At 29.9% G+C, this 72,089-nt stretch overlaps 2 protein-coding genes across 3 annotated transcripts in view; one reads left to right on the top strand and one right to left on the bottom strand.

Annotated features, from left to right (window-relative positions):
- The window catches only part of LOC129988120 (C-factor-like), a 22,090-nt gene extending 8,465 nt beyond the window's left edge, over window positions 1-13,625 (top strand). The window contains exons 3-5 of the mRNA XM_056096254.1: window positions 256-443; window positions 4,634-4,801; window positions 13,263-13,625. Coding sequence (XP_055952229.1) covers window positions 256-443; window positions 4,634-4,801; window positions 13,263-13,490 — 584 coding nt within the window. The 3' untranslated portion in view covers window positions 13,491-13,625. The remainder of the gene's footprint in view (window positions 1-255; window positions 444-4,633; window positions 4,802-13,262) is intronic.
- A 16,748-nt stretch (window positions 13,626-30,373) lies between these two features.
- On the bottom strand, window positions 30,374-69,158 carry LOC129989316 (exonuclease 1-like). Of its 2 annotated transcripts, XM_056097767.1 has the most exons (12): window positions 68,933-69,158; window positions 68,161-68,280; window positions 66,168-66,291; window positions 60,522-60,659; window positions 55,839-56,054; window positions 51,752-51,942; window positions 50,668-50,915; window positions 42,971-43,199; window positions 41,632-41,838; window positions 36,714-37,312; window positions 34,178-34,274; window positions 30,374-30,883 (listed from the first exon to the last, which is right to left on the bottom strand). In XM_056097767.1, the coding sequence occupies exons 1-12, from the start codon at window positions 69,091-69,093 to the stop codon at window positions 30,850-30,852; spliced, it is 2,364 nt and encodes a 787-aa protein (XP_055953742.1). In that variant the 5' UTR covers window positions 69,094-69,158; the 3' UTR covers window positions 30,374-30,849. The 2 variants fall into 2 exon arrangements, with proteins under 2 accessions (XP_055953742.1, XP_055953743.1); XM_056097768.1 differs by lacking the exons at window positions 30,374-30,883; window positions 36,714-37,312 and having other exon boundaries at window positions 34,183-34,274.
- Window positions 69,159-72,089: the final 2,931 nt, after the last annotated feature.

Here is a 72,089-nt window from a genome sequence, read left to right as displayed (position 1 = left end):
TACCAATGAGGCTATCCCGAAGTTGGGCTTTTCACCAGCTGAACGATAGAAATAAATAGTAGTTAATACGTTTACCTTCATTAATAAAGCTCCAATGGGGATTCTATCAGGATTATCTCAAATTACAAATTGATAAGCAATGAATGCTAATATAAAATTTTAATCTCTTCTGAAGCCTTTCTCTTCCATTTTAAAATAATAATACTTGTCTATTCCTAGTTTTTACAATCATGCCTATAAACACCTATTTTACAGACGTTACCCGCTCAGAAGAAATAGCATCGGCTAAACAAACAGTCGAAGCCACCGTTGGAGAAAAGGGCCTCAACCTGTTGATCAATAATGCTGGAGTAGCCCAGCCTGAACTTTTCCCCAACATTACCCCCCAAAATTTGGAACTTCACTTTAAAGTCAATACAGAAGGGCCTATTATGGTCCTACAAGTAAGTAAACAAGTAAAATTTCACAGATAATTACATAAAAATTATATTTTTGAACATAATTTTTGATAATAGTTAATTACACATGCAATGTTGCAAAGAAAAATGAAAAAAACTGTAACAATTGTTTTCCTTAGAACAATCCTGGATTTTTAAATAAATGCTAAAATTTACATCAAAATACGCTTTTCTTCAAAAGCTACATATATATTTAAATAATTATACTTTTATTCATTATTTTATCCTTATATTAATAAAAAAAATCATCATATAAACATTAAAATATTTTTTTTTAAATCCTTAATCCCCCTCCGTACCTAGTCGGAGGGGGATTAAGGATTTTAAAATGAAGCTAAAATCAGTCCAATGCTAATCAGATGCTTACTTAAAAGATCTTTAGTCAGTAGTTTTTTGTATGCGTTATTTTTCTCATGGTCATCTTTGTTAGAGTAGATTTTCTGTTAACGCCTCTTATGCGACAATTCACTTTTTTTATTTTTTATCCAGTCAATTATCGGGGCTTCAATGAGATGATCTTCATTAGTCCCTGCAGTAAGGAAAGCACCATTTCACAGCAAATCATACATCCCATTCTGCAATCTCTCCATTGCTGAAAAGGTCAGCCAAAAACATTTTCACCGAATTTGAGAAAATATCCATTTTGCATCTGCTCCAGTAATGCATTTCGCATGTGCACATGCTTCCGTTTTTGAGTTCAATTTTAAACAGTAATTTACACTATATTGAGAAGCTTGATTTTGAGTTTATTTCTCATATAAAAATAATTCAATAAGGTTAAAAAAAAATAGAAAATAATTTTACTGTTCTTAACAGGAAATAATTATACAACGATCTTTAAAATATAAAGAATCATCAATCTATCTTTATTTTAACGACAGAAACGTTACATTTTTGTGGAAATTGTGATTATCAACAAAAAATGAGAATAATTAACAGTAAAGAAAGAAAACAAATCAAATTATACATAATAAAATATTAATTGCTTGCCAATGTTATTCGTAGTATTTATTTAAAATAGCAAAATCTGTAATAAAATACTTTAGCATAAGAAATTATGACAATTTATGCTGCCCTATCTGTAAATTTAATCCTACAGAAATCGCCATTTCTTAATACAACTTTTTATATCAGTAATGGAAAAAAAAATACAAATAACTATGAAAATTGAACAAAAGCGGATATTCACATTTTAAATTTCGTCCTTTTCAATAAAAATATATAAATTTATAACTTCTTCGGTAACTATTCATGAGATATTACTGGCAAAAGAATATTAAACGCGTGTCCTTTAAAAACACTGTTTTTTTTTTTCATTTTTGCTTAGCAGGAAAATCTTAAAATTAAACCGCTACGTAATGATTCGGCAGTTGCCTATTACTTCATCCAATGATATGCAAATTCAAAATTTACATGAAAAAATAAGAGACCGGAAAATTCAGTAACTTGTACCAAATCAGTAGCTGTTGGCCAACGAAGAAGCACTCATTTTAATTGATGGAATAACACCAAATAGTGAATTGAAGCACTATTGAAACTTCAAACCTGAACATCATTCATTTAAAATCAAGAAATAAACAAAACATTCGCAACTATTAAAAAGTGTTTGGAGGCAGAAAAACCTACGGGAAACAAAATAGAATTTTTACCAAATATCTCTGCCTATATGACACTACTGTAAGAAGAATTATTTATTGGCCGCTACTTCAATAAGTCGGGAGTCGTCTCGTCGTAATTTTCTCACATACTCTCTAAAAATTTTTTAATCTCCCTTCCCCCCCCCCACAGCATAAAATGGTGGCCCTTGCGTTAGGCTGCAAATACCTTGCACGTAGGGATTGCAATACCGGACCAAAATTACAATACCGGTATTCGGTATTTTTTAGATCTTAATACCGGGATACCGGTTTTAATACCGGCATTAGAAATTTTAGAAAACGTAAGAAAACACAGGTGTTTCTTTGTTTTATTTGCCAGTTTTATTAGAAAGGGTAAATATCACAAAAAATAATTTCTAACTTATAATTTATAACAGTATATAGAGAATCACAAAAAAGTAAAGAAACAACATATTTATTTAAATCACAAAAAAAGTGCAAATATTACTATGCAGTCTGTGGTACTAATACAATGTGATCTTAAAAAACATAATGTATCGATTGTACTGTCATTAAGCCTGAAAAGTAATTTTGTGCAAAAATTACTTGCTGTCGAAAACGCTCTTTCGGCATCTACGCTAGTTGGTGATACCGTTAGCAATGCGCGATATACTTTTTCCAAGTATTTACCTCTAAATCCCTCATCTATAAATAAATCGATTTCTTATCGGATGGTTTTGGATATAGCTGATTTCTGTATTGTATTTTGGTTCGTTGAAATTTTCTTATTTATCGCTAATTCTAGTTTTTGTTCAAGAGACAATTCCTTTTCACTATCGACATGAGTGTCATCATAATCTTCGATAACTGAACAGAATTCTTTTGAATGTGGATAGGTTTGTGGGTAAAAAATTTTAAGAATATTTACTATAAACTTAATCAGATTTGAATTGGTTATTTTCTTTTCTTATTTTTCATTTTCATTTTTAAAATCTTTATAATTATGTAAATACCATAAGACACTTTCTATTTCGATATGCCTTTCTTCTGTGCGATTTTTGAATGTAATATATAATCTTCAGATAGTGATGTGTGCTGTTCTAGTGTGATGTGTGCTGTTAGGAGTAAACGGTATCAACGTGTTTTAAAATCTAATATTAACATATATTCTGTTTTATTTTCAGTTAGTATTTATTTTTGTAATATGGCATTTTTTTGTAGGGGAACGTTTAAATATCTTAACAATTTTTTAAACTTTATAAATTATAGGAAGCAATTCTTGATGGGTTAATATTTCATCCTCATTAGCAATAACTTCCTCAACAATTACATTGTCAATATCACTCTCACTCTCTTCAAAGTTGGAATCCGAAGTTTCTATATCTAACCATACGACAGGCGCAGTTTAGCCAAGGTTGGCTCTTGCGCCACTAAAACTCACAACCAACCAACCGAAGTTTCTATATCCACAGTGTTTAGATTCTTCTGTTCTTTATTTTTTTTGGTATAATACATCTATTATTCCTAATTGAATTCCATGAGCATAGCACAATTGCTGATTTGCACCAATCAACTTTCCAACTTTTTTTCATAACTGTTGCTCCATCAGTCATTATGGATATAATTTCTTCTTTCAGGGATAATCCATGTTTCGCTAATTTAGATTTAAGCGATTAATTAAACCATTAATTAGTTAATTAATTTCGCCCGTTAGGAAGACATGAAAACAAAAGCGTATACTATTTTGCTATGTTGGCGATCCCTGAACATATAGTGGAGACAATTTAAAAAATTTCTAGTAAATACCGAAAAACCGGTATTTAAACTTGTGAATACCGGTATTACAAAATTGTACAAATCTCTCAAAATACCGGTATTCGGTATCCCGGTATACCAGTATTGCAATCCCTACTTGCACGGCACTAGCGAATGACAATTACGAAATACAGATTTTGGCCATGAATCCGGTCTTTTCCTGAATCTACCGCGAGAGTAAGTATCTGGACGCCTTCTTGTCTGCCGATTGGCACCACTCTTTTATAAGAAACTACAAATATATTTATGAGGAAATTTCTTTGATTTAAATTATAGCGTTTATGAGTCATTATACTGACGTGCTTGCGAAAGGGCAGACCGACAGACGGTAAAGCTTTATTTTAGATGTTAAATCTAAGTTTATCTACTTAGCTCTTTGCGTTTTGTAGTCAGACAGTCCACTTGTAATTGAACAACCAGACAAACAGACTTCTTTTTAATGGATTTCATCCAAAATTTGATAGATATCTATAAATTTTGTCGTAAGTCCATATACCAAATTTCCTCCATCTGGCTCAAAGCACTGTCTCATGTTCACTGACAGTGCAAAAATGTATCCTTCAAATTCAGGGAGTTATGAAATGTGAAAATTTGCCAAAATCTCAAGTTTGAATTTTTTTTTTTTTTTTTTTTTTTTAATGGTACGACTGGATTTCATATACGAGACTCCTTACACCAAACACAGGAATTATTTGCAATTCGTTCTCTCTTCAATTTATTTTATCTCAGAATTATTTTCTTTATTCAGTGTCTCCATTGCAGGCAATGCTGCCCATCTTGGAGAAAGCAGCCCGACTGAAGGGAGAAGGAGGCGCCATGAGCGCGTCCAGAGCAGCTGTGCTCAACATGACTTCGATGGCCGGAAGCATCACCAACACTGGAGTCGTATTCACAGAAGACTTGGCAGTTCCATCCTACAAAACCAGCAAGGTTTATGCTTTTTATTAAAGTTTTTCTTTTCAAAATGTTGTATATATAAAATGATATTTTTAAATCCAAATTAAACCCTAATTAATTTCTAAAATGTTATCTTAATTTTACCCATACCAACTTCATTCTGAAATGTTCTCTTGTTTCCTGATCCGATTCCACCTTTTTTTATTTAATTATAATGCTACACGAGCTCTAAAATGATTAAATCAGCGGTTCACACGCTCGAATGAAGGGATAAAAATCTATCAAGCTAAACGATTTCATTTAAAATATACCTATATTCCCCTTAGATAAATCGTCACGTAAAGAAATCCCTATCATAATCTCATAGTATAAAACCACCGGGAAAATATTTCTGGCTCTATTTCTCTCTTGCATCGCTAGTGAATGGACTTCAGCTCGTCATCGCTTCTTATACGTGAATGGGATGGAATAAAAGAGGAGTTTAAAAATTCAAAGTATATTCTCTTTCTTCGGTCACGAACAATGCAATATATATATATATATATATATATATATATATATATATATATAAGTAACCAATCTAAAATTAGAAATATTTTGGAAACGAAACTAAATAATTTCGGAATCTCAACTAAAAATTATTTCTTATCCAAACTAAAACCAAAAAAGGAACAGAAAGTTTCAACTACAATTTTTTTTAAGTGAAAGCAAATTCTTAAAAGTCTTTTTTTCTGCTGGTAACACACGGCTTTGATGATCTAGGGGGTCGTAAATTACTGAAAACGAAAAAGTAGTTTAGAACCCATATTTGCAAAAATATTAAAACTTGAAGAAAAATAAAAGCTTGAAAATGTAAGGAATTTTATATTCTATAATTTGATATAAGTGTATAGTGTGAGAACTGGGGAATTTTAAAGATATTCAAGAAAAATTAAAATGGGAAGCGGGAAACATCGCTGCAACATCGGTACCGATATTCGCAGAGAGCGTTGTGCAATTCGAAAGACAAATTCAGAGCAAGAATAGTAAGCATTAAGTAGATGAAAAATTACCAGAAAACATAGGGTCGCAGATAACGTTTATTCAGTGAAAATTGCAAAAACAGACGTCGAAAAGACAGTGAGTCTGGCGAAGAGAATAGCCCTGTGAATTCGAGGATTAGGAACAAGGTAATCGAGAAGAAGCCTTCTCTTATGTAAATTTGTCATGCGTTCCAGAAAAATAAAAGCAGTGAGCAAATATTCCTTAATTAGCATTGTAGAATTGATGGTAGTTATACTTCCTTCGCAAACAACAAGTCAGATTTCACGAATGTAACTAAAATGTGCTGACGCTTCATCATGCATTAACCAAATTGTCGGTGTTCCCTGCATTAAATCTGGAGGAACGTGTTGGAAGAAAACAAGGTACTTTTTGCCGCTTAAGCATTCGAGCAGAAAATACGGTCCCAATAGATGACCCTGCTCAGATGTTCATGTTAAACTTGCGTTGTACGTTCGACGAGATAGTGATGTGGGGATTTTCGAATGACCAAATATTCGCATTGTGCGTATTGAAGACACGTTTATCTCGTAAAGCAGGCTTCATCTGAGAATAAAAGAAGTGTGCATCTTCCTGTGTGGTCTCAAGCATCCAGCGTGCAAACTCCACCAATTTGTGATTTTCATTAAAAAACTTTACCTGCGACCCTATGTTTTCTGTTAATTTTTCATCTACTTAAGGCCTATTATCCTTGCTCTGAATTTTTCAAATTTGACAACGCTCTCTGTGAACATTGGTACTAATTTTGCAGCAATGTTTTCTAGTTCCCATTTTAGTTTTTCTTGAATATCTTTAAAACTCCCCAGTTCTCACACTACACACTTATATCAAATTATAGAATATAAAATTCCTTACATTTTCAATCTTTTATTTTTCTTCAAATTTTAATATTTTTGCAAATATGGGTTCTAGACTACTTTTCCGTTTTCAGTAATTTACGACCCCCTAGATCATAAATCCGCATGTTACCAGCATAAAATTTTTTTTAAAAAATGTGCTTTCACTTAAAAAAAATTGTAGTTGAAACACTATTTGTTAATTTTTATTAATTTTTTACAGATCCCAACAGTTTTCCGACTCTCTATATTTTTGCGATTTTCACGAATTAAACGTCATTTCTGACTCCATGTTGTATGGTGATTCCTTATTCTCTTGATGTCTGCTTTCACTCCTCTGAATTTCTCGGTTGAATTCGGCAACACCCTGTATATATGAGAGTGAAAGATCGATGTATGTACTAAATGTCCCTATTTTTTCCTTCACATCTCAAATGTTAGCATTCAACATGCTTTGATGTGAATATTGAATAAAAATATAATAATAAAAATATAAATATAAATATAAAAATATAATTCTTCAAGTTAGAACAAAGGTTCACCTTTCTGAATCATACTTGTACAGAGTGGTCACAAAATCTTTTCCTTATTAAAAAATATATCACGAAAAGACTATTAAATATAGCATAATAATATTTTTATTATGGAATAGTCATGTTCTTCATTTTTTTAGTCCAACAGATGGCTCAACAATGTAGAAATTGTGAATTTATATTCAATTATTATAAATATAGAGTCGACAAAATCATGTCGAAACTAATGTCAATAACGTTCATTCTTTCGAAGTAATGGATCACTTGATATTATTCCACTAACTTTTTTGGAGGGGGGGGGGTGCACATAAAAGACAGCATATTCACAACACCAGTTGCATTCAAAATTAGGAACGCAGATGCTGCGTTTAAAGTGGCAACTGAAATTTTGGATAATATGTGGCAATAACTGGAATACATTTGACATTCTTCAAGTTACTTAGGGTACTCACATTGAAATTGACTAACACGAGTGATTTTATTAAAAATTTTATAACCACCTTCACAATGCATCGAAACAACAATACGCCAAATTATAATTGTTTTTACAATATATTTTGTAATTAGGGAAAAACTTTGTGCCCACCAAAATTGGGGAAAGCACGAGAATAGCACATTTAAACAAATTGTACATTCTAAATAAGAAAAGAAAAGAATACCTACAAAAACGTTGAAATCTGCTGTCACAAATCTCAAATTATCGTGTGAGAACAATTTTATTTGACAATACGGAAAAATTTATTTGAGATCAAAAATTGGATGTTTAAATCATCACTCTTTCCATGGAATCTATTAATAAATTGAAACATCAAAATCATTTTGAAAAAAAAATTGAACTTCGCACCGCTGCAAATATATTTTTAATAGAAAGGTCAGATGGCTTTTACTTAGAAACTAATCTGAAGCATTCGAGGTTTGGAATATTTTCTCATATTTATGGTCCCCAGCAGAAAAAAATTCCTACGGTTTATGAGTTCCTACAAATCATGCTCTTTATTTTTCTGCCTAAGCATTTTGAGACTTCAAAACTGAGAAGCCAAAACAACATCATGTTGTCACATGATAATAAGCTCACATAAAAATCATATGATGCGATATATAATCTTATTTTCTGCTTGACGGTAATTTATTTTGTTTGTTTATTAGAATCGGATTCCTCTTTCTAAGAGTAGCTGCCAACACCGGTTGATTTAAAAAAAAAAAAAAAAAAAAAAAAAAAAAACTATCCCAATATATGGGACCATAGCAGTCATAGAATTTACAAGAACGGAATAAAATTTTGGTTCAAGGTATTGTGAGGTATGCGCTCAAGAATCATACGAAAAACAACAGTTAAACAGGTACGGTTACAGTTATAAGATTTCAAAATTTTTCAAATGGCAACACCTACTTTTTTTTTATATTAGAATGTGTTCTCCATAGCAAGAAACAATAAATAGCGTTGGAACAGTTACTATAGCACGGAAATCACCAGTACTAGACAGACTAAGGAGAAAACAGAAAGAAAAAAAAAACTGTGGTGTGCCTAACAGATACATGAAGTTTATCCGATTCCTTTCAGCATGGCACGTGCTTTGGTTCCAGGCACCATCTGCCGCATGCAAAGTGCAATCATATCTGAAGTGTGTCAAATAGAAAAGTTGTGAAACACAAATGCTTTGCTTTCTGTTGTTGCTCTACTGTTATTGGCTGTTTTCTCTTTTCTCCTTATTCTGTCTACCACTGGTGATTTTCGTGTTACAGGTACCGTTTGACGTCATTTATTGTTTTTTGCCATGGAGAAAACATTACAATAAAAAAAAAAGTTAGTATTGTCATTTGAAAATTTCGGAATCTTATCACTGTATCTTAATGGTTAGAGTTTAACTATTGTTTTTCGTATGATTTTTGAGCGCATACCTCGAAAGACCTTGAACCATTATTTCATTCCTGGGAAAGGTATGAAATTTATGGTCTCATATATCGAGATAGTTATTTTTATAATCACCCGATATATACGATCATAGTCAACGCCATGGACTTGTATCCGAATGATTAAACCAAATTGGACAGGAGGAAATTTACTGTTTAAGACTCGTAACACTTCTGCTGTCTATAGACCAAGACTCCTTTCACGGCCATACTTTTTATATAAGTGAAATCGATTATTCAGACAGATCTCGATGAAGATCAGAGATCCCCTTCAGTATCTTCCTTTTGATTATGGTTTTCAATATGGCCACTGTTCGAATTTTTGACAAAATTATTCGCAATTTCTTATTTCGCCTCTCTGGCTGTTCTTGGCTTAACATTTCGATTCCTACCAGCGATTATCTGTACTTGTTGACATACACCGGCGATGGTCCGAATGCATGGAAATATTTTTAAAAAATATTTTGTCTTTCACCGATTTTTTTTAGCACATACCAATATTCATTACAGAATATAGGCAGTGCCAGTTCTGTTAATATACTCCTGTGAATGTCTAACATGCTAAATAGCCATTAAAAAAAATCCCCCAATATATAAAACCCTAGTGGCACCTATCAATCGAAAAGAAATTTCATATATTGCTATTTAAAAGGTGTGAGTTCAAGTTTTAAATGAGTGAAAACAATGCAACCCTCGTCGTCATGGTTACTGCACAAAAATCTGAAATTTTTAAAAGACAACACCATTCCCCCCAATCATAAATCGATCGGCGTACGGGGAAGCCATAAATGGTGGGGAAACGATACACATATGATGAAAATCAGCAACGTAAAATGGTTTAAAAAATGATCCTTGTAAAGGACCATCAATGTGTATCTCCATACAGAGTGCATTTTTTCAAATTGTTTTTTATTTATTTATTTTTGTGTCACTTTCTTTATTGTTTAAATTTCACTTCACCGTTACTTAGTTCAAAAAATTTATGAATAATATCGGAGAATTTCAATTTTATATGAACTTTTTTCAACTCGCCAAAAATTTACAATTGTAATCAAAAATATTTGTTAATTTACAAAAAATTCCATGAAATTTATTCTTGTGTTTTTATTATGGTATAGCGTTCCTTTTTCATCTTCTTTCCATTTATCTTTCGTAACTTTCTTATTTCGTCTTTAGGATCATTGTAGTCTCAGTAAATTCAGCATAATCACAATTGGTATTTACCATCTTATTTAACATTTCACTTTTTTGTCATTTTTAACATCTTATTTTCAATATTAAAAGTCATTGCTTTCCAATTTTGTTCATCGGTTTCTACTTTGTACAGAATTTTAAATAAAGTTATGCTTTTTATCTGTTTTTTGGCCGTTTATGTGGTGCAGTATAATCAAATACGGCTCTTGCGCCGTTAAAACTCACAATTCAATCCACAAATTAGAGGAGTTCTTTATAAAGTGAATGACCGATTAGGTTAGCAAAATCAGTTGCCCGAGACAAAGGGAAAATAACATTCCTCAGTTATCTGATATTGATATCTAGCATAACTTCTACTCTGATGCACTGCATTATAGAGGGTATCCCAAAAAGTCACATGAGTGTTTATTTCTGTAAATACAGCTGCCATATAAAGCTCATATGGCCTTAGGATGTCATTATTAGAACCTATAGTAACTATTATTTGTAAACAACTATAAAAAAGCTTATCATTAAGGTTTCATTATTAAAAGAACCGTCAGAAGTAGAAATGTTTTGAAAAAAATATATAGAATCTATTTTTGAAATTAAGAATATTCTCACTTGTTGTAGTTTTCACCTCAATTATTTTTTTTATTGTGAAAATACGTATCATATTTCAATTATGAGTCCTTTCATCTATTTACCGTTTTAAATTATAGTAATTTTGATTCTTTTTCTTCTGAGTTTTCTAAAGAAGAATGCTACTTTGGAAGAATCGGCTTTGGTTTATTAAATGTTTTAACAATGCATTGATAAAAAATATTTTTTACATTTGCTAGTGAAATTCTCCTTTACGAACTTGAAGGAAACACTTCACTTATGATTAATTTTTTCTTTCCATATTATTTGTATTAAACATTTTTATATCCACCAGAATTTGAAAATTTAAAAAATTGTCCCCCTACTGTGGGAAGAAATCGAATAGCTCTTTTTGATTCATTTTCTCGCAATCAGAAGTTTTCGCCTTTCCTTCGAGTTGCAATCTCAGCATCAGTATTAGAAAATGCCAATCTTTGAAATTTTATATGAGCCACAACTATCTGGCATTTCTATATATCTTGACACGCAATTACAGTTAAATGAAATACAGGGTAATTATAAAGGAATATCTCGACTTTGCAGGGCTATCAAATGAAACAAATCAAATTATAACCTTGTTATTCATCGGAAATGACACAGTTATTAAATTCAAAACAGTTATAAATGTTTTTTTGCTAGCACTTCCGAAAATACGAACGATATCAAGATGATACGATCATTCTTTCGGCATCTTTGATGTGATGCTTTGAAAGTCTGCAGATTTGCATATCTTCAAGTTTATGGCGTAAGTTGGTATTGGAAAACAAATAATTACTGTTTGATGAATCCCCAGGAGAAAAAATCAAGTATCACCATACATGAAGATCTGCATCTTTCCAAAGTTTCACACCAGGCAAGCAGAAAAAAATGTGAGGTGAGCTATCGTACCGCTTTGATATTCTTCCTATTTCCGGTGACGCTCACATTGAACACTTATAATTGGGTTTCATTTAAGCTTTCAACTATTATTTTTGATTTCTGATGAATAACAAAGCTGCACTTTATTTTGTTTTCTTTTAATAGACTTGCAAAGATGGGATAAATCGCCCTGTATATTGATCATAGTTAATACAACATGTGAACCACATGACACAAATTTAAAAAAATACGCATTAATAATAGCATCGGAAACGAAGTTATCAGCAAAAAAAAAATTCGGAAGCATGTGCGAGCCAGTCTCTAAATTCCCAAGAATTTATTTCTCTAATAGCTTATTTCAACCCCCCATGATTTTAAAATCTAAGTTAATATAATTTTTGAATGCATTTCTATAATAAATTAGGCAATATGACTGAATTTTAAAGCTTTTTGGTCAGTACCAAACATTCTCTACTAAAAATATATTCTGTAATAGAAACCTCTCCCCACATAAGCACCTTCCTATCGTGATTTTGATTTCCCCTTCTCTCCCCTAGTGTTTGCTCCTGCTAATCCTGTTATAATTCTATTTTTATTGCCGGGAGTATTCTCAGATAGCCAACTGCGTTCAAAAACCACCTGAGACAGTCACAAAAGCAGGAATGAAAAAATTAACCATTATATAGATTTTCTCTTATGATAGCGTCTTTTTTTTTTTTAACTCTAATCTTAAAGCATATCAATAGCTACCATTCAAAAACATCAAACCGATTTCTCATTAATAATAAGGAATAGCTCATTCTCTATTTTTCTATCTTATTTAAGGATTTGTAGATACTTTTTCTTTCCAGAAAAGTGTGCTAGAAAACGCTTGTAGATTATTTAAAAAAATGAAGTTTGCAATCTGGAAAAAATGTTGAAATCACTGAAAAACAAATCATGTAGATACATTAGAAAATCTGAAACATGCATATTTATATTTAAAAAAGAAAAAAAATTTTAAGCTAGACTTTGATCCCACTTGACATTATGAAAATGAATTTTTAGAATCACAAAATCTAAGAACTTCATTTTAGTTATTAACAATTCACCCAAGTTAATTTATATTTTATTAAAAGAACAAAAATTATATCAAACTATTTGCAAAAAATAGCTGCAGAAACCTTTTTTTTTTACTTTTCTAAAAATGTAAATGTTTGAAGTTATAAATATCTTTTTTTTTTTTTTTTTTTGAGGAGAATGAGGTGGGCAAGATGGTCGTCCTTTTATACTATGATTACATAAGAGGATCACCACTTGAACTGACACCATTCCCATAGCTTCCCAATAGTGGAAAGATATTGATCATAAGGATTTACTGTGAAACTGGAGTACAAATATACCTTTAGTATAATCAGGTTCCAAACCAACATTACAATACTAAAACCAAAATCTTGCCGAAAGACCAAAGAAAATACCCCCCCCCCCAATACTCTCTTTTATTTTTAATTGTTATTTCAGGCTGCCCTCAACATGGCCATGAAAGTTGCAGCAGCCCATGCAAAGGACAAAGGAATTTTGGTTGTCATGATGTGTCCCGGCTGGGTGAAGACAGACATGGGAGGTAAGGACAGAGCTGTCCTGGAACCAGAGGACAGCATTGCTGCCATGATAAAAACCTTATCAATTTTGAATGAATCACACCATGGTGTTTACATGGATAGATTAGGAAATCCTTATCAATTTTAAGAATTCTTAGAAAGATAACTAGTACATTTTTTCTTCAGAAAACTCTCCTTTTTTTTTCCTTAGCAAGTTAACTTTGAATTAAATTCAGATGAATATCCTTTTGGTATATTTCAATAAAAAATTTATTTTTTAAAACACTGTGCTTATTTGGAAAGTTTCACAATACATGAAAAGAATTTATAAAGGAAGTAAGAAGTAATAGAGTAAGTAGCATGTGAATAAAGTTGTAACTTCATCTACACTTCTGTCTCTATTCCATAAGATTTTTTTTAACATACAGTTTAAGTCACAAAGGAAATTATGTTCATATACAGGATTAGAATATATAATTTTGTTTTTCTGTCTACGTATTTTCATTGACATCACACTTGAAAATAGTGTTGCAAAAATTTGATTAATTCATCTAACGAAACAAATATTAAAAAAAATATTCTTTATATTATTATTGACAAAATTATTCTTTTATGCTAATTTTTTTAAAGAAAACTACAGTTGCTCCCAAAGCCAATATTAGGAAGTAGTTTATTTTTTAAAAAGACTGTGAAAAAAATGCACTTCTATATAATACGAGTTTCTCAGGATCAATAATTTAAATTATTAATTTTTAAACTGAAATGTTGAAAATTCTAGGAGCAGATTCATTTCTGTAATAATTTGCTAGTTTTAAAGATATTTTTATCAGTTAATTTACTTAACTTTTAAATTCCTTAAATACGCAATTCATTTTTTTATATAAAACTAATATTTTTAAAGTTAATGGTTTGAAAGTTTCCTTCTTTCTTTGAAAGTATTTAAAGAAAAAAGAAAATTAAAGTTTATAAAAGTAGAAATAAATTACAATTTTATGTGTATTTAATTTCATTCCCATGTTTAGGAGACAAATTTTTCCATGGTTACTTTATAAGTCAAACTAATCTTTAATAGCAACCATTTAGTCGCTACATGGTAATATCCTGATATGGAATTATATCGAGTAAGTATTTCACTCTTAAACAAATAAATTTAATGAAAGAGAGTTGTAAAAGGTTTATTGATGTTAAATAATTTTGTTAAGACATAGAGTGAATTAATATCCTCATACATTTTTAAATTTACACAAATTTTATACTCTATTATATTTAAAACCAATAATAAACTTCCTTGGTATAATGCATTCCATATCAAACTCTGTTATTCTTTAATGCGAGTCAGTGGGTTTTTTTTTTTTTTTTTTTTTTTTCTTTATGAGCTATGGATTATAAATTGATGAGGTGTTATTTTTAAGAAACATTTCTACTAATAATAAAAAACAATGTGGGTGCATTTTTAAGAAACATTTGTACTAATAATAAAAAACAATGTGTGTGTTGACACTCTAAATTCCTGACATGCATCTTTAGGAATATGCACATCAAAACTTCTTTACTTTTTAAAATTCTAATTAATAAAAATTAAGAAAGATTTTTGCATTTCTCTCTCAATATTTTCCAGAAATATTAATGTAAAAAAATTATTTTTTACATAATTAAAAAATTAATCTTTCCGTTAATACAAGTCTAGTTACAGAAAAACTTTTTTCTAGATTTAATCCATTTTTAAGATGTCATAAGGTATCTGTCTACGTGCGAAGACAGATTTTTGAAAAAAAAACTCTTTAATTATCAATTATAGTTTATTTTCTAGGTCATTGCAATTCAAAACAATGAATAATACCATTTAAAAAGTTTTATGTCACTTGCAACTCAGTGAAATGGGGAAATTTAGGTAAAAAAGAGAGAAAATTAATGTAAATGCAAAAGATCCTAGCAGAAATTTTAATCAATATTTTATTTTTCTACAGACATATTTATAGCTTTAGTGAAGGCAATGAACTACCATCTAAGAAATATTTCCATTTACAAGAAAGCTGCAGCAGTTTGAGTATTTCCTAACTCAAAATTCATACATGTAAACAACATTAAACAGTGCTAAACCAAAAACTATTCATCTCAGAACTATAATCCTAGTTCATTGTCTTTAAGATAATATAGATAACAAGCATAAAAAATTTCATGAAAAAATATTCATAATTTTTTGAGATATCATGTTTTGTGTATCAAAATTTTTACAAAATAGAAGTTCCTCAAAAAATGCATTTAAAGTTTTTATTTATGTTTTATGAAAAATATCTTTATTTATATCTTTTTAATATGCATCAAATTTGTAGAATACACCTTCTTTGTTAACAATTTTATCAGTTTTCTTCTTTTTAATAGCTCTTACTTTTTTTTTCTGGTAATTTTTATTGCACTTAAAAGACTGTCTTTTTGATGTGGTGATTCTTTCTTTAACGAGAGAAAGTCTCTTAGTGTATAATCCCCAGGAGTTATTCCCAGTTCAGAAAAAATTTCTAAGAGATTATAAAATCCTTCATTAAAATTATTACAGATACTGATGCTCCTAAACGTAAAGTCTGTATATCGACAAATGTGCTTTTTGGAACAATCGTCCACAAAAGATTATTGAAACTTTCATTAGCATTTTGAGTCTACAGTCAAGCATTTTTTCAGTACGTCCCGATCACATAGCTGCGTGTGTGAGGGCTTAATGATTTGGATGCTGTTCTGTGTATTACCCTCTTGCATTAATTATTAACTCATTGCAAGTATTGTGTTTTGAATATGATACACCAACAGAAGCTTCAGCTTGCATGGTAGAAGAATGCCTATTTTCATGAAACTTTCGTTTCTTACTTCTGTTAATACTTTTTCCGCCCATTTAAAACGCTTGTTAAACAATAAAAAAAAATATTCAGGTCAAACTAAGCAATATTCACTTGAAAAAATAAAGAAAATAAACACCAGGCGAGCAAATATTTTCAAAACGAAATCATTATTCGAGAAACAGCTGTTGCCAATCTTTGTATATAAAAAGCTGAAAACTAATTAAAACTTAGGTGGCTTGCATATAGAATATGTTATAAATTGAAAAAATGAATTAATTTAGGATTTAAAAAGCGTATATTTAATAAAACGAGGCAAAATATCCAACTTCTAGTAAGCACTTCCGGTTTCGTTTTCGACTACTTTGAATTACATAAATTTTCATATGTCCATTTCTATTAATCGTAGAAAAAAAATTAACACAGATTTAGAAAGTTAAATAAATGTACTTTAAAATGAAAAAATTTTTTTAAAAAATTGTGAATTTCGATCAAAAGTGGCCTTTTAGACATACATATTTTACAACAATGTTTTAATTGTGGTAAAAGAAACTAAAATCGTCTTCAATATTGCTAATAATATTTCATCTTTCTTTTCCAATGTTGATGATGAAGATATGAAGATTTGACTTACTTTTTATAGGTTTCACTTTAAAGCATACTTTTAGTAAAATTTTTGAATACTGTAGTAATTAAAGTTAATGTTTCACTTCAGATTAATCAATGATGAAAATTCTTTTACATTACAGCCTTTTATTTGGACATTCTACCTTCTTACTGAATAATGCTGATAATATTTTTTATTAATTTTTTTAGTGGAATGAAAAATAGAAGCACAAGTATAAAACAATGAACATAACCATACAAGATTTCTAAAAAAATATAACTTACATACCAAAATTTTTTAGTTTAAAAATTCAAACTTACTGAGGAAGTCATTAACAAAACAATTAACTGAAATTTAACATAATCAATAATTCTAGTGAACTAGCTGGTCTCCAAAGGCAGCTAGCTAATAATTAAATAAAAATTTAAAGGAGATTCACAATTTTCTAAAAGAGTTTTGTAGAATGATAATGCTTAACCCTCCAAGTGGGAAGCCCGGAAAAACACGGAATCTTTTCTCCCTGCAAAATGGCGGCCCCGTCAAAAGACGGAAACAAAAACTCCCTTAAAACTGTCGTTGCCCGTATTTTTACGGGTTCCTGTTTTTCCCTTCCCCGAATCTCAAACTGTGAGATAATGAGAATGGAATATAAGACAAGGAAAAATGAATCGTTATCAGTGGACGATATGATTGATGGCTTCCTGCTCGGGTCTTTTTAAACATTTTAAAATTTTGCTTGCGTTCTGAACCGTTACTTTTGAGATTTTGATAATAAATACGTGTCCAAAATGAGTTTTAAATAAAGAGAATAAAATTGAACGTATAAAAATATATATCTGGAATCAATACATAAACGCATTATTATTATTAATTTGATCCATAAGATTTTAAAGCTTTCTAGCATAAGAAAATAATTAATCTAAAAAATAAATATAAAATTAAAATTTCAAAAGTTTCTCTTTTATAGCGTGCTTTCATTTAAGGGTATTCGAATTCAGATTGCTTATGCAACTTATTTTGAAGAAAATATAAGATTATATACAGAATTATGATTTCAGATTATATAAGATATACAGATTATATAAGCTATATACATAATTATATATTATTACGAAGTGATAAAAACGTATCCCTGACATGCCGACCTTGGCGACAAATGTTGGCGATTTTGGCGACCAAAGGAATCTTTTGGAAGACTCCAGATGGTCCCAACATTATATCACCGAGACCAGTTTTTCCTTGAAACTTGGAGATAGTTCTGGAACTTCCCACGATTACGCCACTTCCTGTAAGTGACATTACTTCCTGTGGGAAGAGTATAAAAAAAGCAAGCACTCAAGACCGGGGGAATTAGGCCACGTCAAAGTATAGGCAGCAAAGCACTGTGAAGTCTCTCCTTACCGGGGATAAGCCCCTGCCGCGGCTAGGCGCCCCGTCAACCCAACCATCAGACAGGGGGAATTAGAGGATTAGACAGCAAGCAAGCTGCTGAACTAGCGATTAAATGCGCTGCGTTATTACGATTGATTGGCGGTATTTGTAGAAAAATTTTTGTAACACTTGGTGTCAGAAGTGGGATTAATTGGATTTTCCTGTGTATGACTTGGACCAGAGGAATGGATGAAAAATTCGCAGAGCTACTTCCCATGATGACAGAGATGAAAGCTGGACAGGACGAAATGAGGAAAGGAAAAAGGAATTGAAGTATCAGATTCAAATTCATGTCGTGAGTCAAGTCAAGGGAATTAAGGATTAATAGTTGCATAGAGAAGATAAAAGAAGACGTCCAGAGTGTCGAGAGGGAGATTGGAGAAGTGAGGGACAAGGCTCGAATCAGTATCGATCAGTTCAGGAGAGGATCGGCAATCTCGAGAAGAGACTTAGTGAACTCGAGGACAGACCAAACAACTTCCTACCAGTCTCCCGTATACCACACCGACAGTCAAACCATTGACATATGATGGACAGACATCATGGACCCAATTTGATGTTGTCAGTTCTACAAACGGATGGTCAGATGTTGTAAAAGCCAGCCAACTTGTAGCGTCTCTCCGAGGATCAGCGGCGGAGGTTCTTCAAGGAATTCCATCTGAAAAGCTGACGGACCTAATGACAATTGAAAAAGCTCTGGAATCCAGATTTGGGGACAGCCATCTAACCCAATTTTACAGAACAGAGCTGAAGACAAGACGACAGAAGGCAGGAGAAAGCCTTCAAGTTTTGGCCGCTGATGTGGAGCGATTAATGAGCCTGGCTTACGCCGAATGCCTTCGGGATGTTCGGGTAAGCCTAGCAGTGCAGTATTTCGTTGATGCCATCAGAGACGAAGACACACAGCTTGTAACGAGGCTAATTGATGAAAAAGATCTAAAATCAGTTCTAGCTTATAGCATGAAGTATGAGGCTGCAAAAATTGTTTCCTGGAGTCCCAGACATGTCAGACGGATTGTGATTCAGAATGATGCCGGCAGGAAAAGTGATGACAAATTTGAGTCACTCTGCAGTATGCTGGAAAAATTATTGAACAGTCGTGATGGTGAAAAGAATAACATCCCTCGCCGAAACCCGAATGTGACTTGCTGGAGGTGCAACAAGAAGGGGCACTTACAGAGAGAGTCCTCGGTGGTTGTTTCCAACCAGAGAAACTAACTCATGGCCGTCTTGCGGGGCGAAGGCTGCCTTTTCTAAATGAAGCCCCTGAAAAGGACTGAGAGTTTCCGCTCTTAGTGGAAATAAAAATAGACTTTACTTAAAAACAGACTTTTATTTGCGGCATCCAGTGTATGATGTTGGTAGATACGGGAGCAAATGTCACACTTTTAAGAACAGACTTGGCCCAGAAATTAAAAGAACAATTTTATTACACGGCTCCTAATATTTCTTTAAAGACTGCTACAGGTGAAAATACGAAAATATATGGCAAATTAGATGCATCCATTGAATTGGGATCAAGAAAATTTCATCATAAGATCAACATAGCTGACATCACCGATTCCTGTATTCTAGGCCTGGATTTCCTTCAAAAATTTAACTTTACTGTAGACCTTAAGAGAAACGCGATACGGACAACAGGGGAAGAAATTCCTCTGTTTTCAACCGATGTACAGAATTCAAAGTCCTGTTATGTATTGGCCAAAGAGAGAATTTTAATACCGCCAAGATCTGAATGTCTGAAGTTTCTGCACAGTTCAGATACGCCGTAACGGACTTTCCTAGTCAAGTTTCCCAAAAGGGTGTGCTTGTGGTGGCCTCACTGGTTGATTTGAAAACGGAAGCCATCCCCGTTCGAGTATTGAATCTGAACAATAAACCAAAGATCGTGAACAAAGGAACTGTTATTGCGTCTTGTGACCCGGTGGTGGATATCGTCGTTCGTCCTCAAGAGTTTTCCTTCGATAATTTTGGAGAATCTTGAAGGACTTGATGAACATCAAAAGAGAGATGTAAGAAAATTACTTAAATAAAATTTCAAAAATTGTTTTCGATCTGTGACTCTGATGTTGGCCGGTGCAAAATGGCACAACATAGAATCGATACCGGTGACCATTGCAAAAAAGGAAGAAATAGAGAAACTAATTAAAGAAATGTTTGACAACGAAATAATTGAGGAAACGTCTAGCCCTTGGGCTTCGCATATTGTTCTGGTCAAAAAAAAAAAAGACGGATCGACAAGATTCTGTGTAGACTACAGGAAATTGAACGAAATTACTAAAAAAGACAGTTATCCTCTACCGCGAATAGACGATACCCTGGATGCTTTGAACGAAAATCAATGGTTCACAAGGCTGGATGTGAAAAGTGGATACTGGCAGGTAGAGATCCGATCTGAAGATAGAGAAAAGACAGCTTTCACCACCGGACAAGGCCTTTGGCAATTCAAGGTAATGCCTTTCGGACTTTGTAATGCTCCTGCAACATTCGAAAGACTAATGGAGACAATATTACGTGGACTATCGTCTGAAGCCTGTTTAGTGTATTTAGATGACATCATAGTAGTAGGACGGACATTTGAAGAACATGTAAATAACCTTCGGAAAGTATTCCAGAGACTACAGAAAGCTAACCTTAAGTTAAGCCCTAAGAAATGCTGATTCTTCCAAAAGCAGGTAATTTACCTCGGACATGTTATTTCAGCAGAGGGAGTTAAAATCGTTCCAGAGAAAATTACGGCAGTAGTCGATTGGCTTCGTCCGGAGACAGTCCATGACCTTCGAAGTTTCCTTGGACTGTGTACTTATTATCGACGCTTTGTAAAAAAATTTCTTACTATAACAAGATCTATACAACAAATTAACTGAAGGTAAATCTAAATTTAATTGGACAGAAGAATGCGATAAATCTTTCAACAGTTTAAAGCAGGGTTTGACAACTTCCCCTGTCTTGACTTACCCTCGGACTGACAAAGATTTTATATTGGATACGGATGCTAGTAATGAAGGAATAGGGGCCGTGCTATCCCAGAAGATTGGAAATGAAGAACGCGTCATCGCTTATTTCAGCAAGAGCTTGGGTAAGCCGGAAAGAAATTATTGTGTCACACGTAAAAAATTACTAGCCATTGTAAAGTCTGTAGAGCATTTCCATCACTATCTCTATGGATGGAAATTTCTTCTCCGGACTGATCATGCTTCCTTGAGATGGCTTTTAAATTTTAAAGAACCTGAAGGTCAGATAGCTCGCTGGATTCAAAGACTTCAGGAGTATGAATTCGAGATCCAGCATCGCAAAGGGATCTCTCACCGAAACGCAGATGCCCTCTATCGAAGACCCTGTAGGGAAAGCTGCAAACATTGCACGAATGCGGAAAAAAGTTCGGGATGGAAACGGATATTTCCGTGAAAGTTTTAACAAAAATAACGGTGGATCCCTGGTCTTCAAGTGAGATACAAAAAGCACAGTTGGAAGATCCCGCAATTAAGCCAATTTTGAAGATGAAACTAAATTCGGCGGATCGACCATCTTGGCAAGAAATCGCTCCGGAAAGTCCGGCAACGAAACGATACTGGGTTCTTTGGGACTCCTTACATCTGAAAGACGGTGTTTTATACCGCAAATGGGAGAGTGATGATGGAATCACCTGCCGATGGCAATTAATTCTCCCAAAGAGTAGAATTCCAGAAGTTTTGCGAGAGACTCATGACAGCCCAAGTGAAGGGCATTTTGGAGTCATGAAAACCTTGAGTAAAACAAGGGAACGATTTTATTTGGATCGACTTCGCGCTGACGTTGAAAAATGGTGCAGGGAATGTCATGCTTGCGGAGCCCGAAAAGGACCTAAAACAAAAACGAAGGGTCGTTTACAACGGTATAATGTGGGAGCACCATTTGAAAGAATTGCTTTGGATATCCTAGGACCTTTTCCTATGACGACAAAAGGTAATAAGTATGTTCTGATTATAATGGACTATTTTACCAAGTGGCCCGAAGCAATTCCCATTCCAGATCAGGAGGCCTCGACTGTAGCTGGAAAATTAGTTCGAAGCTGGATCTCATGTAATGGCGTGCCTATGATTTTGCATTCTGATCAAGGAACAAATTTTAATTCCGCGCTCTTTACTGAACTTTGTAAACTTTTGAGGATTGAGAAGACTCGCACGACAGCGTTGCATCCCGAGTCCGATGGAATGGTCGAAAGGTTTAATCGAACAATTTTAAATAATCTGTCTTTATTTGTTTCGAAAAATCAGACTGATTGGGATGTACATCTGCCACTCTTTCTCTTGGCCTATAGGAGCGCAGAACATGAGGCGACCAGACTGACCCCAGCAGAAATGCTTTTTGTCGAACGCTGCGATTGCCCTGTGATATTCTCTTTGGACGACCGAGTGAAATACCTCCCTCGCCGAATGAGTACATGAAAAATTTAGAAGCGCGTTTGGAAAGCATACATGCTTTTGCCAGAGAGCGAATTAAACTGGCCAGCGAACGAATGACTCCAATTACGACTCCACCAATTTAAGGAGGGTGATCTAGTCTGGATGTATAACCCGAAGCGACGGAGAGGTCTGAGTCCGAAGTTACAACAGAACTGGGAAGGACCTTATATTATTGTCAATAGATTAAACGATGTCATCTACAGAGTACGGAGGTCGTCGAATGCCAAGCCAAAAATCATCCACATTAATCAGCTGGCTCCGTACCGGGCCACTGATCATAATTGTATGTAATGAGACTACCCGGATCGTGCAGTCTTCGAAGGGGGGAGCAGTATTACGAAGTGATAAAAACGTATCCCTGACATGTCGACCTTGGCGACGAAAGGAATCTTCTAGAAGACTCCAGATGGTCCCAACATTATATCACCGAGACCAGTTTTTCCTTGAAACTTGGAGAAAGTTCTGGAACTTTCCCAAGATTACGCCACTTCCTGTAAGTGACATCACTTCCTGTGGGAAGACTAAAAAAAGCAAGCACTCAAGTCCGGGGGAATTACTTGACTGTATTAACAACAAAATGTTAAAAACTCTTCCGGACAATTACCTAAAATTTTTAATTAATATAATTCATAGCATTCTTAAATTACATTTTCCCATGTTATGGAAAACAGATGCAGTTATCCCCATATTAAAACCAGGAAAAGATCCATCTGATCCCTGCAGTTATAGACCCATATCCCTACTCCCCTCGGTCAGCAAAATTGCTGAACAGATAATAAATTAAATAATTACTTAGAAGAACATAATATACTAACACCTGAACAATTTGGTTTTCGCCGTAACCTATCTATAACCCATCAATTAATTAGAGCAGTAGAATTCATTGAGGAAGGTTTTGAAAATAAACAAAAAACTGCAGCGGTTTTCCTTGACATTCAGAAAGCTTTTGACAGAGTTTGGCAAGATGGCCTTATTTACAAGCTAATTAATTACAACATACCCCCAGACCTTATCAAAATTATAATTTCTTACCTCAGTTACAGATCCTTCAAAATCAAAATAAACAATGAATTTTCTGAAGTAAAACCTATTCTTGCAGGTGTACCTCAAGGATCCAAACTAGGGCCAATTTTATTTTCCTTGTTTATTAATGATATCCCCAAGCAATTTAACACTATGTTGTGCATGTACGCTGATGACACTGCAATACTAGCCAGAAACAAAAATCAAAATTTCATTACCATAGCTTTAAACCGACATATTAAATCTCTTGAGGACTGGTTCGTCGAATGGAAAATTGAAATAAATACTAGTAAAACTGAAGCTACAGTTTTTAATAAAAATAATTGTAAAAAGAATCCCCCCCCCAGTTAAAATTAAAAATCAAACTGTCCCGTGGTCTAAGGAATACAAATATTTAGGCGTTATTCTAGACAATAAATTAACTTGGAAACCCCACTTTATTTACACAGCTAAAAAGTTTCGAGACCTAACTCGTAAATTGTATCCCTTAATTTCTCGAAACTCCAAAATGAGTAGACAAAATAAAATGCTTATTTACTCTGCCTACTTGCGTCCAGTATTAACTTATGTCTGCCCTGTGTGGGGATATGCTGCCAAGACTAATCTTAGACTTATAGAACGCCAGCAAAATAACTTAATTAGAAGTTTCATCAATATGAAATACTACACGCCCAATACAAATATGTACTTATGCCTAGACTATTCCTCTCTTAAAAAATTCATTAAAAAACTAGCCACTAACTTCTTTAAAAACATGAATAAGAATGAAAATGAAGCAATAACTAAAATCCCTAAATATAAACTCTAGAAGACCCTGTAATATACTACTTTAATTTATCTCAGCCCTCTAGTTTTTCTTCCTAACTTTTATTTTTTCAAACTCAAATTAAACAATATCTCAATAGCCAATTCTAGCTCACAAGCAGTAAAACCTTACTAAGCCCAACGGCAGCGTACCCCCGCAACCTCACCCTAATATCAGACAATCACAATGAGTCCTGACACTCGCCATCTCGTCGAAGACGGCCACGACAAAGTATAGGCAGCAAAGCACTATGAAGTCTCTCCTTACAGGGGATAAACCCCTACCGGGGCTAGGCGCCCCATCAACCTAACCAAGACCGGGGGAATTAGACAGCAAGCAAGTTGCTGAACTAGCGATTAAATGCGCTGCGTTATTACGATTGATTGGCGGTATTTGTAGAAAATTTTTTGTAACAATATTAAACTTATGTACAGAATTTACTTAACGAACGAAACTTTTGAACTTTTAATGAAATATTTTTTTTTAGTTTTCATTAATATGTGTATTTAAAAACGGCGAAATATTTAAATTGTATAGGACCAATAGATTAAAGTGGGTTTTTTGGAAAGATAAGCATTCATTAAATTAAATCCTATATTTTTATAATGTAATAATCTATATATGAAAATTCAATATTTGTTTCATTCTTTAAACCTTACAGAATTTCACACTCCTTGACGAATTCGAACAAAAATGTAAGCATTGTAGAGATATAAGTTTCATTGCTTTTATATATTTCTCTGGTTTTTAATAATATTTTCAAAGTTAATATAAGCACAGTCTTTATGGATTCTGTTTTTTTTTTTTTATCGAAATATTAATCTTATTTCACTGCTCAATCTCATATACATCGAGCTGTTTTGTTAATGTTAAACTAGATTCTACTGACATTTTTACTTATACATTTAATGTTGAGTAATTTAATCCGCGTGAAAGTAAATGAATGAGTGAGTTAAAAGTGAGAAATTTTTAAGTTAAATTAATAAAAGTGAAATAATTATACTTTGGGTTAAAAAAAAAAGTAACAATTTAACTCCTTGATCTAATTTTATTTCATATCTTAGCATTTAAAAAAAAATTAATGGCTACAATTGGCATTTAGACAATCTTCTTCTCCTGTTTGAGTTTACTGGATGTGATTTTAATTTATTTATTAAGTTTGTTAGTCTTTATCTCCTAATATGCCAAATGAAGAAACTAAAATGCTCGCTTAGTTTCCTAAAGCTTTAAAGAGGTAATCAATTATTGCTAATTAGGGTTAAGTTTTCTAAATACTCTTAAGAAATTGAATATAAAAATTCAAAAACTTAAATAAAAAAAAAATCTTTCTCTTTTTCACAAACAAATAAACGCAGGCGAGGTATTTTATATATACTAGTTGGTATATGTAAATGTGATGCATCTTTTTCAGACATTTTGGCTTATTTTTATTTTCACATATTCTAGCACCTTTACCCGAGTTTGTCGCCAATATTTCAACCCATCGGAACGCTTTTCTAGAAACCCTAATGCTGTTTTGTTTACTACTTTTTGCAATGGTTGAGTTGTACATGAACTGCAACTATATTATGAAAAATGTTAAATTAAAAATATTAAAAAAATATATCGATTAAAGATTTTAGTTTTGTTCTTTATTATAATTAAAAGTTTATTGAATGAAGAAAGTTAAGCTTATAATTAAAAGTTATTTTCTTTTCTTTTTTTAAATATGAATACGAACAGAAAATATTTATTCTTATGCAATTTTTTAATTGTAAGTATACGCATTAAAAAACCGTCTGAATTCTATAAAATGTGAGGATGCTTGTTTGGCTTTTGACGGAAAAATAGGTGGGGTTGGAAAGATTGTGGAAATTGATGAAAGCAAATTTGGAAAGAGAAAGTACAATAGAGGAAAACGAGTGGAACTGAAATGGGTATTTGGAGGAATAGTTCGATATACAAATGACTGTTTTTTTTAAGTAGTGCCTGAAAGAATTGCAGATGTTTTACTGGAAATTATAAAAAGACGTATTCTTCCGGAAAGTACCATCATTTCAGACTGTTGGTCTTCGTATAAGTGTCTAGAAAACGAAGGTTTTCAGCATTTGAGAGTGAACCACAGTCTGACATTTAAAGACCCGGAAACAGGAGCTCACACCAATTCTATCGAGGGAACTTGAGGCGCCATCAAAAGATCTTTACACGGGACAAACCATGTAGCCGGAGAATTCGATGGCTACATGGCAGAGTATATTTGGCGCAGACAGAACAACGCCGTAATAACTGAAAAAAATAAAAAAATATTGCTGCTCTATCCTGTAATATAATTAGAAATATAACAATATATGATTGCTTTTATCACCTGAAAATTACATTCTTATTATAATAAGCTGAATTGTAGTTGAATCTGATAAATTTTCTTTGAATAAGATATATGATAGATTATCTGAAACATTTCAAAAATTAAAAAATATTCAGAAGTATACATAAAACTTTATTGCTGAAGGATTCTATTTTGAAATTTAATAAGCCTGATTGGTTAAAAAAAAAAAAAAAAAGTTTTGCATTAATTGACGTTTATTCATTCCCATTTGAAATTAAGGATTTACTGTCGAGCAGCTGACAGAACAAAAATTATGTAGTATAGAATGGTACATGGTGCCTGAAACATTATGAGATATATGACTACCAAAATTTAAAATTTCAAGATGTTTTGCTGAAGAAACCATTTAATTTAAAATTTTATATTGACCAGAAATCTAGGCACATGTATCGGTCGCCAAAAGCAGCTAGGAAGAAATAAATAACAAAAATATCAATGCAACTGAATTTGCAAAGCTTTTAAATTCAGAAATTTTTTTAACTATTCGTTTACCCCACGAAATGTCGTTATCCGATTGCAAAATAGTGAGATCTTTGATTATAACCCAAATAACTTAAAGTTGAAATTTTTTTTAAATTGTAATTTATTTTAAAGCGGTTCTTAATATTCTGTAGGAGTTTTCTTTAGAAGCATTCGAAAAATTTCAGTTGCAAATGGTTAATTATAAGTCTAAATAACCTGTATTATCATTTTTCCAGGCCAAATTTGTTTGTATCATGAATATTACAAAGAAATATTTTGACAATTACTTTTATTTGTTGCAGTCGTAAGGCGCATCAGCTGCATAGTTCAGTTATTTCAGCATTACTGAATTATTGTAAAATATATTTAATTACAAAATTTTAATCATGCAGATAAATACCAAAAATTGATATCTCGGAAATTGAAATATCGCCTGAAATTCTCTAATTATGCAATTATTTTTCTAAATACTAAAGAAGCAAAATTATAATTTTCAGTTACTTACCGCACTTAATGTTATAAATGCACATTTTAAAATATTACAATACATTGGCAATGTACTGAAAGAATTTTTTTTTTTCAAGAATTAAATCGCTTGTACGTAATTTTGAGAAATAATTTCACAGTTAGAGGGGATTAAAAATTTTTAGAAACAAATTACAATGAAAAAAATAATAGACGAACACTTACAATTTATAAAAATTAGATACTTATCAAATTAAACATGACAATAATTTATCCCTAACGTAAATTTTATGTAGTGTTTTATGAAATAATCGAAAAACCTCTAAAAAATAATCACACTTTCTGCAGTTTCAATCGATGCTATTGTCACTCTCTTCCTAAACAGTAAAGTCAACCATCTAACTCTCCGACGCGCCCGAAGGCACACGGATTTAAACCATAAAACTGAATGACCAGACCGCCGCAACAGCAACATTGGCGGGAACTGTGGTTGAGTCCTAAGGGCCGTCACCGGCCACGGTACAACCCTCCCCGAAGGAAGTACGTCCCGTCATCGATGGGAGGAGCCAGATTCCCCACCTATTAGTGAAACCCTCCAGGGTGGCGAGATCCAACCACCATGCCGGAAGCATCTCATCCTCATTCCGAGGTGCCCCCCCGGGGGAGATTTCCTAAACAGTAAAAGAAAATTGCTCTTAAAAATCGAAAGACTGCGACAAGCAACACCTGTCACTCACACCATGTGGTCTGCTAATCACTCAGACCCTGCAACGCTGAACTTACCGCAAAAGGGGAAAGCAATCCTTTGTCCAAACCCTGACACTTTTAAGAATAAACCTGTTATTCAGATATGCCACTTTCGGTATTATAATAATCTGAACCCGTCAACAGGAGGGTTAACCCTTAATTTATTTATCTTTATTATATTTTTATAATTTTCTCTAAGTTAAATAACAGTGCTAAAAATATATACAAAATGTATTTAACAACCATTGCAATATGCAAGAGTATAAACCCAATAGCTAAAATAATCAAAAATATTTTTTTTTAAATAAGACAAACTCTGCTTAATGAGCACCTCATCGAGTGATTCACAAAATGAGCAAAACAAAATGTAGACTGACTTAATAAGTGACGTTTCGCAGAATGAGTGGTGAGGATACATCACATGCCAGATTGGCATTATCAGTTTGTAATGAGCGATTGTTTGAAGAAAACTCTTATATTTACAAGGGAATAGTTTTGGCTGGATAGCACTATCAGACAAGATTTGGAGAAAGTTGAACAAGTGCTTGTGGAGCTTTAATTGATATGATTGTGTCTCTGACCAGGAAATCATGGGATTAAAAGGTAGGAACATCGCTGAACTGGTGGAAGAATAGTCAAAATTATGAAAGAACTTAGGAAGCTGCATTCTGAGTTACTGCAAAAAGCTGCATAAGAGATTTGGTCAGGAATGGAAACAAAAGTAGACTCCAATGCAACAACTTTCCAGTGAAATAATGGAGATGCTGAAATCATAGGAAATTATTGCATAATATATGGAGAAGCATCACCATGATGGTGCTATAGCTAGGTGCTACAAAATAGCTGTGTCTCATCTTTGCCACATTTTGAAACATCACCAAAAACAAATATCTTTAGACAATTTTCTTGTAAAAATAAACATGCATCATAAATAGTATATAACATTATTTCAAAAAATCTTTTTCTAGAATGAAACACACTAACCTATTTTACATGGATTCTTATGGGGGGGGGGATGTTTATCTTAAAGAGTGTTTTGCATTGCAAACAAGATTCGGGAATGAATCATGCTTGTTAAACAAGTTCCGTGTGTACTTATTTATTAAAATTACAGGGACATCTTTACGGAAATAAAACTATTAAAATGCTACAACAGGAAAACTATATATTCAAAGATGTGTGAAAGTTTTTTTTTTTTTTTTCACAATAATGTGCCTCAAAGTAATTGAGGAAAACTGCTGAAATTTTTGATTAATAATTAAAAATTTTTGTAATAATTCTGAACATTCCTTTTTTTTAGTGAATCTACCTGCCAAATCTGGCAGCTCTAGGTTCTAACAATTTATCCAGCAGAAAGCATGTTTTCAGTAATTTACAGATAAAATGCCAACCAAGAAATATTATCAAGGGTGGAGCAAGAACACAACAGAGATATATGTAAATTTTCCTTTGGCAAAAGTTAGGGAAAACTTTTAATATATTTTTAAATCACAATGATTATTTTTCTATATGCTGGAAATGTATAATCGCTACTAAAAATATTATTTGCTTTATTCTTTAATTAGAATATGCAAAAATACATTCTTATCAATCTTAAAATAAACTTCATTCAAAGCAAAATAAATTACTGCTGAAATAGAAAAATGAAATTATTTATGATTATAAAAAAATTAAGCAGTACAAATATGTAAAGCATTGAATGAAGCATAAATACATTGAAAACATATAGCTTTAAAAATATAACTAATTTCCAATACAAAAAGAAATTAGCATTAGTAAACAACACATTACAAGAATATTATTCAAATAATAAATATTAATAAAAGCCTGAAAATATGTGTGGAGATCTCTTTATTACATTAAATGGCATGAGTAAAAAATATACACAGAAATATAAACACATATAAAAGTCATATATGGTCAGACATGATCTTTGTCATAAATATATTTACAAACAATGATTTTTTAAAATATATATTATATTTCCTGAGTTTCGGCAGTGTCTTATATAAGAACAAAATAAAGTGTAATAATAGAAAAAAGATCAACACAAATAATGGAAAGCTAATATAATACCTAAGAAAACTCTATATTGCAATATAGTTCCCTTAAATATTTCTTATATTATTAAATGAATTTGCAAATAAGTATTTTGAACAGTACATAAAACATTTCATTACATTTGCTTGTGATTTTAATCCATAACTAAAATTCACTCACTTATATATAAACACAACAAAGAAACAAAATTAACATATTAGCTATGCATTAATTACAAATTTGTTCTAAATATATTCACATTCAGGAAAAAAATAAATAAAAAGTCTAGTTATAAATCATCAGAAATCTCTTTCTTTGATTGCCTGCAAGAAAAGAGAAAAAAATTATTTTTGAAACTCAAGTTTAGATTTTTCAAAAATTCATTGAATGAATAATCAATAATGCAAATAAAAAAAAAAAACTGCAGTTAAAATAAATAACGAAAAAAAAAAAAAAAAAAAAAAGGAATTCATTGATTGCAATTACATATAAAATAAACACCTCTTAAAAAATTTATTTCAATAAAGTTTAAAAATCAACATTGTTATGATTCAGCACATTATTGAATGGGATATTATATCTTTTTATCCTTTTAATACATATTTTGGAAAAATCACTGGCAACATGCATTATCAACAACAAAACTATATCATCACTGTATTAAAATGTTTTTCCAATTTTATAATTTCTTGGTATTTATTTTTCTAAAAAGAACCAAAACTCAGTAATTTTTAAAAATCTTAGAAATCATGTACTTAAAAACATAAATGGTCTTAAGATATTCGCATCAAAAAACCATGGCCTCAGAACTAAAGATATTATTAATATCATAAATAATAGCATTTTCAGCATATTTTACTATAGTTGCACCGTAATCAACAGGTTTTCCAAGATTCAATTTAAAGCATGCAACACTATTCAAACTATAGCTCCGAGAATTGTTTTAGACCTCCCAAAAATGGACCCTGAATATTAGTCAGACTAATCAGCAAAACAATTATAACACCAGGACTGTTGGATCGTTTTAATCTTCAAAATGATCCTCTTTGTCACGAATGTAATAGCGTTAATGATATTGAATACATAATTCTCGCAAGCAAAAAGTATACATATTATAGGGACAAGCTGTGGACTTATCTCCTTCAAAAATGTTTTGGGTAAGATAACTGCAAACAAAATCAATCTGCAAGTTTCTCTTCAAGCACTGAGACACTTCAATATCTATTACTTTTATTCACCACATTCTGTTGAGGTCTTTTTGTGTCTCTTTCTTTTATCACCATTCTGTGCTACGGGAACTGTTCATCTTATTGTACCTCTTCTTTTGACTTTAGAATCTCGAATATGGACTAAATGGCATCAGCAGAACTGCTTTGTAACTGTTAAATGACTGAAACTTCAATTTATTTTTGTGTGTGCGTACTCTTGTGTTTATTGATATATATTTTTTGCTCTCTTCATCTGAAAACAGGCGGTAACAGCCATCGATGCTATAAATCTCAATCTCCTACTTCTTTCAGGTTCAATATTTAAGGATCAGAAATAATTTAGGTACATTAACATATTATTCACAGAGAAAAAATAAGAATAAAATATTAAGCTATTTTTAATACTCTGTATAAGGTATTTTTCATCTGCTTATATATCTTAAAACATAGTATTAATATGAAAACATGAATTTAAAAACATAATTCATTAATATAAGCAATGACATAAGTGAGTTATTTCAGAAAAAATTCTAAATTTTGAAGTGATAAAATTCTTTATTAGGATTGCCACTCCACCAAGAGAACAGAGAAACATACAAAATTTAAAAATCATCTAAAAAAACAGGGAAAATTTGCAAATTTTCATAAAATTAGGGAATTTAAAATGTCTTAGTTATTTTTTCACATTAAAAAAAAATGCTGACTTTTAAAGATGGCAAGAATAAAAGATCATAGTCATAGCTCTGAAACAATGTCATTCGCGATTATGTAATGCGGAAACTCGTCCCTATTATCTCTCCCATTTTTTTCTGTATAAATCATTCCAGTTTCGATTTGCGAGACAGTTATTCTTTTTCTAAGAGATTCCCAAATTGCAGCTAACAAACATGTGCGAGACTTCTGCAACTGCATGAAAGAACAGAATACATTTCTCTGTCAGAATTAGCAGCATTTAATCTGTGGTAGCAATGTGATGGTATTTAATCTACCATACTTGAGTTACATTTTTAAATCAATGAACCGCACAAAATCCATATATAATACTAATAAAAAAAATTAATCCTGATTTTTCTGAATAGGTTCGAGATGTTCCACAAAAATCCATTTTTGTGTCATGCTCGCTTAGTAAGAAGATAATACACCTAAGTAATACAAGAAGCAGGCACTTAGTAATTATGCTAAAAAAGGAAAACAAAGACTGAGTGCCAATTCAAAAGAGTCATAATTGATACTGGAAGTATCTAAAGGAATGGCACGTCAAATCAGAAAACAGCAGATTTAATGTCTGAAAATAAATCGTTTTCAAACTTTTTTTTGTTCAAGAACAATAATTTAAAACTGAATTTTTATCAGCATTACAACTTGCTGTGTTACGTTCCTCCTCTAATTAATTCAATGATATATATGAAATATTTTCACATAAATTCATTGAAAGTGAAATAGCTGAAAAAATCTATGTTAGGCCATACAGAAATGTTGTACCTTATTTATTACAAATTAATTCCATTAGCTCCATGAAACTGATGGCTGAAAAATCTACAGAAATTGATGTCCAAATACTTGAATTGGCAAAAATGAATAATTTTTTTTTTTTAAATGCTGCTTCATAATGTTTTTTGTTAAGTAATCATTATATGATTCATATCACAATAACAAAAATGTTTTGTGCTTTATTTTCTTATTACACCAGAGAACTTGATTTTGTGTGACTTACAGTTAAAGAGCATGAAAGGTAATACCCCCCCCCCTTAATATATAAATTTTATTTTGCTAAATTCTAGATAATAAATAAAGATAATTTTTTTTTCTGTATATAAATATAAATCTTTGTTTAATATGTTATTATTTCGAATAATGTTAATTTGTTCCTTCCTTTTTCCACTCTTTAAAGCCATTTTCCCATTACAACTAGCACATGAGTGCTGTTCACGCATTTTCTCATATCTTGAATATATATACAGAGAAAATAACAGGGATTTTTTCCCCCAGATTTCAGTGGCAACTCTGTTTACTATAACTAAATGATACCTTCAAAATTTCAAATGAGACTAAAAATTTTATATGCACTATAAAAAGGTATGTAGTGTATAAAAAATTTCAAAATGCAATGTCTGATTTACAGCTATATAAAAGACATGTTTAATACAGAAAACATAAAAATAAATTATTTCAGAATTCTATGACATTTAAAATACAAAAATTTCTTTACAGCTATATAAATAACATACAGTTAAAAAAATACATTTTTATATATATATTTTATTTTTATACTTCATTTTTTTTATATATGTATTTTTCATATATATTCCTGAAACATTTAACAAATTATAAGTTTACAAACTGTTATCTAATACTCAAGTTTTAAAATAATTATTTATTTAATTTTCCAGAAATAAAGCAGTCATTTACCTGACAAAATTAAAATTTAGAAGAGTTTCCTTCCTTGTAACTTTAGTACATCCTTTAGTTTTTGAAAGACCTAATGCACGGCATCTACCTGGTTTGCCTGAAAAAGTTTGCAAAAGTATTTTACAAGCAGCAATCGATAACAAACAAAGTCATATCAAAAATTGATTAGTTTAGGTAAACTTGCAGGATAGGGCAAATTATGCACATATATAGCCGATACGCAATTATTTGAAAGGAAACTAAAAAAAATGTTTGAAACGTGTACAAATTATACAATATTATTTATAGTAATCTCTCAGTTATGCAAATTGCAAAATGTTAAAAAAAAAAACTTTAATTTAAAATAAAAATAAATTGCAAAACGCTTTTTAACAAACAGAAAAATACCCCCCCCCCTTTTGTAAAAAATAAATCACAAATTGTAAGAATAAGAACCTACTGATTACTAAGCCATAATTTTATGTATAGTCCTACAACAAATGTTCAAAAGCATTTTCATGTGTGTATTTTGGTGAAATCAGCAGCAATAATTCAATACTATGGATAAAATAAATCACAGAAAAAACTTAAGCAAAACTTATTCAATGCAAAGCAGAATAATAAGTGCACTTGGGCAGAAGTGGTTTCTAAAAAAGTTTAATTAAATTCTAGGTTGTGAATTATTATACATGTTCGTATATTAGCATGACAATTTATTACACATTTTCCATATTCAATGTGTCCAAAGAACTGCAAAAATAGATTACTTCTGCATATAATATTCAAATATTAGACTTTGAAGATAAGGTAATCTAGTACACAAATTGAAAAATAAGTTCTTCCCTCCAGTGATCTAGCATTAATAATTAAGAGAATTCTGAAAATCATTGTTTAGTGGTCTAGTGACTAATGCCAGTATTTGATGCAGATTAAAAAGGAATAATTTGTTAATTGGCCACTAGTTTCAAAACATTCTGTCCATTTAGAAAGGATGATTTCACTATAAAACTTGCTGCAATTCCTATCACAAGAAGGAATAAATTCCTAGATCCTAGCATTTTTTAAACAATTCTAGAAGTTGAAATTAATAATGCCATGGAAAACAAACAAGAGCTATCATACTTCTTCATTCCAGATATTTTAGTCATCAGACTGGTATTAATATATTTAAAATAATTGGCATAACCAAAAATATATATATATCAGTTTCATAAACATAATCATTGTACTGATTTCAGTTTCATGACCTCCTTAGGTATGTCATCAAAAGTTACTTGTCCCCCACAACTCTTTCCTTTTGAGAGAATTTTCAAAATACTTCAATGGGGAGATTCTACAACAGAATCCCCTAAACCCAATCGCAATATTGCCAATTTTTATTTTGTATGAAAGCTAATAATGTCAAAATATGCCACCAATGGTTGCCCCTTTCTCATTCAGAGAGTTATAATAAAATAAAACTTTGTAGCAGATCTCAGTCTCAACTACTATATTGATTTAACCTCTCTTGGGTTTTTTTTAGTAGACACATCAAATCTCTCACCTTCCAACATGGATGGAGGATCTTTGTTGAATGTCCATGGTGCAAGGCAGATCAAGCCTCTCCCAATCATATTCTTAAATTCTACGATTTTTGAAATTTTAAGGGATCCGCTATTGCTTTTGTTTTTAGACATTTTTGGTTTCATGGAGGTGGTATAATGCAGCTATACCACCTGGAATAAAAAACAACAACAATTTTCCCACCGTGCATAAAAAAAAAAAAAAAGAGAGAGAGGAGGCATAAAAAAAATAAAATTTAAAATAATAAATATTTTCATTTGGTGTGATAAGATGTTGACAATCAAATTTAGTTGGCATTACTAAATTAATATTAATAACACAATAGCTGAAAAACTGGTCGCCAAAAGGAACTAATAAAATTTTAAAATGCACTGATAAAATGCAACATATTATATAAAATGCAATCAATGATAACAAGAATTGTACAAAAAGATTTTAATCATTCCAGAATCAGAAATATTCGGATTTATTTAAATTCTATTGTTTAAAAACACAGATTCAATTTTTGGCAATTTAGACGTCTCACATTTATTCTGGTAAAAAGCACTTTTCATCACAAGATATTTAGAAAAAAAAAAAAAAAATTAATCAAACTTGATAAACTAAAGGTTGTTTTTTTTTTAAATAGACATGACACAGGCTCAGAACAAAAAACTTATTTCATAAAATAGTGGTTTTTATAAACAAAGAAAAGTATGATTAATAGAGCAATAAAATAGATAAATTTATATAAAAAGTGCTTGAGGTATAAAAAATATTGTAGGATAATTACATATTAATAAATTAATCAATTCCAAAAATGGTAAAATTCTATTCTGAAAACACTGAAATCCACATTCCATGGAAACGTTCCATTTCTGTTTAAAGTATAGTTTAAAATATAAAAATTACTTGATCGCACATACGCACGCACACACATATATATCAGCACATGCTAACATTCAGAGAAATCACCCATTATCACTTTTAAAGTGAAAGAAAAAATTATACTTACTGCCTTTAGTATTCACTAGCTTTACGGATTTATTCTGGCCACTACTGGGAATAAATGCTCTTTTCGATTCCAAATCAATCACATCAAAATTATTTTCACACTTTGTCAAATTACATTCTTCTGAATCACTTAATGTAGTTACAGCATTTTCAGATTCAATATTTTGATATGTTGCAGTGGTGGAATTAAAATATGGCGAAATAATACATTTGACATTTGATTTTTCATCTCCTGCTTCATAACTTTCCTCCAAACTTTGGTTTATGGAATTTCCATCGCTTCCTAATGAATCATCCAATTTAGTTTTATAGATAAGGTCTTTTTTTAATTTAAAGTCTTCAATTTTAGTAGAAATAAATTTCTTATATATTTTCTTATTCTTGCATGTACTTTTATTTGCATCAGATTCCATAATATTACATTCAACATCCAACAATTTAGAAGTTTTTCCAGAGGATGAAATTGTAGAAGTTGCTGAAGAACATTCACTGTCAATAATATTTAACCAAGAATCAGATTTTAATTCATCTTTTACGGAACTGTCATCACAACTGTTTAATATATCCTGTTTCACATCAGAATTTTTCTTTTTTGCAAACCTAAAATTATTTTTTTTTAAAAGTTACTGATTAATTCAAAACATAACAATACACTTAATAACATGCAAAACTCAAAGAAGTTAGATTATTTTTATGTTATGATTAAATTAAAACACATAAAATATAAAATAACAATGAAAAAATTAAAGTCATAAATAGTTAATTAAAGTTATGAAAGAATGAATAGTAACTAGTAATAGCCCTTTCCACTCTAAACGGCATATTCCTGGAGGTCAGATTTCATTCTTTATTGGGTAAATAAATCATACTTTTTGCATGAGCAGGGGTGTTTGTGGGACCCCAAAAAATCCCCTGAAACTTTTACGGACTTACTACCGGCATTTTGGAGTTTCGAGAAGGGGGGGGGGGAGAGAAATGAAAAATTACAATTATGAAATATTGAATGACCTAATTATAAAAGTTCAATGAATTACTTTTTTTGCAAAATTAATAACCATAAATTTTCAAACATATAAACTACTACATTTTATGCAAATATTTTAAATTACCTGAATTAATTCTTTAAAAAAATTATCTAATTTCTGCTGCTTTTTTTTATTTTCTGATGTTTGTGGGCTTGTCTTTCTTTTGTGGTGAACTTCATAATTGCAGGAAGATTGACTTTTATTTTCCTCATTTACAGTTGAAGAAATTTCCTCGAGAACTGCACATGCAGAGGTAGAAGCAGTTTGCTTTTCTGCTAATGTAGAAGGTTTTTCAGAGACTTTTATAGGTGACTCATCTGAAATACATGTTTTTAAGTCCTCTTGATATGTTTTCCAACTTCTGTTCATATTCAGTAAGAGATCTTTGTGAATTGGATCAGTCATTGGATTTTTTGAGCCATATTTTTCACATGAGGTTTCTTTAGAAGCCATTAAATCATATTTAATAGTCTGCACTGCATCTAGGGAATCAATCTTAAGAGAGGTTCTATAGTCAGTGACAAGTGTATCCATTAAGTTGAATGCACTTTCCACTAATGGGCCATGGAAGCAGCTAAGGCAGGCTTTGACCAATTTAGCCAATGTAGGATACTTATAATCATTTGTGAAATCATCTTTTAAATTAAAAACTTTAGACCAATATTTATCAATTGTACACTTGACTTGATTTCCACTTTCATCAGATGTGTAGAGCATTTCTTTGGTGATATCAATATCACTCTGGTATAACCTTATTTCAGCTTCTACTTTTGACTTTTCATTATCACTAAAAATATGGGACATAAAAGATGATAATTTTTCAAAAGCTAATATTGTACTGGTTTTACCTCTTAGCTCTGAATCTAATGCTGTAAAACTAATTAGATATGAATTTTTAAGGGGCAATTTCTGTTTCATATGCTGAAATTTCAAAGTGAAATTCTCTTGCGTACATAAATAAAAAAATATTTCAATAAGAGAAACGAAAAATTTACACGTGCATCAATAAATGAAACGAAAATTTTACACAGCGGAGAAAAAAAAGTTGCGAAGCGATCAATGACAAATAGCTAATACGGCGAAAAATCCCCCTTCTCTACTTATTGGCGCCACGCCAGGAGAGATAAGATCTTTGAACCCAGAGTCACGTGATCGCACATCTGGTCGCGAAGTCTCTCCCTTTTTTTTCTGCCGCGCCTACTTGCCGAAAAGAATCCAGAAGAGAATGTCCGAGAAACGGCGGAATGAGTCATAACTCGCAATAAGGAAAGAACAAAAAAGAAGTTCCCCCCCCCCTTTTCACGCATTATCACTGCCTGTGGAGAAAGAAAGGAAAAGTTTTCACCACACACGCTGACCTTGCGTTTTCTGCTTTCAAAGCAAACAAAATCGCCCAGATCAAAATAAATAATTCATTATTATTCCTACTTCCTTTTGAACGACGATCCCCGGAATTTCCGGGTATCGAAGTTCAAAATCCCCGGAATTCCGGGGTTTCCCCGGAGCACAAACACCCCTGCATGAGTTATGATAGATTTTTTTTTTTTTTAAACCAGAGATCTAAAATTTTAATCATGCAAAAGTCAGATTAAAAGGGTTAAAGATGGGTGCACGATAAACTCGAGATACGCCTATTATTTTTTATAATATAATTTTTTGACAGTAAGACATGTGGATAACATTATACAAGATCATAGCTTAGAAAAACAAACTAAGTTTTCCAAATAAGCAGTTTAGTGCAAGTTGTTCCCAAACAGTTAACTGTGCAAATCAGCATAGGATCAAGCCACACAAGACTGAAGCTGACAGTGAATGAATATAGTAATTCAAGTGCAAAAAGATGCCCACCATGCTTGATGGCAACCAACCACTATACTAGAGGGGCTAAGAAATCACTTAAGGTCCTTTCACTAATGCTGTTGCATCAGTATTTAATATAATAAAATAAATAAACATTACTTCTCTAATTACCAAAATTACATTTTCTAATTACCCACAGCATCAGATTGATATGAAAATAGGCAAATCTGATGTGTGACAAAATAACACTCATAATTGTAAGAAAAGAATTTTAATGAAAAACTAAGATTTAAAAAAAGAGTACGAATCCATTTCCTTAAATTATAGTTTGGTTTTTTTTTTTTTTTTTTCCTAGAAATTGTTGAATTGAGTTGTTTAATTGAAATCATGTACACGACAAAAACTTAGCCAACAAACTGACCTTGCTCATAAAGATAATCAGATCATATAGATATGATTGCTAAGCAGGAAGGTACAGATATTTTTTTAGAAATGAATCATCCTCCTCATTTGAGGTCATTCAGATGATCCTTTTTACTATTGTGAATACAAAGGAAAGTTCTTTCAATTGCAAATATAATAGGTGCAATTAAAATGTGAAAGCAAACTAAATAGTGATGCCACAGAATATGTCAACTGTAATAGCAGACTGGTGATCTCAAGAATTTCCTTGGCCCTTTTTCTTTCTTGCAACATACTTGTGTAATGAAAAAGATCTGGCTATAGTTAAATATTGTTTAAGTTAAATGTGCAATGGATTCATTGAGTGCTTGAATTTAAGGACCATAACCTTTCGACATGGTAAAAAAAAAGTAGCATAATATATATACAATGATATTTTTAAATCTAATTTCAATTCTAATTAATTTCCAAAGTTTTATCGTAATTCAGCCCATATTAACTTTATTCTAAAATATTCTCTTATTTCCTGATCCCATTCCACTTTTTCTATTTAATTAATTCAACTGAAACTTTGTAAAAATGCTTAAACCTGCACTTTCACACACTCTGAGTGAAGGGATAAAAAAACTGTCAGCCAAGCACGTTCTTTTAGAAGATCCCTATGATTCCCTTACCAAATCCGACGTGTGTAAGAAATCCCTATCAAAATCTCATGGTATATAAACACTAGGAAAAACATTCTCCCTCTCTTTTATATTTCTCCTGCTCTTGTGCTGCGCTATGAACAGACGTGTTTTGTTCGTGCTGCTTGTATATAAATCATACCTCCCGGGATGAAATAAAGCGAACTTAAAAAAAGTGACTCTCTCTCTACAGCAACGACTCTGCTTTAATATATATATATTTATAATACTTATATAAAAATGTCTTTAAGAATGAGCACATAAAAATAGTAAATTGATTTAATAGCAAGGTGTGAATAAAAAAAATACAAGGAGAAATTTCTAATTATTTTATAAGAACAGCAATTTCATTTTCATACTGATTCAGTTTGGTGAGGTAGGGCATCAAGTCATCAGAGTTAGTAGCAGAGTATTCTGCATTTTTTAATGTTTTTTTGGTATCTTTACATTTGGTATTAATACATTTTGATTTCTTTAAAAATAGCATTTTTGCTTTCATTCAATTTTTAACTGCTATTTATTTATTTACTGCTAGCAATTGTAAATCTTTCTGAATGTCAATATTTCTAAGTGCAATTGCTGAGCGTCGAAGCAAAGAAATACATAAAATATGAAACCTTAATAAAATTTTGTAGGCAAATACTAATACAATTACAATAAAATGACACTTATATATTTATACTAATTATAATATTTCAACTATTCAATTCAATATTTCTCAATCATACATCAGCAATATTATGATTACACTATGATTTGATAACTAACAGAAATTTAACTGTTAATCGCATTTTATAAAATCTGACAATGTCTCAGCAACTCATAAATTTTAAATACTAGGTTCAATAATAAGATATTTACATTCTCATTTTTTTTAATGCTACTTTGTTTGCAATCAATCACAAGAATAAAAAATAAAAATATGGAATTACTATCCTTAAAAATAAATCTGTAACAATAGGCATTTTCACACTGATTTCAGCATTATTCTTTCTACTGAAAAACTTACCTATGAGCAATATTTTCTTTATCATATTTCTTAAAAGAAATGTTTGCTTCCAAAGGACAGTTAAGGCCATCAGTTTTAGCATCAGTATCAACTTCTGAATCTTTGTCACAATTCATATTTGCCGAAAATATTTCACTCTTAGGTTTAGGTTCTTCTGATGCAAGAGTAGAAGAATTAATTTCTGCTTTTGCTTCTGAAGCAAAAAATCTGAAAAATTAAGCAATTTAAGAAGAAAAAAAATTGAAACAATTTTTTTACATGATAAATAAGTGATATAATGACTATTATTAGAGAGAAGCTATGTAACTTTTCAATTTATTAAGAAAAATAAGTCATCTAACAAAGTAGCAATGAATGATTAAGAATTTTAGTCAAATTGACTAAGGAAAATTCATTTTACTATACAATTGAAGGTATAAAAATAAACAGTATAACTGCATTGCTTCAAGGAAGAAGTACACAGTTTACTTACATAAACAAGAAATTCTGAACCATAAAAAAACTATTTTGGGATGGTACATATAAATTTGATTCAACTTTAGATGACATAAAATGTAAATCAGCAATCTCTTTCCAAACTTGAAGCAACAACAATGGGAAGATCTTCATGGATTAAACACATACCAAGCCATTGTACAAGGCAAATTTCTATCAAAACTGACCCTTGAAATGGAACTCTTCAAACCTTCAGCTAAAATTCTAAAATCAAGTCCCTTAAGGAAAAAGTAAATAGGGAAAAACAACTAGATACATTATTGATTGGATACATTTGATAGTGGCTAAATACATTTACAAAATAATATTTACCTGCATGTATTTCCAAAATTTTGAGATGACTGTGTTAATGATTTTTAAAATCAATAAAAAAAAAAAAAAAATAGGAATATAAACTACCATTTTTTATAACTTTAAAAAAAAAAAAAGATTAACAAATTTATTCTAAATTATGAATAGAAATATTCAACAATTGATTAATGGAAATGCATCCTGCAAAATAGAATATGGCAAGCTAATGAAAAATTATAACAGAATTATAACACAAAGAAAAAAAAATGCATTATATCCATACACAATTAATACACAAATTATCCTTCTACTCAATATTAAGCACACACACAGACAAAAAGAGGAGAACATATTCTGTACATTATTTAATCATCTGTATAATTAAATAAAAAATAAATTTCAAAATGAAATGCTTCTTTGGGCTAATATCTCCAAAAGATTTTCATAAAATACAATTATTTCAGTTCCTTCAGCTAGTACAAAATATTATTATTCTATAAACAAGTAAAAATACATTTTTTTTTTTTTTTAATAGAAACAAAACAATTCCTACCTGCTTTTCACAATTCTTCGGACAGGAATATTCAAAAGCTTAGGATGGGGGGAATTTTGAGAAGTATTCAAATCGGATAGAGACGAAGATGGAGAATCACAAAGATTATTTTCATCAGTCAGTGGATCTTCTTCACTTGAGATGCTATCAATGTGTCTTTTTTTCAGTTCCTTATTTCCATACATGGAAAACAATTCTTCATCTGTACAAGTTTCTCCACTACAATCAGCTGGAAAAGTTCACACCCAGAATTAACAATTCAAATACAATTGTCATTTTAAGAAATGAACCATTATTGAATAGCTACAAATTCCATTCCATGTCTTTTAAAAGTTATGCATGCTCATTGTTTCTTCAGATGGATGATTTTAATCAATGCATTGAAATTATTGGAATATTATAAGAATACATTTATAATTCATTATAAGAGGTACAAGATGTTAAGTGCCTTGGTACAACAAAAGCAGCTGACATAAATAATAAAAAATTACTTTTATTATTCTCTAGGGAGATAGGTGGGTAAGAGTTTAAAAATTATAAAAATAGAATCCACAAAGAATCGAAACTACAGTAGACTCCCGATTATCCGCGGGCGGGTTATCCGCGCCTGCCCCACTAAGTTTTTTTTTTTTTTGCTTCCAAGCAAAGAGAAAATGCTTCCAAAGCAAGAAGCAAACACAAATAACTGATTTCTTCAAAAAGGTGTAGTTTTACAGTTATGTTTTTGTAATTACATAATACATTACAGTATTAAAACAGTACATATGTATTAATTTTTCTGTGTATCCTTGACGCCTCTCGTTAGTACAAAGCACTTTTCTATTTTCATTAACAAAATGCATTTTAGGTTAGTTTTGAGTGATATACTAAAATATTAAGGGTTAGTTAAACATTTCCTGCTGTTTATTTTACGTTTTATTGTACATAAAACGATTTTTCAAAGTTGGAATGACTGCTTTCTCTATTGCTATACCCGTTTTTGGCTTTTTTCGGATTATCCGCGATTTTTACTATCCGCGGAGGCTGCGTCACCCAATTCCGCGGATAATCGGGAGTGTACTGTATTTTCAAAAAATAATACCAAATGTAATAGAATTCTATATTTATATAAAACAAGGAAGAAAAAAAAAGAAACATTACAAATTATTACTGAATAATCCAATATGTATTTTGTTGGTTGATTCAAAATAAAATAAACAAAAATTGTGAAAGCTTTCTTAATTTAAGTTAAATTTTGCTTAGCTCTTCAGTGAAAAGTTACTATTAATTACAATGAATTTAGAATTACAAGAAGATCCTCAAAACCTTATTCAACTAATAAAATAGATAGGTTTGAATTCTTAAATCATTCTAGATTGTCAGCTCTAAATATGTACCTCAGGTGATTACCTCAAGATTTTCACTAATATTTAAATAATAATAATCAAGAAATGTTAAGGATTCATTTAAAAAAAATTTCAGAACCATCATTAATATTTTAGATATGAAAATACAAATGATAAATTTAAATCAAATATGCAAACCATTGATTTTCAAATGAACACTTCTTTGCTTACTATTTCTATATGTTTAAACAAAGAGTACTAAGGATGCTTGTTATAGTTATCTTGTAGTTAATCAACTAAAACTTACAGCCCAAAGTGAATTTGGAAATCCCAATAAAAGTGCCCTTAACATTACTACTGCATAGTTGCTATTTTCATGCAAATTACTATTGGGTATTTACTTTATAAACATATTCATTTTTGATAGGAAATAAAATTCACTGCAAAATAATAAGAATAATTCAAGAGTTGCTAAGCCTACTTCTGACTAATATTGGCAGATAAAAGATATTTATAAACCAGCAAACCTTTATATACACTTAAACAAATAAACTGGAGTCGGTACACCAGGCTGCTTTATTAAAGCCTGAAACTATTCCAAAACTATTTGATTATGCTATGCAATGAAATTCTCTATTCTTCTTTGCTATTTGAAATAGTTTGCTTGCAGACTTTTATAATGCAAAATTATCACTTCAGTTTTTTTCTCTTTTTGATTTTAAATAATTTAGTTCATTTGCAATATGTTTTCTTTTATTATTCTTTTCATCAATTTGAAATTAAACCTTTGCTCATTTATGTTTTTGAGATGATTAAAATTGAAGGAGATTTTTTAAAATTTTTTTCTTGCTTTTTTTTTTTTAATCAAAATCTACCTTTGGAATTTGAAAATGTTCAACTATTCTCAACTAATTTCTATCAACTATTTTCCATTTATCTAAATCAAACATTTGGCAAAATGTGTTTCTTCTTTAAAGTTTTCATTCTAATATTTCTACTTAATGAAAATTCCCTTTCAATAGTGGCCTGGTCATGGGATAGAATTATTGTAATATTCAAAAACATAGTGGAGGATAATTGATGTCCATAGCATATGTTTTTTTTTTTTTTAAATTCCAGTTAATATTAGTGGTTTAGCAAAAATAAATAGCACTTGGGACATGATGTTACATTTTGTTCCTTCATGATATTTCTTGCACAAACACACCAATTTTTGTCCTCGTGCCTTCTGGTAACTAACTGGTACCTGGGCCATCTATAATCCCCACCCCACTCCAGCAGTTGCTACACTATTAGAAGTTCCGTCATTCATGTTTCAGATCTTTTAGCTGTTTTTCCTCATTCTTTATTATTATTATTAAGTCTTTTTAGCATTCTACTCTCACTGAATCCCAGACTAATATTTTGATAAAAGCCAACTAATCTTTAAAAAATCAAGTTAGCCACCTTGGTGATCAGCTGTTGGTTCACGATATTAACAGTATCATTTAATCTTATCAATTAAATTTAATAAACTACATCATATCACAACTGAAAAAAAAAAAAATCTTTAAAATTATACTTGTACAAAAAAAAACAGCAAGTGGTTAGCTACAGTGCGGAAATTATTTTACCTTAAAATTGATAGAATCGGGATTAAAAATTCTGAAAAAGCTTTTTTTCCCCTTGCAATATTTTTCAAAAATGGAGGACAATACAGCATGTAAGTAGTGGATAAGTCATCGTTGAGACGTATCTAAGGATCATACATTTCCAATGAAATAAAAATTGTTGAAATTAGTACAGTGGTTGGGGTTCAAGGGTCCTCAATCAAAAAATTTTCCATTGAGAATGTAAAGAGAAAGGCTTTTGCCATTTCTCTCAAAAATGGTGAGGGAGATAAACTTTGATGACATATCCCAGGGTTTATGAGCTTTCAGATAAAATAAAAATTTCTTCCCTATACATATACTCAAGATATGAAGAAATTTGCAAATAGCACTTATATGCTAGTTATAATGGAGGGGGAAAGGAAGCAATAATTTAACATTATTCAAAATAGGATGTTACAAGAAGGTTTATATTTATACATAAAAAAAATTATTATTAAGAATTTAGCAAGACAAAGTTTCTATACTGGGGTGGGGTGGGGGGGAAGGGTTATATATTACCTTTCATATTCTTTAACTGTAAGTCGCACAAAAATTAAGGACTCGGGTGAAATAAAACACAAGACATTTTTTGTTACCATGATACAAATCATTTTGTTCACTCAATAATAAAAAATAAAATCTAACAAAGCAAAATTATTTTTCCATCTTTAGTTTTTTTTTTTTTTTTTTTTTTTTTCAATTTATATATTTGGGCATCAATTTCTGCAGATTTTTCAGCCATCAGTTTCATGGGGCTAATCGTTAACAAATAAGGTATATCACTTTCTTTATGGCCTAACATACATTTTTTTAGCTACTCACTTTCAGTAAACTTATGTGAAAATATTTCAGATATATAAAAGGACAAATGTGATGCAATAAGTTTTAATACAAATAAAAATTCTGCTTTAAATTACTGTTTCTTGAACTAAAAAGTTTGAAATCAATTTATTTTTCGGCAAAAAATTTGACATGTCAACTTTTGCTGTATAACTTTTATCCAACATCAATGAGACTCTTTCGAACTGGCAGGTGTCTTGTATGTTTTCCTCTTTTGGCATGACTAGTAAGTGCTTGTTTTCTTTATTATCTTCTTACAAAGAAAGTAGTATTAAAAAAAAAATGTAAAATGGATTTTATAGAATTTCTCACTCATTCTACAAAATCAGGATTGAGTTTTTTTATCCATCCAATTCGTATTAAATATTAATTTTCAGCAGCTTATTGCTTCAAAAAAATTCTCTAATTGAATAAAGTTATAGTTCCTCAAATAATAAACTCAATTATGGTAGACAAAACACTACTGCGCTAATTCTGCAGATTGAATATTCTACCAGAGAATGCATTCTATTCTTTCACGCAGTTACAGAAATCCTGTGTATGCTCATTAGATCCAATAGAAATGGGAATATCTTGAAAAAAGAAAAACTGCCTAATAAATCAAAACTTGACTGATCTGAACAGAAAAAACGCGAAACGAATTTCAACGATTACTCAAACGCGAATTATATTGTTTCGTTTTTGAAAGCTGTGACTTTGATCTTTTATTCTTGCAATCTTTCGAGATAGGCATTTTTTATATTTGCAAGGAGAAGAAAAAAAAAAAGAAGAAAATTAAAATTTCCTCTATTTTGTTGATTTTTATGAAAATTTTCAAATGTCCCTGCATTTTCCAGATTTCTTCAGACGATTTTTAAATTCCCCGTGTTTTCCTGGTTTTCCAGTAATGTGGCAACTCTGAATATGCAACATAGGAGAAAGACAATCGGTCCGACAAGAACTGCAACGCAACAGTTGGTTCATTAAAAGCAGAAAATTAAGTAGGAGAACTCAGTTTGGTATTGATGGAAGAGTACAACAAACTTCAAACAAAAAAATGAAGATCAAAAACAATGATATTATGTACAATATGTGTATTATTAGTAAAACAGATATCTTGACTTTAAAGTTTAATGTCTTAAATTAAATAAATAGACAAACTGTAATTGCTTTTCGTTTCATAGACTTGTTTAATGTGTAATAAGTTGAAATTCTTTTAGATTATAAGGAAATATTTAGTAAATAAAATTAATTTAATTAAAATTAGTTCAATTTTAATTTTTCATGAAATTTAAAAGCATTCAAACAATGGCAGCAACCACTAAAAATTTGAAAAATAATTGCTTATAAAATAAAATAACAGTGACCAATTAAAAATTTGATTTTTTTTTCACATAAGGACCATCCTAGTGTGTGTGTTGACACCTTTCTGGACAGACTTTTGATCTAGAAGTATGAAATTTGGCACAGATATATTTAAAAGGGTAAAAAAGTGCATTTCAGAATGATTTTTTTAAAAATTTTAATCACAAGTTTAAGTAATTAAAAAAACTAAGCAAGATTAAAGATTCTAATTTAATTATTATGCTGATTTTTCTTTCTAAATTTTGGCAAATTTTTAATTAAAGAAAAATTTTTTTGCACAAATTTTATAATTACTGATTTTCTTTCATTGTTAAATGTTAAGAAAGATTTTATTTCATATACTTAAATGTATAAATTGCATAAAGTAAAAGAAAGAGAAATTACAGCACTGCAAAAGTTACAAAATAGATAAATCGAGCAGTAATATTTTAAATAGCGCTTTGATGTCATAGGACTTGACTCTATTAGGATGATTTATATCTATCTATACTTATATAAAGTTCAATATGTGTGTGTGTGTGTGTTTCCGCTCTACTGGTCAGACCGTTTGACCTACAGCTACCAAATTTGGTACATGTATACCTTGGAGGTCGGGAATGTGCACCTGGGGTCCTTTTTTTTGAATTTTTAATTAGAATTTTAATTATTAATTAAAAACTAATTTTTCCACCAAAAAAATCTTTTCATTTCCCAACCACCAAATCAGTAAGACTTCAGTTCCCCCCCCCCATGCAAATGAGGCTAGGCTTAACATTTTTCGGTCAATCATTTCAAACGATTCTGTTTATTTTCTTAATGTTTGATACATTTAAAATTAAACATTGTTAATTAATCGATCTTTCAGATTCATTCTGAAGTACTTTTGAATTAAAATAAAACAGAATAAAGGAAATTAAAAATTTCTAATCTGCATAGCGTCACCCCAACTGGCGTAGAAAAATTCACGCATTTGCGTTACCATATCTGGCGTTGAAAATTCACGCATGTGCATTGTGTTCCGATTTTTGACAACTATTATCAATGGATGAGGACTTGATTTAAATTATTTTTAGGTTAGTTGTATGCTTTTGTAAATGAATTGTATTTATGTTAGTTATATATTTTTTTGTATATGCTTATAGTTTTAAGTACATCGTTTTTAAGTAGTTTTTTTAACCTGTTTCTGACCAATTATTTTAAACAATTCTGTTTATTTTCTTAGTGTTTGACACATTTAAAATTAAACATTGTTAATTAATCGATCTGCTCATGATGAATCTGAAAAAATTTTGTTGACATATTCTTGAGATATTACATAAATTAAGAAAGATATTTCTTAGTGCCATAAAGTCTGCTCAGTGACTCTGTTTTCAGTAATCATATTATAAAAAAAATGCTTTGTGTCGGTAAAAAATATTATTATATTAATTGCATATTAATCCTTTTCACTTTAATTTAAAGCATAAATTCTATGGGAGTTAACAGAAAATTAGATACATATTATTTTATGACTGAAGGCCTTTATAATACTACGTGTGAATTATATGACAATCAAAATTTGAAGTTTTAAAATATTTTGATGAAGAAGTTATTAAAGTAGAAATTGCATAAAATATTTAATTATTAAAATTTTAACGAACATTAAGATTGGTGAACCGGCTGGTCGTCAAAGACGGCTAGTACGCAATAAAGAGAACAAGGAAAAGGCTATTAAATTAGCAAAATATTTTTTTAGGCTATAAAAATTGGATACTTAAAATTTTTTCCTTGTGGAAATTATGAATAGTAAATTATGCATAATGGATGTAATTGAGAATAAGCACAAATTATATTCTGGCAAAGTCACACATTTTTGGGCACATTCTGGTTTACATTCGGGCGGGGGAGGGGGGGGGGTACATCAATTGTCATGGCATATTTAATCATCTCAAACTAGAAGAGAAAATCATGTAACAGTTTGTACAAAGTGTTTAAAGCTGACATAGTGTTTTATTCCTGTACACTAACACACTGCAGATTTAAATAATTGCAGCTTTTCATGCAATTCTTTAAAAAAAATTTCAAATAAGGCAGTTGAAATAATATATATATAAATGCACAAATTAAAACAATGGTTTTGATTTAAAAATGCTTTACAAAAAGTCTTGATTATTAACCTCTGATGACGGTAAATTATAATAATTTTTAAAATCCATTTATGTTAAGAAATTCTGATTGCACATTCAAGATATTTTGAAAATTAGTGATTCTTCAGACATTAAACACACAGTTATGTTCTATTTAAAGATAATTAAAATGAAATAAATAATTAAATATTAAGCAATTAACATGAAAAATAACTTAAATAAAAAAACTATAATTCAATTAAAATTTTTATTTAAAGCAAATATTTTTGCTTTAAATAGAATATTTGCATACAAATATACAAATTAAATGTTCATTTTGAAACTTTTTATAGTATTTTACTTTTTGTAACTTTAAACATAAAAATTAAAAGTTTTGCACTTATATTACTCATATTTAAAGACTGCTACCTTTTCAAAATAATACAATAAAAACAGGAAAATAGAACTATTACTTGTCTGAGCAAATGGACGCTTTTGAGAAGAAATTTTCTTTTTCCGTTCATTTGAAGTACTGAATTTGAAAGCAGAGAGTACAATTTTATTGGCGGGTTTGTTGCTTGAAGGCTCAGATCCCCAAATCATACTCTTGTCTTCACTGATATCGGGTGAACTGTTGAATGTGGAAGAATCAAAATTTTCCATTGTCTTAACATTTATATTACCTATTGCGAGCTGGCATGCTAGATTATCAGGTAAATATCTGAAAACATGTTAAGTACTAAAAATAATCTTTACATATATAAAATTATTAAAATATATCAGCACAATATATTTTGTAAATTCAGAAATTCAAAGAATTATAGCTTTGCATGTCCTCAAAAGCTTTGAATAGTAGAGCAGTAGTAAAACATTCTAGTACAGCATTTAACATCCAAAATGTTACGAAACAAACAGATCGTTTTCAGGCAATTAGAGACCTTATTAGATCACTCATGATTATGCATGAAAACAAAGTTTCCCTGCTTGTTGCCAATGTTTTCTTGTTGTTTAAATTAAAGATGGTCAAACATGTCAAATCATTCCATGCAAAATAATGTGAGCCCAGAACACAATGGGCTGGATTGTTTCAGGGAGAAAGATTTGATATACTTGGCTCAGTTTAAACTAGATAACAAGGGACTGACAACAATAAAAAAGCAGAGTATATAAAACAATAGTGTCAAAGTAATCCTATTTAAATACTATAGTCTTCTTAATTTATACTCAAATTATCTTTTATAAAAAAGCTGAATAAAAATCAAATTAGAAAAATCAATGGAGCATGAAGTTTTATTCTTTTTTGAGACTTAATTCCTCCCCCTCTTCTTTTATGACAAAATTATTGATAGTCATCAACTAAGAAGATTAGAACATACCTGACATAATTAAAATAGATTTTTAAAAGATTAATTTACAAATAGTAAATACTATCTTAATGAAGGAAAAATATTGAAACTGACAAAGACTAAAATAAATTAATTAAAAACAGACATGAAACTGAAAATATCTAATTTTAAGATTTCAGTTAATTATTAACAATTGAAATTTAAAGGATACTTTCCAGCATATTCTACATCTTCTGGCTTAATATCATCAGGATATGGGTTGAGAGGCACTAAAGTTTTCCTTTGAGGACAGAACACGAGCTGATATAAAAAAGTATTATTTGCTTTAATAAAAGATTCAATATATTCATCAGGAACAGTTAATTTGGGCATTTTTAAGTAGCAAGGCATCTTAGGTAGAACCTAGAAAAAACAAGACATTTAAACACTTAAATATATCTATCATTACATAAATGCAAATACACAAAACAAAATGTTGTATTTTATATTTATCAGATTTATAAATGCAATGAATATATAAACAAACATAAAAATAACTGTTCCTTTAACTATCAGATTATGATAAATTGTTCTACATTAAAAAAAAAAAAAAAAAAAAATAGACATGCAAAAGACATATTCTCTAACATTGGTTACCCCATAGAGCTGAGATACTAATAGAGGGAGTGCAACCCTACTTTGGTGTAGGACAAGATAAAATCACGTGACTTTGGGACAGAATTTGTGTACACTGTAACCGTATTCTCCGTTCCCCCTTATATTTCAATGGCAGATTTTTTCTCGCTTTTAACTGTTGGATTGTAAAACTTATTTAAGACATGGTTAACTATTGCTGTGCAATTGGATGCAAAGAAAAAGCTTCTAAAGATAGTTCTGTATCATTTCACAGGTATGTACAATAAACATATTCTGTTTATATCTATTTTAAGCGAATTTAAAATTTCGTAACCTCCATCACTCAGTGATTTTGGTGTTAAAACTGAATAATATTTCATAGTTTGGTTTAGTTATTGCATTAAATTTATTTAATTTGTTATTAAGCTTCAATTAAACTGATGTAACTGCATTATATTTTGTTACTTGCTTTATTTTAATCTCGAATGTGTTGCAAGTGCTTGGCTGCAAGCTTGACGTGATTTTTTCTCGCCAATACAAGTGTTTACATAAAATCACTATTGGTAATTGGTATTGGTAAAAAAATATTATTGACCGATTAATAATTGTGTATTTATTTTAGTGCAAATAAAGTTCCTTATTATTTCCAATATGTTTTTTTTACCATAAATATTTGAATCGTATTATACCGTAAAAGATATTAAATCATCATTGTGAATGAAATCGTGAAACTAAAACGTTTTAATGCAATTAAGATCTAATAAGAAACTAGTGTATATTCTAAAGATAAACTATTAAAAAAAGAAATGCTATCTTTACAGATAAAAATTTTGTCTGAATGTTAACTTTATTAATAACTTGCGATATGCACATACCCGAAAATCACCGTTTTCGTAAAAATTTTGAATTTCCTTATTATTTTGTATTAAATCAACATGTTTAAGATTCCAAAAATGATTTAATTTTGTTTCTGTGGTAGTTAGAAGCAAAGTTACCGCCAACACTATAAACCAGAAGCGAAATATTTAAAACTGATATTAACAAGGATAAGGCATGAGGTTTAAAATTGAGTTCGGAATGAGATTTTGTATAATGATAGTATACATTTAGAATGTTTATTAATGAAAATATTAAGACCCAATAGTCAACTTTAAAACTTTCAAAAATTAGCTTATATACTAATAATGGGTTACCCGAACGAGCGCTCGAGTAGTGTAGTGGTTAGGGCACTGGTATAGCATTCAGGAAACCTGGGTTCGATTCTGAGCTAGAGTTTTTTTTTTCTCTTTTTTTCTTCTAAATTATTTCAAAATAATTTAAGTTTTAATTAATATCTTTTTCATTTTTTATGCAAAAATAAATACTATTCAGAATATTCAAGAAAAAAAAAGACATGGGTCACTTTTATAATCTGCTTTTATTATAAAAAGGTTTTTTTTTTATCTGTATGAGATAATGATAAAAGTATTTGAACATGTAATGTAAAATTAAAAGATGTTTTGAGGTAAAGAAAAGAAATAAAATGTTTACTTAAAAAAAAATACTCACTTTTAATTAATGCACAAAAACAAAGTAAAAAAGTAAACATAATTTAAATCAATAAACTCAGCTACTGATGTAAAAAAAGAAAACATTATTTTCGAAACCGGTTTGCTTAGTTTTCAAAGAATAAATATATATATATATATATATAAATTATTTAGGAAATGTTAACTGGAAATGACTTTGGTAAACCCTGTGTGCTGATTGGCAGGATATCAGAGTATCAATGAAGTAGTCTAACACCATGCATCTTTATAAGATTATAATATTCAAATTTTCATCACTCACTTAGTTTTAGTTGCAAAAGAGTGAAATTTTCTTTTTCTTTAAAACTATATGCCTTTGGAAGATTGCCACTCAAATCAGAAAAACAACCTCTAAATATTTTCCCCATTTTTTTCATATACATAAATCCAAGATACGTGGAAATGCAAAAATAACACTCAGGTGCTAGTTATAATGCAATGTGATTATAAGGAGTGGAAAAAGCAAGGAAAGCAAGCGCCAATTTAATATTATTTTGAAAAAATAGCATATTAAAAGGATTATGATATTTACATTAAAAAAATTCTCTTTATTTATTATCTAGAATTTAGTAAAGACAAAAATTTAAATATTAAGAGACAGAGGAATATATTAATTCTCATGCTCTTTAATAAGTCTCACAAAATTAAGGACTCAGGTGAAATAAAACATTTTCGTTAACATGACACAAATCATTTAAAGATTACTTAACAAAAAAACCATTACAAAATAAGATTTCTTTTCATTTATTCACTTTTGTCAAGTCATGTATTTGGGTAACAACTTCTGCAGATTTTTCAGCCATCAGTTTCATGGAGCTAATGGACCTAATCCATAACAAATAAGATGCAACATTTTTGTACAGGCTTAATGTACATTTTTTTTTTTTTTTTAATTATTTCACTTTCAGCGAACATTCATAAATATTTCCGATATATCATTGAATGCATCAAAGGCTCAATGCGATGTACCAAGTTTTAATGCCTATCAAAATTCAGCTTTAAGCCATTTTTCTTGATCTAAAAATATCGAAATCGGTTTATTTTTGGACATTAAGTCTGACGTTTTCAGATTTGATGCGTTATTCCTTTTAGACACTAAGTCCAGCATCAATAATTCTTTTGAAATGGCATGCATACTTATATGTTTTCCTCTTTTAACATGATTAGATAATGCCTGTTTTCTCAAATTACTTTGAGGGCAGTACACAACAGATTGATTTTGTGGAATTCTGATTTTTCTTTATTATCCATTCAACAAGCCTTACATACAGATTTTGAGCAGCTCATTACTTAAAAAAAATTCTCTAAACTACTTTGAATAAGCTCACAGTTTCTAAAATAATAAATAAACCATTCAATATGGTTAGCTGAATGTTACTTAGCCTGTCAGAGAAATGTATTTTATTCTTTCAGGCAAATTACAGAAGTCTTGCACATATATATTAGCTTCAATTCAGGAATGTCACGGAAAAAGAATAACTGAAAAATATATCCCTCCCCAATAACAAAACAGCAACAGATACAATCTTAATTCCAATCTTAAGAAAAACAGATAATTTTCCCATTATAATTGGAAAATCAAATAATAAATTCTTAATTTTCATCATAAATTGTTATTCTCTATATTTAATAAAAAAAAGAATAATTATGAACCATAATTTTTTTTTTTTTTTCTTCTTACCAACTAATAAAATCTTATGGCATTTGCTTAGAAAATTTTAAAATATATTATGTCAAAATACAGTCATTATTTATGGTTGTATTAATATTTCACTGTTTTTGTTTAAGAGTTGAAAGAGATTTGAAAATATTAACTTAGATGATAAAGAATCTACCATTGTTTTCTAATTAGCCAAGCACAATTTTTTAAAAGTAATTTATTATAATGACAGTCAACAGATGATTCAGAGTTTATGGAAGATATTTTCACCACCAGATTCCTAAAAGTTTCCCTGCATTTATTGAAGAGCAGAATGGAGTTACTTTTAATATTAATCCTCTTTTGAAAGAAGTAACCACATTACAACTTATTTGTTTTTAGCAGAGTAAAGGAACCAGTACCAAAATATTTTCAACAAACATTTAATAAACAAATAAATAAATTTAGATACTTACATTTGCTAGATCCATATTATTAGTCACAGTAAAAAATTTACAAGCTTTTGCTAATCCAATACCAGGCAAAGAGGGCAGATAATCACAACCAGATAAAATGCACATATATCGAAATTTCTCAAAACTAAATTTTGAAGCCTTGGAACCAAAGGATTTAGGAAGATTTTCTTTTTCATACAAAAGACCTCCACCACAACTATCCATTTTGAAAAATATCTGTAAGTAAAAATTAAGCAAACATGAGTAAACATTTCAAAAAATATATTATTTTCAATTTTATATACAATATTTTGACCTTTGAAACATATGAAAAGATTAATGCATTTAGTTTTCAATAAGTTGCAAATTTGTGAATTCACTAGCCTGTATGGATTGCCAGTCCAAGCTGACAATATAGACCAAGCTAATAAGTGCATCATTACAATAAGTGAACAGACTCTAAAAGATCTTAACATTCTGAAAACAAATATATGTAATAAAATTCTCAATATATAATAAATTGTGTTTAATTTCAAACAGCATAATCTTCTTTTGTTCCTGAACAGAAACAGAAAAAAAACAATTGTCAATAGTCTGTAGCTTACTCACCTTGGAATATATTTGATAAAAATTAAATAATATATGTATTGAAACATTGCATTTATCATTTCACATAAAATCTTTTATGTTTGCCTTTTTTCTTTTATAATTTTATGACTATGTAATGGAATAACGTAAATAATAAAAATTCATTCTATTTAATGAATGAAAACAGAACTTTCCATACAATACAATTTATCAAAAAGATAAGATATTCATTATTTAAGACAAATATAAAGTTAAAATGGAAATGTTTTATGAAAAAATATTATATCTATTCAATATCAAAATATATATTTTAACAAATATGTATTATATTTTTGCAAATTTTAAAAAGGGAAAATTAAAATTTAAAAACTATCTGTGCATTGATTTATCATATAAAGGGCATCAACTTCTTAAGGAAAGCAAGCCTATAATACTTACATCAAAAATTAGATTAAACAAGGAATTTTAATGTTTAAAATGAAGTTTAACAATTTTTTGGAAACAAAATAAAGAAAAATGCTGATTTTTTTAAAAAAAATATTAAATAATAAAATTTTAATTTTCAAGCATTTATTTTCATCGTTTTAATGAATAGGTTTCATATAGTTATAGAATTTTTAAAAATTAATATTGACTCATTACTTGAAAAGGCAAGTAAGTACCATGGGCATGTTACCAGGTAAAGGGACCAAAAATTGAGAAATCAACTATCTATAAGAGAAAAGTATATTTTTAAAACTCTATGCCTATAGATTCTTAAAAAGTAAAATGGTTCCAATTAAATATGAAGAAATACTATAAAATGGAAACCAACACAAGCTAAGTTCCTTAAAACAAAATAAAAAAACAGCTTCGTTTAAAAAAAAGAGAAGAAAAGCTTAAATAGTCCCTTTAAAAAAAATTGTCTCAGTGTGTACAATGGTGGGTGATAAAGCGTACCATTCTGAGATCTTTCTAGAAAAAGCAAAATAATATATCAACTCCAAAGGTTGTCTCAGTATATGATACAAAGTAAGAGAGTGGATGCACCAGAACTTCTGCAATTTTTCTTTCATTTATTTATTTTAATTTTACACCAAAAATTATTTTTAAAGAAAATTCAGTTGACTAAAAAAAATCTTGATGTGATGTTTTTTTAAATTTTGATTTGAACTGAATTATTTTGTAGTTTAAGGTAGTGGTTATAATTTTTAAAAGCAAATCATATCATGGTGTCCAGAGACATGACTAAGAATTTGCAGTAAGAAGCTCAATTATTGATATTTTGTTTATTCTGAAGTTATTGAATTTTAATTAAGAATGAAAGTTCAGTCAGAACAAATTTTACAAAGCATTATAAAGAATTAATAACTTTAAATAAGAATGAAATAAATAGAGAAGATACTGAAACAAAACTTTCATATTTAAAAGAAATTTCTACTAATTTGGTAAAATTGAATGATAATATATGTAGTCCATTAATAGGTGCCAATTCTGACAATCATAACATGGAATATAAACAAACTGAAGAATATCCGGTAAAATCAGATATTTCCCGCTTCAAGCAAAAGTTTATTTCAAATGTTCTTTTTCTGTATGTGAAATATCAACATCAGTGAATGCCGATAAAACAATACTGAAACTTTCCAAAATAAAATTGATTCAATGCAGCAGGAAAATAAGATTAACTATGTTTTTGGAGTCAATTTGGCTGAATTCATGAGGATGTTTGCATCGATGATGAAGATAAATTTTAATATCTCATATAGAGAGATGCAATTGGCAGTACAGTTCAAGAAAACATTGATAGTAATCTGCTAACTGTTGCACACTAGCCAAGGTTGTCAACAGCATAAAAATGAGACGAGTTACTCATTGAATATTACATTAGAGAACTGTAAACCCTAGAGGTAAAAAATGCAATCAACATTGAAACTAATCCCATCAGAAAAATGCATTCTATTATTTCACACAATTACAGAAGTCTCACACACGCTCATTAGCGGCAATTCGGAAATCTTATTGGAACAATCGTCTCGCAAATTGAAACTGGAATGATTTATACAGGAAAAAAGGGTCGAGTTTCCACATTATGCAATCGCGAATGGTATTTTTTTATTTTAGGAGCTATGACTATGATTTTTTATTCTTGCAATCTTTAGAGATCGGCATTTTTTATGAAGAGGAAAAAGTAACTAAGAAATTAAAATCTCTTGTATTTTCCCTGTTTTATGAAAATTTTGAAATTCCCCAGCATTTCCCAATTTTTTTTTTTTTAAATCAACACTTAAATCTTGCAATTATGTACTTGCATGTGATGAGCAAAATTAAATGGAGTAAAAAACTCTTTGTTTCTCATCCCTAGCATTCTACTCTTCAATAATGGAAAGACTGAAAGGGGCTGTCTTAGGACAGAAACATGATTTTTTTTCCTATCCTTTGTTATCTTGGAAGTGTCACAAGTTAACTTGGACAAAGTGAAACAAAGATGTTATCCAGGTTAAATGAATGTTTACATGAACAGAATGTAAAGGTTCTTAAAACACTTGTGTTTTCCCCACATTTTCAAAAATCTTGCTAAGATTTTTACTTACAAAAACTTGTCACAATATATTAAAATATTTAAATTTTGATATAAATTGTTCTTCAACCTTATAATTGAAAGTGTCCAGCAATAAATACATTTTTTATTAATTTAAAACACAATGTATTTCTTTTCCTTTTTTCAGATATATTTATGATTGATTTCTTGCATATTATTTCAAAAGCTTAAGTGAGGAAAACTAAAAAACACTTTTATGCTAATACAATTATTAAGCCAAAACTTGAAGCTCTAAGTGGATTTTCAGATTTTAATGCAATTAATTACTCTAGATAATAATCTCTTACACATTATACTGACTACTCACTTCTCAAAAGAATTCACACTTTAGCTGAAACAAATTAAAAAATATTTAATCCCACAAAAATCTTTAACCATATTTTGATCAACGTTTGGTAGAATAAAGGGGATTAATGCTAGAGACAGATGCAAATAAACCTTTATTCCGATTTAAATAATGAACTGCAATAGTAAAATATTTTTTATTTATATGTTACTCAGCTAAAGCTTCAGTTCCTAAAATTATTGATTCTAAATCTCTCTTCTTTGCTGCTTTTTCAACTTATTTTTTGCATATAGATTTCTGCATTGTAGAAATCATCTCTAATTTTCACCACCTTTTTTAAAAACATTAATCCATTTGACAATGTGCTTCCTTTTCTTTACTTTTTTTTCATCATTTTGAGATTGTAATTTATGTCAATCTATATTTTCAACAAACTTAGAAAATGATTTTTTTTTTTTTTTTTTTTTTTTTGTCATCTGAAAATTTTTTACTTACAGCATTTTTAATGAAGTTTAAACAACATATTTTGCAACATATTTTTCGCTTTTAAAGTTTTTAACTTCAATATTTTTAATCAAGAAATTCACAAGGCAAAACAAAGTTGAATATTATTTTTCTTTTCCCTTTCAAAAAAAAATAATAATAGACAAATATTCTGTCTATTCTTCAAGGATCAAATTTTTTTAAAAAATCAAGTAATTTTTTCCAAGATTTGAATTCAGAAAAAAAAAAAAAAAATCAAGAAATTTTTAAGGACAGTGGAAAAGAACAAAATTATTAACAATATCAGTTAAATCTTGCATTTTTTTAGAAAGTCATTCTGTTTAATGTTCTTTTAATGACTAAAATCATTCACTTCATTAGATGCAAAAGTTCAAAATATTTTAATTTTGTTTATATATTTAATTTAAATAGTAATACATTTTTGTATATCGTTTTTTCCACTTGCATCTTTCAATTTATTTCTTTGTTATTTATAGCAATTAATATTTTCAGCATATAAAAAGTAAAGTTCAAAAACTAAATTAAGATTCATTAATATTATGAAATAAATAATACAATTAACCTGATAGACAATACAATGAATTTAATAGTAATTTCACTCTTAGTATTGCCTGGATAAAATTTCTAGCATTGGGGGGATATACAGATTGTAGTTTAAAAAAAGGGGGGGGGGTCAGAAGAGGGGCATGTATGCATATGCAAGAAAGCTACTGTTATTAACTATTACATAAAATAAACAACTTACTTTGTTGCACCCAAACAGTATTAAATCTGAATCTTCAGTGATGATTAACTGAACCATTCCTATTTTATCTAAATATGCTAGCTGGGCATCTGCTTCATATGGTGCTACTATACAATCAATGCATTTCTTTTTGCATGCCTATGAGAAACCCAAAATGCATAATCTTAATTGTAATTAGGAATAAATACAAATTTAGAAAAGGTAGATGACTTGAACATTCATACAAGTTATTATATTGGTTTATACATTCACATTACATTGGTTTGAGCATTCAGAAAGCAAAATAGTAAAGCTTAGCAATGTCCTAATTTGTTAAAAAAAATATAGCATAAAAAGTAGATTGCAAACAAATCAGTGGGAATTAAAATAATAACCTAAAATTCTCAACTCAAAATTTTCAATTTTTAAGACTGGTCAGGTACTTTTCCATTCATCCAAATTTAAAACATACCAATAATAAAGACAGTTTGTATTGCACCCATACCAATGTTTAAACATGTATTTATTGAAACAGCCCGTTAAACAAAAAATGACACTATCTGGACTTGTACTGTTTTTCTCCTGTTTAGGCAATATTTATCTAAAGTTTAAACACTTGGACGAAGTCAGAAAATACACAAATATGATTAATTAACAGTACATTAAATAATAACAGACGATTGAAAGACAAAGGATAAAACTAATGTGATGAATTTTAAAAAAGAAAATTCAAAATGAAGGACAAAAACATATATGCATACATGCATTGTATTTCTTTATCAACAACATTCAATCATCTTTACATCAGATCTGTTCTATTATATTAGTAAGTGACTTCCATAAAAGTATATAAATAAAAATAAATATTTATTGGTCTATAAAAAAATACATATGTAGCTTAAAGAATACTTCTAAAAAATTCATAATATATACTAATGAAATATATATCATAATACATCATCCTTTTTCCTATGACTGAAAAAAACGAGCTAAAACTCTGTTCTATTTCACCACTAAAATTTTATCAAAGAGATGGATTTTTAAGTCCTCAAACAGGTAATGAAAAGAAAAAAAGAATATATTTACAAATAAATTACTAACTTTTTGGACAAGTTACCAATACAGCACTGTACTAAAAGATTGAATTTATATCTATTAGCTAGTGTAGTTGTTCATTGCATGGATAAGTTCAACAATATAAAAACATATTTGGGTCATTCTCCAAATTCGGGCACATTGTTGAAACTCAAGAATATTAACTATACTGTTAATATAATATCCACAGAACAAATTGTACTACATAATTTTAGATGGGTACTAATTAGTTTCCTAAAATTAAAAATTTATTGAAAAAATTTTCTGCGAGATAAAAATCCAAATATGTGAGAAAAATCAACTCCATGGACTGCAACCAACCCATAGTTTACTTAAATATGTGGATATATTATTAAAACTACATGAAATTTTATATTTTATTTAAGTTTAATTAAACAATTATGCATTAAAAAATATTGCTGTGTTTTGAAATTATAATAAATCTGGTATATTCAGAAAGTTTTATTCATCTAAAGTTTGCAACCAGGTTCAAGCATCACCTCCATGGACAGAGATATTTTTTAGAAAATTTCTTTCATGTGGCAACACTACTCATTTTTTTCAAGTGTTGTTGAAGAGAGGCAGCCATTTTGTATGCCTCTGAATTGAATGCAGATTTGAATTAAGCTTTGTTTGTACACAGGAAAAAAAGAAAGTTTCAATTCTAGGTGAGTATGTTTATTGGTTATCAACTCCATGACTTCTATAAAAGCTATAAGATGTGAATTGTAGTATGTTTTTTTAAAGCATGTTAAATGTACTTGATGAAAAGACATAAAAAACTTTAAAATTATTTTGTATCATTAAAACTGTTCTTTAACTTACACTGAAAATGTAATTTCATCATCTCCATGGACATCATCTCCATGGGCACTCTGTGGACAACTTTGCCCATGGAGTTGATGCTTTGTCCATGGAGTAATTAGGCTTAACTATGAATTTAAGTTTCTTTTACAATAATAAATATATAACCATAATTATACGATATTTAAGCAAACAATATAGATTACCATTTTATTGGTGTGGTTTCACCATAACTTTTTAAAAAAATGCTAGGTGCCAAACATAGAGATAGGCCTAAATTTGATGACAATGCATGATTTTTCACCCAATTAAAAAAAAAATAACTATGATAATGATAATGGATAGAGATGTAACTAGTAATAGGCCTATTTGATTTTAAAGTTGTATACCTAGTAGATAGTTGTTAATGTTATAATAAGTTTATTTTTTAAAAAAAGTTACATTAAGCAAATATGATAATAAAAGAAACTTTTTATTTTTAAATTTTAGATATGGCCAAAACCAAGAAAGAATGCGAGAAGAACAAATTAGCAAGGCAGAAACAGAAAAGGGAATGCGAGAGAAAAAGACGAGAACGTATTAAAAGTGACCCCAAGTTATATGAAGAAGCAAAGAAAAAAGAACGTGAACGGTATCATGCTCGAAAAGAAGCCGGCAAAATAAAATCTATTCATGAAATGACATCAGTCTGAGAGCAAAGAGCTAAACGAAAAAGTTGGAAAGCATGTTCAAGGAAATACCGAGCAGCCAAAAAGAATGAACAATTAGTGATATTAAGTGTGGACAGCCCTCCTTCTAGCCCTGAATTACCATTAGTCCTAAATGAATCTACTGAAACTCAAGACAATTTCTCAAGTGCACAGTCACAGTGTGCAAGTTCTGAAACACCTATTAATTCTTACACTTCTGGAAAATCTAGAAAAGAAAGCGGTAGGAAAAAAGTAAAAAGAAGCAGATCAGCCGCTTACAGGAAAATAAAAAAACTAGAGGAAGAACTAAAAGCGTACAAAGCAAAATATAGCAAGTATAAAAGTAGATATTATAGGGAAAAGGGAAAGAAAAATGAAAGGAAAGATGATACACCAAGCACAAAAGTCAAGAAATTGGTAAAAGGTGTGAAGGTATCGTCTCCTATAAAAAGGAAACTGATTTTTAGTGAAGCAATCATTTCCCAAATGACTGATAATTTTCAAAAAACACGCAATAAGAAAGAACCTAGAAAATCTTTTCTCTGTTATGTAGCTGGAAAAATTATGAAAAAATATAAGTGCCTTAATGAATTAAAAAAAATATTTAAATTAAAAAATCTTAAAAGTACGGATGGTAAAGAAAAAACCACAAGTCAAGTCAAATTAGAGCTGATTAAACAAGATATTCAGAATTTTTTGGAAGATGATTCTTGCAGCACATTATGTCCTGGTAAGAAAGATACAATTAGTAGAAAAGGAGTGAAGAAACAAGAACGCTACTTGAATGATAGTTTACAAAATCTTCACAAGAATTTCTCCAGGAAGTTTACACAATACTCTATACATTACAGTACATTTTGCAAACTTCGTCCATTCTGGTGTGTCCAGAAAAAAGTCGGTAAGCGAGACTCATGTTTATGCAGCCTTCATGAGAACATGAAACTGATGGTGATTGCATTAAAGCAGCTGAACATTATTTCTGAGAGATCCCCAGATGAACTTTATAAAAGTTTGTGCTGTAATACTAAAGACAATATTGAAAAATGTTTAGAGAGGAACTGCAATGAATGTAAAATCAAGATGATTAAGTTCTTGGAATATTCAGAAGAAGATACAATATCGTATGAGAAATGGGTTTTGAAAAAAGTGAATATTGTAGCCAAAGGAATACCTAAAACTGTTAAAAAACACTCTAAAGATCAGATTAACTGTTCTGCAGCAGAACTGGTTCATGCCCTGCAATCAGAAATGCCAAAGTTCATGCTTCATATTGCTAATATTTTACACCAGCAGAGAGAAATGAAGAATATAAAAGATCAATTGAAACCCCAGGAAGTGTTAATCCATATGGATTTCTCTGAAAATTATGAATGTAAATACTCAAGGGAAATCCAGGCATTTCATTTCGGTGGTTCACGCCAACAAGTAAGCATCCACACAGTTGTAGTTTACTATAGAAATGAATCATCTACTACAATACTTACCAAGTCATTCTGTACCTTATCAGAAAACTTGAAACATGATCCTATTGCTATCTGTACCCACTTGAGTCCAGTACTTAAAATTGTTAAAACCCTTGTTCCTAACTTAAAAACTATTCATTTTCTCAGCGATGGACCAAGTACACAATATCGCAATCGAAAGATGTTTTACTTAATTGCCACTCATTTACCATCTGTCCTCTTATCTGTGAAGGAAATAACCTGGAATTACAGTGAAGTAGGGCATGGGAAAGGTGCACCAGATGGACTCGGGGGGGACTTTGAAGCGTACTGCTGATGCACTAGTGGCCAGGGGAAAAGACATCTCATGCTTCAATCAATTTGTTTCTGAACTACAGAAAAATCTTAAAAGTATTGAAATAATACCCATAAAAGAATATGAATTCAGTACACTTCATGAAAACCTAAAAGAAGAGGGAGAAAGATTCATAGGAACAATGAAAGTGCACCAAGTTTTGTGGGCCAGAGCAAAGCCTAATGTTCTGCATTTCAGACGATTAAGCTGCTTTCAGTGTATACCGACTGATATTTGTTCTCACGGTTATGATAAAGGGGTCCTGTCAATACAAATATCTCCACATCAACCTGGATGTTCCACCAACATTAATCAGAAGAAATCCTCTTCAAAAAAATTGAAAGTCAGTGATGTCTACTCTGACACAGATGAAGAATGGAGTGAGGATATTCCTTGCAAAATGCAAAAAACAGGGGAGTGTAATGCAATTAAATTAGTTATGACAGAAGACAGCCTAATAAATACATATGTGGTCGCAGAATTCATGGGTCGGAAAAAAACTCATCACTTTGTTGGAATGATTTTAGAAGAAAATGACTGCCAAGAGGGTGGTGGTAAAATGTATTATGGTGACTTCATGACTAAAATACAGACAATACCTTTTCGTTTCCATATTGCAGAGACTTATCCTGGGTTCACTCTAGAGATATAAAACAAGTTCTTAATGACCCTATGCTTACCCGTCGACATACATATCTGTTTAATGACTTGGATTTTAAAACTTTTCCTAATTTAGAATAAATTGTTTTTAAAAAGTGCTTTTTTTCGATATTGAAGTATCCATTTTCTAATAAAGTTTCTTTTCTATGTTTAAATTGTACTGTAGTATTTTTTTCATTAAACTCTATAGTGTGAATTTTAGTTAAGACATTTGATTCCATTGAAAGTGATGTTTAAAGATGCTTAGTTTCATATTTAAAACCTATATTTCCACAATATTCCATTGTGTGTCAACTCCATGTCCTGATACATCAACTCCGTGGGCAATGAAAACAAAAATAATTTTTTCCATGAAAAATATTTGTTAGTGATCTCGGCCATAAGCTGGAATGTATTAAGAACCATGCAGGGATTATTTAAAAAATATTAAAAAAAATATTTAAAAGAATTTTTTTTTCTTTAAATTGACATCTAAAAATGCCCTGTTTTTGGAGAATGACCCATTTATGAAATTAATATGCTTCTGTAACTCAAATGTCAAAAAAAAATTATCTTAAATAATATTATTCAAATAATTCACTATAAATTAATGATGAAAATATCAAAAGAAGTTAAGAATTACCTCAATAACTTGCCTTGCCATTTCAGGGGTGACATCAACACATCTTTGGAAACATTCTCGGGCTTCTTTTATTTTGCCTTCACAAAGAAGTTCTTTACCTCGCTGACGAGTTTTTTCACGATTTCTAGTGAAAGAGGAGTTTAAAAAAATATTTTGAATAACTGAATAGATATATAATAACTGAAAAGGTATATTAGATAAAATTCCATCTATACTTATAAAAAGATGTGCTAATGTGCATATCACTCTTGAACATTTCACCAACCACTCCTTCAGGTCACCTTGGAACTCGAATTTGAAAACTTATTGCAGAGAAATTTTTAATTAATGATTTGTACTACCTTGGAAGACTTTTTACATATATTTGTCTGTAAGTCATTTCTAATAAGTGTGGAAGAAAAACATTCTGCTCTGTTAAAAAGAGCAAATAACTGTCAATCAAAGAAATTTGTTTTGTGTCTATGACATAGTTTACTGAACTTCGGGATATTTTTAATACTTTTTCAAAAAATTTTAAGAATTGAAACTGAAATTCCTGTATCCAAATTCTGATTATTCTTCTTTTCTAATTTTTTTAGGTGAATATCTTAACACTTCTAATTTAACACAACTCTCTTAACACCTCTCATTTAAAAGAATTGCGTTAAATTGCTTCTTTTAGTGGATTTTTTTTTATTTTCTTCTGATATGCAACTTATTTAGTCAGAAAAAATTTTCATCTTCAATGATTTGGTGAAGTTGCCAATTCAGGAAATCAAGAATTACGAAAAATATTTCACTTTTTTTCTTTTTGCAATTGTCATTTTAATATAAAATTTTCATTATCACACATTTATTCTTGATTTTTATCATCTGGAGGTCACCAAAGAAAAATAAGTATGAAAAATTCAATATTTTTTTTGTTTGTTTGTTTGTTTTATAGCTTTATTTTACGTTATTAAGATATTGATTTTTTTTTTTTTTTTTGACATTCATCATAACATAGATAATGCTATGCAGATTCTGCTAATATATAAATAAAACAATTCAGATTGATCATTTGCAAACATTCTAATTAAGATGATACAAAGAAAAATGAGCATAATTAACATCTCTCTGGCCAAATCTAAATATGCATAATAAAGATTGGAAGAATTTTTCAAAAACTAACTTTAAAATTTTTATAACTAAGTTAATCCTTTTTAATAAAGATTATTAAATGTTGAGCAAAAAAAAAAAGAAAAAAAAAAAGATAGTAAGAAAAATTTTGAATCCATATTTCAGATGCTTTTTTTTTTTTAATACAGTGTAAAAAGTGACCAAAATTGAGACTGTTTTGCAAATAAGAAATGCCTGATAATTTTAAGAGAGCAAACTACTTTCTCTTCCCATCAAAACCAAAGTGATCATATTGTATGAACAGTAAAAATTAGAAATAAGGTTTTACTTTTTCTTAATCAATGATGTTTAGTTAAAATTAAATCTAGTTCAGATTTTTTTTAATTTGAGCTATCTAGTCTTTGATAAAATTTAAAAAATACAGAATGCTTAATTCAAATTTAGAAGCTTTTTTTTTTTTCAATTTAAGACAATAAATCAAAATTCAAACCTATCCCAGTTCATTTAAGATGTGACTTTAATTGATTCATATATGGCATCAGATTTGAAAATTGTGTGAAATTAAAAAATATAAGATTAAGAAAAATTTAGAAGGAAAAACATCATCAGATAAGTATCCACAACAATAACAAAATAATAGCAATAACATCATGTTTTCTAGACAAAAAGATATGTTTTTTTTATTAATTAGTAATTGAAAAAATTCTATTCAAGCATCTTATGCTATAAAAAGTTACATTTTTGCCAATCCCTTATGATTGTGTAATTTAAAGTGTTTAAAAATGAATCAACAGAAAAGGACACTGCTTGCCAATTTTTATGATAGGAAATAAATAATATGAGCTAATGAAGAAATATACCAATTCATGAAATTTAAATTGAATTTTGTACATACTCTCGGCGTTTCTTTTCTGTTACTTCTTTTGAACTCAAATTGCATCCATCAAAAACCATAAATGGTTTTAAACCAGCTTCTAAAAGTAGATTTAGCTGCTTGATACAGTAGTAAACATATCTAAAAGAAAACAAAATGTAAATAATTATAATTCAAATTAATTAGTAAAAAAAACTGATACAAAAGATTTTCATTAAGATGGTAAGTATGTTCATCTAACAATACACCAATAAATGTAAAATAATTTTATATTAAAAAGATTCTTAAAATACTCTGATATACATATATACTAATTAAAATATCAGTGAGAAACAATGACGTTGAATGAAACAGATGCGTTTTCCTGCAATTTGAAACATGGATTAAATAGTTAAAGCACTAGAAGAAAAGAAATTAAACGAAAAGAAGAAAACAGAATTTGATTTGATAAATGCAAATGTTTTAACTTAACTAATAAACAAAATAAAAGACATCATAAGAAATTGAAACAAAAATTAAAGGGAAAAAAAAGAGAAAATAATGAAATACAATTTTACAACATTTCCACTTGAAATTGATAATTTGATTCCAAATATAATTGTAATCAAGTTTCAAACAGGCAATCAAACTAAGTTTTTAAAAAAAATACATTCGTACCATGATTGCAAATGCAAGATATTTTACAGATAGCAATAAATTTTTAATGAGCTGGCGTTTCTTTCTTTTTTTTTTTTTTTTTTCCTTTAAATGGTAATATAAGAAATTATAAATATAAGATAATTCATAACAATACCCATCAGTTTTTTCTCCTTTCACTAATTTTTCTGCACAGGAAAATGCGCCTTTATGAAGCCAACTGTAAGCATCAATAGCAACAGTAGCACCTTTAAAATCTTTAATATTGGCAGCTCGACAAGAGTTTTTCACAAACGGTAATAAGCCAGTGATACCCATTTTAAAACATGAAAATTAAATAAAGCGGGAAAAATAAATTGTTGGCACTAGACCAACAATTTATTTTTCAGTTGCGGTGACAGCGAACGTATTTGAGATTAATCTCAATTAAATAGTGGACATCTAAGATATTCGAATTTTGCACTTGAATAAATAAATTCATACAAAAAGTGCCTGAGATTTTAAAAATATTTTTGAATTAATATTTAAAAGCAAACTAATGAATATAAAGTTAATTACTTACTCAGAAACTTTTATTAAAATAAAATTATCAAAAAAAATTATACACACATGCTTAGAAGAAACGGAACAAAATATATATCTTTATTGAGATACATATATCTTTATTGAGATACATATATCTTTATTGAGATACATATATCTTTATTGATACACATTTACTGATGTGTGACACTAATCATGTGAAATTTTTTATTTATACATTTTTTTTTAATCCTTTTGCTTTAATTTTTTTGAGCTAACAGTTCAAGTTTATTGTTATGTATATAAGGGCATTTCATAAAAGTGGATCAACTGTCGATTTCTTTAACTGTTCATGAAATATAATACATAAATTTATGAAAATATTTTAGATTCTGCAAAAGGTAAAATAAAAATTTTAAAAAAATTAAATTTTTCTACAGCCTCCATAGTAAAAAAAAGTACCATTGTATGAAATATGTTTACAGACAACAAAGATATAGACTACGAAGTTTCATGCCCTTTTCCAGTGCAATTTTCAGTGATATTGATATATTTATTGGATAACTTTTCCTGCTTCTTCCAGGGATAATGCATCCATTACGAAAGATCATTAAAAAGGTAGCATCAAAAAATATTAATGCATTTATTAATATCAAGTAAATTTTTAAAAATGGTCGGATAACGCAATTATTGAGGTGCTTAAAAATTTGTCAAAATGAATATCTTTGGCACCTATACAAACTTGCCTTCTCTATTAGCACGGTATATTGTACGATATCTTCACGATGTTGTCCGACATTCTAAATACGGGCCAATATCATGTAAATATCGTAACAATGTTTTGGGGTATTTTGTGCTAATAGGGTTGTTTTAACAATACTTGCGCATATGCGATCGTGGTCATCAGCTGTGACTTAATGATAAGTTTTTTGAATTCTCATTAATGATCTACAGAACGTGTACTGTCAAAGCCAATTCTTAGTTCAGACATAATACCAATCAAAATTAATTGAAAATACCGGTCACCATTCCATACGTTGTTGTACAGAATGAAACTAATCGAGTTACACCACACATTTAAATAACCACAGATGATAAATGTCTTGAACGAAGAATTGATTTTTACCATTCAAAAAGTGAAATTTTTGAAGATTAATATTTATTCTCTTAAGACATCATTCGTCTATATAAAATGTGTGGCGAGTTTGCGATGAGCAAAGATAGAACTTGGGACCTTGTGGTTCGCAGCCGAGCAACATGACCACAATACAAAAGCAATTGCTCGTGCAGCGTAGCTGTTAACTGGCTTATAAACTCCCAAAAAAAGACTCTCCCTCCAGTGAGTTGGAGGTGAGACGAACGATATGGCTGTTGAGTGGTGATGTATTTAGCTGCTGAGTCCAGAGGTGGCGGTAGAGATTTGCCGATGGGGGGGGGGGCAAGAGAAATCCGACAGTGGGGCAAGCACAATATCTCTAATTTGGCTTCAAAATAACTCATAATAATTAATTTTTCATTTAATTAAAGAAAATCAAGTATTATTTCATTCTTTTTTATTCAGATGCAGATCCTTTTTTTCATTGTTAAAACTTTATAAAGGTATTTGTAAAAAAACAGGTTTTTAGTTTCTTTTACTAAGCATCAAAAAATTGTCAATATTTGAGTCTTTTTTTTTTTTATGAGACTCTTAAGATTTAATTTCTCTGCGATCTACTTTTAGAAAAAATATAGTCACATTCCATTCTAGATTGTAGTATATAGATAGAAACACAGATTGTACCAGAATGACGTGTCATGCTAAATGGACAAATGCATACTCTTACTATTTAATATCATAAGCTATATAAAATGAATGTTGAAATAGAAAGTTTTATAAAAGTAACTGTTTTAGAAAACCGAAATAATAAATAAAAAATATTCGATGTTTTCTCCAAAAACTGATTTTTCTGCTTAGTCCCCTACCTAAAATATTTGTTAAGTAAGGATTGCAACAACGTGCAAGAATTAAGATGTGTTTCGAATCCAAGGAAAATACGTGCGCTTACTCAACAAAAATTTACTATAGTTCGGACATGAACAATATAGAATGAAGAAAAGATATAATATGTTGTTTTTTAAGAAGACCGGAGAAAATATTTTGTAAATATATGTACAAACTTACTATTTTATATAAGATATGAAAAATATTCTTATGAAAAAAGGACTGCTTAAACGCTAGATCCCCTTGTATTTATTTTTCTATATATGTTTAGGCTTTAAAAAACCAATGCATTTTATTTGGAAAAAAAAAAAAATTAGATCTTGAACATGAATTCACTTATCTTCATTTTTATTTATGTACTTTCTGACTATTCTATGTACTATTAAGTACTTTCTAAATTCGAAGTTATTATAAGCTAATATTCCTACCAAAAGGTGAATTTTATCCCCTCAGTTGCATGCATAGACCTTTTTTAACCCCTTCATATACAATGGCGAGTCTAACTCGCATATGGAATTATTTAATTTTTAATTTTAAATCTGCAATTAAGTGAGAGTATTAAGTAATTTAAAATGCTAAAATCACTTGAAAACGCATCATTACATCAAATGCCCTTATATTTTTCTGGGGATTAAGATAACGATAATTGTCCCAAATAAGATCTGCCATCTAATTAGGAAATTAAGTAAATTTGTATATCAAGGGGTTAATGTGTTATGTATTATGTGTAATGAATATTCTAACTATTTTAATCATCTTTTTATCAAGACATCTTTATTCAAAGTCTATTAAAAATTTAGGAGCATCTGAA

The sequence above is a fragment of the Argiope bruennichi genome, chromosome 10 (genome assembly GCF_947563725.1).
Source record: "Argiope bruennichi chromosome 10, qqArgBrue1.1, whole genome shotgun sequence".
NCBI lineage: Eukaryota > Metazoa > Arthropoda > Arachnida > Araneae > Araneidae > Argiope > Argiope bruennichi.
This window is presented reverse-complemented; position numbering and strand designations above follow the sequence as displayed.

What these genes read in the sequence shown, in the direction of transcription:
- LOC129989316 (XM_056097767.1), bottom strand. Translation starts at nt 69,093, where the DNA reads ATGGGTATCACTGGCTTATTACCGTTTGTGAAAAACTCTTGTCGAGCT. An exon ending in AAAGAAAATATTGCTCATAG is followed by an intron (nt 37,313 to 41,631) that starts GTAAGTTTTTCA and finishes AAATAATTTTAG; the next exon opens with GTTTGCAAAAAAGAAAAATT. An exon ending in GCTAGTGAATACTAAAGGCA is followed by an intron (nt 34,275 to 36,713) that starts GTAAGTATAATT and finishes AAACTTTTTCAG; the next exon opens with GCAAACCAGGTAGATGCCGT.